We start from the raw sequence: 72089 nt of genomic DNA, 5'->3' as shown, positions 1-72089 counted from the left end.
TTATCCTAAAATCAATTAATTCTTTACTTACATTTCTTAATCTAGGTGTAAGAGCTCTACACTCTCGAGCAAATCTAAAGTGAAAAATATATGATTGTAACTATCATAAAATTTAAATGTATTTTCATTTATTTAAAGGTGAGAAACAAAATACCCAATGTAAAACAACAAAACAACAACAGTGAAAAAATAATTACCAAGAATTAAGCTAAGTGCTTTGACTATCAAATGCTTTTCTGCTGTTTTAACCAACAAAAAACAATTGAAGCACAAGTTTTACCTTCATACGTTTTATTTTTAAAGAATGAAATGTACCAAATAACTCAGGCCTCATTTAAACATGTAGTAAACTTACTTCAGCAAAACTTGGTTGACTTCTGGAGTAAAAAATTTCCCTTTATTGTAAGTAGATGCAAATGAATTTAATTGCTTGACAAAAACTAACAAATCATCACTAAGACCACTAGGCAGAGGTGATTCAATTTTTACTGTAGAGTTTTTTAAACCTTCATTGTCTGCTTTTTGTTTACTAGACAAAGGCGATGATGTTATTGCTACTATACTATTATTTCCAAATGTTTTAACAGGACTTTTGTCTTTAGGTTCTGTGCAACTTGGAAACTTTGTTTGTGTTAAACTTGAAGTTAAATCATCTTGCTTCTTATCAACATCCGGTGCAGTATTTTTCTCTGTAAAAACATTTGATGATTCTTTAATTTTTGAAAGTGGCAGATCATCTTCTAGAGATTTGTTTAAAATACCATCTTGAGAAGTTTCATCAATAGTTGAGGATTTGTTCTTCTTGTTCTTTTTTTTAAGAAGTATTCTAAAATTAATAATTGTACTATAGAAAATAAAAATAAAGAAACCTTTATTGTAGGCATGAAATGCTTGCTTTTATTTCTTGTTTAAAAACGTAAATTAAGTTATTTAAGCTGAAAAAAAGTGATAAAATAAATATTTTGAACAATTTTATTTTATGTACAACTATTGATGCAATTTACACAATTCAGTAAATGGGATTTAAAAACTAATTTTTATAACTTTTTTAAGACAAAAAAAGTTATAAAAATTAGTTTTTAAAATGAGCTATTATTCTTTAATGCTACAATAATGAAAAAAATTGTGGCTAACATTCCATTTAAATTTCATTCTACTGAATAAAATAATGAAAAAAAATTTGATTTTCTAACTTATCTAATTGGAAGAATCCCCACAAATTGACCTTGTATAAATTTATTGGGATTTTTCCCATAAACCAAATTTGTAATGAGTAGAAAATTTTTTTAAGTAATTGTGGGGATTGATAGAGTGGTCCAATGATGGAGTGAAACAACAAAATATTGTATAGTAATATTAAAATTGGGGCACCTTGAGATGTAATGCTAATTGAAATTTTGAAGTTTCTTTTTTGAAACACCATAAGCTATTGTAATTTTTGTCTAATAAAATAAAAGATTTTTTTGAGTAACTTTCAATCAATCTTAAATAGCGAATCTACTAATAAAATGCTATCATTTTTCTATATATATATATATATATATATAAAGTTCTGTTTTGATTCATGTCTCAACAAATAACATATATTGAGGATTCCACATTTTGTTGAAAGCATTTTTTTCAAGTTTGAATTGGTTTCTTAATTAGAAGTAGGTTGAAATACAAATAAAGTTAAAATCTAGGGTTGAAGAAAACTTTGTTGAAACCAAATTTATGCTGTCTATACTGCATAGGAATATGGTTTGAGATTGTCCTGAAAGTTTTAAAAAATAGATTTTGCTATGAGTAGTTATCAAAATATTTTTAACTAGCCTTTTTATCAAATTTTTTATTTTTATTTTTATAAAGTGTTAGAAACTGATCATTGGTTTTTTTACACATTTAAGTTATTTTTGGTTGCAGCAGCCAAAACCAAATAACTCAAATTTTTGTTTTCTTTAAATGCTTGGCTACATCAATAGCCAACTGCTTAAAGATTCTTTAAATATATGTTAAAGAATTAAAGAATCTTTTAATATTTAAATTTTTTTGTCAGATTTAATGGTAACTTGTTTGAAAATCAAAAATTGATGTTTAAACTTTTAATCTTTAAACAAATTACCACATCAAAATCTAACGCAGATGGCTTGATACAGCATTAAAGAATAATATCTAAATTATTCAGAACAGATTTATAAATATATACACGAAAACTTAATATCTTAAATTGATATATCACAAGGCACTATGGTAAGAAGAATAGAACTTGGTATTCAATCATCATTATTCTTCATTAACAAGAAAACAGCAACAAACAAACAATTTTTAATGTCTTTCAACCACTTTTCATTAAAAAAAAAAAAATGCTTCAATCAGTAAACAGTAACTATCCTTACTTTTGAGCCTTGTTTAAAGCTTCTTGTTTTTTTCTTTGCTTTTCTTTGTTCAGAAATTGTCTTTTTTTCTTGTCAGTATTTAACTCTTTAGGAATTATTCTCTACATAAAAATGGCATGAAAAAGAACTGGTCCTGCATAAATAGTAATTCATATTTAAATTAAAACATTAAAAAAAAAAGAATAACTACACAAATATTGCAGATATACCTTTTTCTTTTTTGCACTTGAAATCACCTTTTGCAATATTCTAAGAATTAAAAAATACAAACAAACAAAAAAACAAAAACAAACATTTATGAAGCTTTTTGCTCAAACTTAAGTGAAAAAATATTATTAAAAAAATTACTTTTCATTTGGACTCTGAGATAATGGCTTAAAGTCTAAATTTCCTTGATTTATGTAAAACCCTCCATGCTCTGTAGTCCAGTCAGAAGGGACAACTTCATCATACTAAGGAAATAGAGTATGTAATCAAAAACGAATAAACCACCATCAATCCATATTCTTATTTATTATTTTAGGATTCAAAGAAATATCAATACTAAAAATTTATTCTGAAAAAGAAGAAAGACAAATAAAACCATACTGCTTCTGAGTTGTCCAGAAAAGAATCTGATTCATCATAGCCATAACCAATGTCAAATGTCTAAAAAAGTTAATAATAATAATAACAACAAACAATATGTCAGACACACAAGAAATCTATAACTAAATCTATGAATTAGAGAATGAAAAACTTACATCTAAATGTTTGGTTGCTTTCTTTTTTCCATTTTGTGAAGCAGAACCCTAAGCAAATAAACTAAAAATGTCATTACTTGACAAACATAAATATCAGCAGTAGCAAAAAAAAAAAAACAAAAAAAATTAATTATAAGCAATATTTATACGTATTTTTGTTCTAGCTTTTTTGCCAACGCTTTTAATGTGGGATCTTCATCAAAAGGATCTGTCGATGGTGTTGAACTTCCTTTCTGGTAACAAAAAAGTACTTTGATGCAGTTGTCTCAATGGAAAATAATAAATGTTATTGGAGTGTTACTATTTTCTTATAATTCTCAGAAATATCTCAAAATAACCTATATATATATATATCTGAAGATGTCATATATATAATGAACTTACTATTGATTTAATTAACACAGAGTAGTCAAATTCTGGAAATGATGCATCATCAGATGGAAAAAGCTCCAGAGTATATCTATGAACTAAATCACTTTGTGTTTTGGTGCCTTGATTTTCAGGAAACAAGTCAATTAACTTAGGTTTTTCAATGGGCGTGGAGAAAATATTCCTTTTACTATCAACAGACATTATGCTCTGAATTATAAAAAGAAATTGAGATCAATTATAGTAGAGAAAACAGTGCTTATACATAAAGTAAAAAGTCTATGCTTGTAACATTTAGAAGCAATTTAAAGTATTTTACAGAGTCATGTATCTAAATGATACTTAAAGCAAATATAGGATTTTTTATCCTAAATACATACCCCTGCCCTAAGCAATTATAGGATTTGACTTATATTCTTCTTAACTGCATTGTTGTGTAAAGTTTGGTAATTGACATTAGCAGTATTTATCCAAGTAAAATACTCTTTTGGTAGCAAGAAAATGAAAAAAATCTGGTTTTCAAATTCAGAATTGCTTTCAAACTGTATTCCAAGAAAAATCCAGAACATTATTATAATATCTGTCATTATTATACTTTAATTATCTACTTGCTAGTCATATATAAAAGATATTATTTTGATGAAACCTTAGTTGAAATTTAATTACATATTCAGTAAACAAAAATAGTATTTTGTAGTATATAAAATGTATTTTAGTTGTAATTGTAAACTGCAGAATCTGTAGGTAAATAAAAAAATGTTGTATCTAAACAACATTATTAGGTGTTATTTTTACCTATTTATGGTGCATTTATACATAGCTTTTTTACAAATTGAGGTTTGTACATAATAGTTATGATTAGTTATACAACATATTTTGGATTTTTTAAGATGTTTAAAGAATGTATTTAGTCACAGTAAAAGAGCATACAGACACAGCAAATGTATATATATTCATATACTAAGAATAATTATAAAGCTACCACACCATTAGTTATTTAAATAGATTGTTTATAATTAAAACTAGATAAACAAAAATGATGGTTAATAGAGCTAACTTTTTTTCTTTACTTTTTGAATCTCACTTTTTTTTTGTTGATTATAAAATTTTGTTATTGAAAATGTAGAATTACTATAACCTACATTTAATTTTGACCAACTGGAAAAACTTTATATGAAATTCAAATTTTCATCTTATAAAAGAAACCTTTTTTCTTTAAAAATTTTATTGAAACACACCATTAAAAAACATATCAATAATGTAATAACAACAGAATTAAAGCACGATAAATGCATAATTTAATACTGATTTAGAATTTTAAAAAAGGAGATCAAGAATCAAGTGTTTACTTATTACTTATCTATTTACTTACTAAAAAAAAAAAAGATAAAATAAAAGTAAGGTGCAAATGAAAAATAGTGCTAATATATTCACTTTTTTAATTACTGGAATATATTTAATAAAGCTCCAAATGTTAGCATCCCTAAAACATTAACATCTGTTAGTTAAGTCTACAAAACTTCAGAGAATGTCATAGCTTATCAATTAAACCAGCAACATAAGTTATTACTATTCTAAGTGAAAGCATCTGCATTGAGAATCAGATGATGAAAAACAGTAGAAAAAACAAAACAGTACAACTGACTAAAATAGACAGTTATCCAGAAAATGCAGAAATGGTTTAAATAAAAGCAACAAGGAGGAGTGGACGAACAGAGAAGGGGGAGAATATTTATAAGGAAAAATACATTTTGCAAGCTTTTACAGGCTGAATTGAAAAGCATAAGTACTTTGCATAAGCATAGCTATATTGCAATCAAAGTAATAGATAGCGATATTAAACTGAATTAATTGATAAGCAGTTGCCCTAAAATAATCGCACCATTTAGTATGAAATACAATCTTGAATATTGTTAGTAGGCAAAAAGATGGTTGGCATAGTTTTTCAAGTGTGAAAAAATATGCATATATATTAATTGACAAATTATTAATAATAATTTCTCTTTCATAAACAGTTCATTTTAATGATCAGCCCAAATGCTCCCTCCTCCTCGTCCTTAATTTAAATCCCGTTGAAAACGGACCTGGAATATATTTTTTAAAGCCTCGTTTGCAACTGCGCATGCTCAAAAATAACGCAGGCGCATAAGTTAAAAAAGTAAACAAAACAGCGCGAGCAGAGTTAAAGTGTAAATTTAAGTTTATCATAACAACTAAAAGTTTTGTTCGTAATTCGAAAAGCAGAAAAGCTTTAAGAACAAATTTTTCTCTTAGGAAAAATACACCTATAACAAATAACATTTATCAACAGCAAAATTATTATAGAACTTTTTAAATGAAACTCACCATTTTCAAGAAAAATTAATTTTTGTTAGACACATTCTCCATTGCAAGCGACTTAATAAAAGAAACACTTTTATGACACAACAGCAACTTCAATACCCGGTTTCAAATACCGGTGCTCTCACGTAACCGGACACGTTTCAACCAATGAAACTGTATGCTTTTTTCTTAGAATTAGTTACGATTGGATGTTTACATGTTTCAGGTTTAATTTCCAGGATAATTTGGTTGATATAAGTGCGAAAAAATCTTTGATTAAGATTAAAACACATGCTACATTCGACATGAGCAAACTTAAATTTCTTAATTACTTATGAAATAGAACACTCAGAGTAATTTTAAGAAAATTTTTGTAAATCTTCTTGTTAATTTCTTTATTTAGGATAAAGTTTTATTAATAAGAGGCTTAATTTAAGATGGTAGAAAAATTAAAATGGATGATTTTATTGGTTTCTTTGGAGTTGGTGTCTTCGTTTGAGCCAGTTACACTGTCAGCAATTGGTTTAATTGGTGCTGGTGCTGTTTATACAGGCAGTATGTAAATTGTTTTATGTTTTCAGCCTGATTATAATTTATTATAATAAAGCAAACCTGTGCACCTAAAGAGTCCAATACATTTTGATGTTTTTTTTTCTTAATGAAAACTAATAAAAAAAAAAAAACAAAAAAAAAAACGTACACATTACTTGGGCAGTAAGTGTAAAATATTTTGCAGTAAAATAACACAAACTTGTATTTGTCATTTTATAACAATGCTTGCAAATGTGATATACAAAAATGATGTACCTAAACAGAATAATTTTTGGTTAGGTATATAGTAGGGTGTTTTTTTGGTAATGTTAAAATTTGGAAGAAGCATATTCTTTTTTTAAACTTTTTATGTTAAAAACATGTACCCATAATAAGTTAAAGACCTTAAACATTTTTTAAAGTTTGTCTAACTTTTTTAAAAATATGAACCTTTGTAATAAGGTATCCCCATAAATTAAGCAAACACTGATTATTATAAGTTACAAAGTGATTTAGGTTTAATAATATTACAATTATATGTCTGGAAGAAAATTTTAGTTTTGAAAATTAGTGGATGAACTTTATTTTGAAATATCTATATGCATAAATAAACCTAACGTGTGTTGAGAACTATATTATTGTCTAGCAGTTAGCCTATATATATTTTTTCACGCTTTAAGTCATCTCTTATTTACAGTTTTTTTCAATGCTTCCTAAAAAAATCTGCTGAGCATGGAACAAAGTTTTGTAATCTGTTTGTTGTAGTCTAAATATTTTTAATATATTGTTTAGAGATGTAGTACTAGTGACTAATGATAGTTGATAGATGAGGACATCAATTTTGAAAGCTGTTGTAGCACGCAGTAAATATAATTACTTATTGTGCATGAAATTTCTGATATTACAGTTTCTTTATCTGCTTCACAAATCATAAGCAATAGTGATCATCATATTTGGAATTATTCCATTTTTTAATTCACTTTTGAACATGATCAAGATTCAAAAACTGGCTCATACTGATGAAAACCTCTTGCTCCTGTGTTTACTAATGAAAACCACTATATCAGAGCTTTTCTTAAAGTTTGGTGCATTAAGCTATTTTTCTCAAATACTGTGACTGAAATGTATGTGTAGTAATCTTTTCTGATATGCACCAACATTTGCCTTACTTTCACATAATATCATTTCTACTAACTGAGAAAACCCACTTTTTTATTCAGGATTTTGTTTTCTCAGGATTGAAAGCATTCAACTCTTTTAAGTAGTACAAAACAAACTCATAGCTTCCTTCTTGTTAAGTTTCCTTCTATGACTTTCATAATGAGGATATATTTTAAAGAACTGCATGTGATAAAATGTCATGGACAAAATGACCTTTAATGCTTCCTGAAATGAAGCAATAATAGCTTTCATTAAAAATGTATCAATTTGTAAATTTTATTCATTTTCTCAAAAGCACATTTTTATACTTGAAAATAAATGCCTTAAAAAATAAATTCTAGTTTTAAAATAATTAGCACTTTTAATCAAGCATGCTGTTTGTTTACCTGTAATTTTTTCTAGTTCTAACAAAAAATATCTCTTGAAAACTTAAAGAGACCACTGTGTCATAAATCGTCCCTCAGGTTGAACTTTATCCTACTTAATAAAAAATATGCCATCAAATAGATATTTATTAGAATATTAAAAATTAAACATTTTAAAAATCCAAGGGTGCATTTTTAGACTGGGGGGGGGGTCCAAAATCCAATTGAAAATATTAATAATAGGAGGGTAGAGGGGTCTTGGCCTCCAACTTGCCAAGTTTTTAATATAAAATATAAATCTAGCATAAAATACGCAAATATATTTAAATTTTTTGTTTACATCCCTCTCCCTTCCATCTTCCCCCCCAAAAAAGCATGCACTGCAATCCATGCAGGAATTTTGCATGCAATGTATCAAAACTCGTATTTTATTGGGCATTGTATGACTCTTCCGAATAATAATGATAGTATATGATGAAATTCTGCCTCTCGGTCATTTGTAGGCAGAAGACAAATTTTATAGAAAATCATATAAAGCTAAATACTTTTACAGATCTTTATTTAATTAAGTTACTGCATAGTATTTATAAAGTTAATTAATATTGTCTTTAAGTTACTATCTTCGTCTTGATGAGAAGTCTGAAACTGCCTTATGTAAGTTCTCTCTGTGGTCTTTGTGATTTACATTTCTTTTGTATCTTGCCCCAGTTGATTTAAACTTAGAGTGAATAGCTTCTCCATTTTGTTCTGCTAATCTGGCTAGACCACATTGATTTTCTTCACAAAAAGGAACAATATGCACTAACATGATGTGGACCTTCCATGTTATGGTTAAGGTGTAATTAAAGCCTTTTGAAAACTATTAGGTAATTATATGAGTCTTTCAATCTAGCAATAGAATGCTTGACATTGGGACTGAGGAAATCACAGAAACAGTCATCCACGACACACTTTAAATCTTTGAAACATTTAATAATAGTTATTAGCTGTCAACAATCATTTAGGAATGCCTCTTCTAGATTTTGAAGATTATTCAATATCTTGTTACAGTTCACTCCATCAAACCCTCCTCCATGATAGCCATTTCTGAGAATGTATTTTCCAGACAGCCACTGATTAAAGTTTGGCCAGAGAGTAAAAACTGGGTTGCTGAGAACATTAATAAAACCCATAAATATATGTAAAGATGATTGAGGAATTTTGTTTATCACTTTAACTTCTGGATCTTCATCAAGATGAATAAGCCTTTTTCGTGTAACATTTTTATACAGCTGTGCTGTTTCTCTTTTTTCTCCTGCTGCTTGAAACTCTAAAAGATGAAGATCAAGGCTTCTAAACGTTCTTAGAGTTCCTGCATTTATAGCCTTCTCACCTTCACAATGTAAACATGCATGGATGCTACCATGCCCAGATAAACCCATAATCATGTTAGCCAACTTTAAATCCCATGCAATATGAATAATATTGGATAATATCTAAAATTTGTTTTATATTCTGATACATCTTCAGCAATAGCAATAAACTGTATACGTTGCACACCAGACCCAATATGTTCGTCAGATCCTCGACGTTTACTTCTGTTTTTTATATTATTACTGTTAACTTTAAGTTCATCTGCATCAAAGATATTAACAGATATTTTCAATGAATCTCCACCTCCATCAATTGAAACTCGTACAATGGTATTTTAAGGATTTAACGCTCTCTCACTTATAATGTTCATATTAAAATCTGAAGAATCTTTTACAAAAACCAGGTTCCTATCAACCTTTTTATCCCCAACTTCAAATTGCATGAACTGAACATTGTAATAATTTTTCACAGTTAATTCAAGATCTGACAGTAACTTTGTCACTTCTGACTGGACAAATCACTTTCCTGTGGCCTTGTTAAGAGTAGAAATCAGTTTTCTAGTTCCTCTGTTTGAAAGATCAAGAAATATTCAAAGTTGCTTGAATGTTTCAAAAGCGATTTGCTGGATTTGATTTCTGTCTCTTTTGTTCTTAGGATGACCAACTCTTATTATCTGCGGTTTTCCGCAGGTGGCTAAATAAAATAGATCACCTGAATTTACTTTTTCTTTGTTCATTTTTTCCTTGATTATTGAAGATGCCACCTGCTCTGCACTGTGCATACCTTGTTCCAATGCCAATGATGTAAGGTTTTTTACAGCAGTTGATTTGCAGCATTTGTGCTCTAAGCCACAACCTAAATAAATATTGTTGATGGTAATTTGACTATACTAATATCATGTAATATTTTAAAATCTTCTGTTTATATTACCTATTATTGAAAGACATTTAGAGCAGATCTTTAATGTGTTTTCTAGAGAGGTAGAAGAACTCTCATCAATCTCAATTGTAATGTCAGACTTGCGCTTCTTAGAAATCCAATCAATCTAAGTAATAATTATTCAGAACTGACATTTGAGCATTTTATGACAGAATTGACATCTTTATAATTTAGCAGAATATTTTAAAATTCTGTTTTAAAAGATGCAATTAACTTAAAGCTAACCTTTTATATCATCTGTGTCCATCTGGTTGGTTGTTTCTCTCTTTTTGCAAGCATGTACAAATAATTTTGCAATTTCCACATATAGAAGAAGGATAGGCTGCAATTTCTTTCATGTATCCAGAGTATACATATGTCTGCACCAGTTTTTCAATAGTATCTTGGACTGCAATAAGACTCTTTTTAGTTTTTGTTTCCCAGCAAACACAGCAATAACTATTTATATTCATTTTTTATTTGATAAAATTTTAACAATGCCATGAGTATTACAATACAATTTTTTTAAGATTTAGAAAAATTATTAAACCAATCTTTAAATTTTTGAAGCATTTCGTGCCAAAAGTTTAATAAAACAAAAAATTTAATAAAACAAAAAATTTAAATATATTTGCATATTTTATGCTAGATTTATATTTTATATTAAAAACTTGACAAGTTTGGGGCCAAGACCCCTCTACCTTCCTATTATTAATGTTTTCAATTGGATTTTGGACCCCCTCAGTCTAAAAATGCACCCCTGGATTTTTAAAATGTTTATTTTTTGATATTCTAATAAACATCTATTTGATGGCATTTTTTTTTTTAAGTAGGATAAAGTTCAACCTGATGGTCGATTTATGACACTGTGAGACCAAAAAGATTTTTTACACACAAAAAAAAGATCAGGTTGTTGCTACTTGTGCACATTCTGAAATAAAACTGGTTCTGCTATGTTAATATAAATATCTAATTTTTTCTTCACATTTGAAATCCCTTTTTATAAACATGTACTATTTTTGCTAAAAATTTAGAACCATTCAGAAAAACATTTCTATTAAGTTAAAACTTTATTTGCTTACAAGCATCTATTTTTCTGTTTTTTTTTCTGTTCTTAATCTGAAACTGAGATTAAACTGAACAGCAAGTACCAATGCTGAATCTATAACTGAATAATTTTTTTTCTCAATGTTGGATTTCTTCCATCTCTATTTTTTAGCATAAGTGCAAATGTGATGTTAGGGCTGAGTTAAGCACAAGTTAGTGTAAACACTTCACATATTTTTACACAAACTAGCTCATTTGTAAACTAGGTAATGGTAAATGATTGGGGCATAGCTAATGGTTGGGGAATACTAAAGGGTTGGGGAAATGCTGAAGGATTGGGGGAATAGGGAGTGCTGAGGAGATAGTGGAGTGCTGAGGGAATAGGGGGAGCTGAATTTAATAACTGCTAGTTTCTAGTTATTAAACTCTGCTTCCCCCACTCAAATTATTTATTTATAAATTTTTGAAGAAATTATTTTTACATATCAAATGTATTTTACAGAATTTTTATATTTGCAAAATAATTATGTTTTTAAAAATCAAAAAGTGAAGAATTTCTGCAAACAAGATTTTTTACTTCTTTTTTAAATCAGTTAAGTCTAATATACCATAAATTTTTTAATAGGAAATTTTAAGGGGGAAATCCCTATCAACCAGAAAATAATTGTTTTGAAAGTGAAGCAAAATATTTTTAAAAAGAGTCTAACTTTGCAAATATCCAAAATTGGACATTTTTTAAAGTATTATTTTGCAAATAACTTCTTTTAATGTACTTTTTCAGAAATTAACAAGAACTAAAATAGATTTAGGGCAAAATCAAAAAAGACCAATTAAAACATAACAAAACATATATCATTAAACACACTGGCCAAGGCTTGTACTGCATTATAAAATTTGTCTAATAATTTGATGAGCTCAGTCCTCTATCTGCAACCAGCTGTTTGTTTGCTTTGTTCTGTGCATGTGAAAATGTCCCTTTTTTTGAATTTTTTTCAGAGATCTTTCTTTTTTTTTCCAACAACATTCTAATTCTGTGTTAATGTAATATGAGCTCCCACACAAAAGTTGTAATAATTCATCTGGCTTGATCGGCTTGATTGAATAACTTTTTGACAATTAACTTGTTAATTTTTAAATTGTAATGCCTCAATATTTGAACAATAGTTGACATTTTACCAAATTTTTTTATGCATTTTATCAAGTTCATAAAATTCTAAGTAATCAACTTAGAAATAAGCACACCATTAATTAACTTAGAGTTCTAATTAACAAAGTTGTTATTGTTCAATTGTTTAAAAAGCAATTTAATTTCTTTATATTTACTAGCAAGAGCTTAGTGAGTTTTTTAGTTTTTTTATTTTGCTTAGTTTGCTTAGTTTTGCTTAGTTTTTTATTTTGTTTAATTTGATTTCTAAATTTCTATACTTTTTTCAAGCTTTTTGTTTATTGGAGATTTATTAATATGACAAAAATTTGAAGAATTATAAAAAAGTGGAGAAAAATGATTTATGTTGTTAATCTAATAATATGTAGGCATTAATTACAAATTCTCTTTAATTTTTTTTTTTCGTATTATAGCAAAATAATAAAGATAAAATGAAAGAATAAAACCTTTAATTTTTTCTTATAGCAAAACTATTCTGCCATTATAAAGAATGTTGCAATGAAAATTGGTTGATCCACAATATCACAGGTATTCAAATTAGTTTGAATGAAGAACTATTTGGGCAACATTTAGTTGATAAAATTGTTGCTAAAGCTGTGGAATCTCACACCAAAGAGAAAAATCCAAAAAAGCCATTAGTTATGTCTTTTCATGGATGGACAGGTAGTGGCAAAAATTTTGTATCTGATATTATTGCAAAACATTTGTTCAAGAAGGGACTTAAGAGTAAGTTTGTTTATAAAAAAGTTACAACAATACATTATCCACATGGTGGTGATTTACAAGCATACAAAGCAGAATTAAAAGCATTCGTTGAATCATCTGCAAAGAATTGTGAACGCTCATTATTCATATTTGATGAAGTAGATAAAATGCCCGAGGGTCTTGCAGATGTTTTAAAGCCCTATTTAGATTACCATGATTCATTAGAAGGTACAGATTATCGCAAAAATATTTTCATTTTTCTTAGTAACACTGCTGGTGACAAGATAAACAATTTCGCTTTAAACCATTTTGCTGAGGGTAGGCGTAGAGAAGAAATTAACAGTGTTGAGATGGGTCAACTTTTATCTGTCGGTGCATTTAACATGCCAGGCGGTTTAAAAAATGCTGATATTGTATTATCCGGATTAATAGACTTTTATGTGCCTTTTTTACCACTGGAACGTAAACATATAAAACAATGTGCAGCAGCAGAACTTAAAAGACGCAATATTTCATATAATGATGTTATCCTTGAAAATGTTGCCTCTGAACTGCTTTATTTTCCAGAAAAAGAAAAACTTTTTTCTTCGACAGGCTGCAAAACAGTTGCCAAGAAAGTAGACATATTTATATAGCAATATTTTTTATAGTAACATCAAGATTTTTAGCTCATTTTTAACTTTTAGCTATAAACATGCGTGAATTGGTTAATTTTTTAAATTCGAAAGTTAATAAATTTTCATATCAGTCAATATTTTCGCTAGTTATTTTATGAGTTTCTGGAGAACTCTTCTCAATGTTGTAATTCAAATATTACCTGTCTTTGAAAATATGTTGCCATTTATTTTTACAAAGTTAATCTCTAATTCTAAAATTTAATTTTTAAAAAACTCTTAGTTAAAGATTTAAAATTTTCTTTTACAGACTTTTTTCTCTTTTTATGAGAAAATTTAAAAGAACCACATAAACTGATGATTTTTCTGAGCTCTGCCGGGTAGCAAATTATTTAGAAAAAAAATTAAAAAATAATGCGTATTTTAAAAGTTATTATTACAAACTAATATTAATAACTCATTTTCTCCCAACTTTTAAAATTGGAGATAGAACAAATTAATTCTAACCTCGCGATATAACGAGTGAACAGTAAAGTTTGAGATTTTTTTAACGGTTTTTATTTTTGAATTTTTTTTGTGCACTGATTCATTTATTGTTTCTATTTTAGAGCCCACTCTCTGTAGCTGCTGCTGGCAAAGTTTAATGAAAATATTCTTACTATTTTGTAATCTACATCAAAACGAAGCGTGAAAGTTTGATTGATCGTGTGTACAGGTATTGCGATTCGCATTTCAAGGAAGGTAAAAAAGTCGTCGTGGATCATTTTTTGAAAGAAAATCTCCCAAGAGCAAGCGCTACAGATACATTTCAATGTGGGAAAAAAGCAAATCAAAACTTCGTGTTGTTGGTTCTGGTCAAAAAGTTAAAATTATGACTAAAACCAATATTGCCAAGTTGAAAAGCATGATTGATGGTCGTTCTGGTATTTCCACCCGACAAATTGCTCGAAATCTCGAGTGCAGCCAATCTCACGTTGTGTATACAATTCAGCAACACACAAATATTGTTTACCGAAAAAAACAGACCATTCCAGCCCGTACTCCTGAGCAAGTGTCTAAGTTACAAACATGTTGTGGCAGATTGTGTAGAAAATTTTATGGGTTTGGTTTCATAATTGATGATGAATCATACTTCACATTTTCTCACTCTGATAAGAACTCAAACGTTGGGTATTGGTCAAGCAATCTAAAAGCAGTTTCTTGTGGTGTGAAATACAAGTCCAAGGCAAAGTTTGAAAAGAAAAGGCTGGTATGGTTAGCAATTTCACCTCGAGACATCTCAACACCCTATTTTGTTCCTTTGGGCCTTGCTGTCAAACAAAATGTGTATTTGAAAGAGTGCATTATCAAAAGACTGATGCATTTTATTAAAAACATCATCCTGAGGGGAATTTTGTGTTTTAACCTGACTTGGCTTCGGCTCATTATGCTAAATCAGTAACAAGCTATTTGATCTCAAAAAACATCACTTTTGTACAAAAAGCCGATAATCCTCCTGCAGTGCCTGAACTTCGTCCAGTTGAGAACTTTTGGTTAATTTGAAGGGAATGTTTTATAAGAACAATTGGTAGGCTACTTCTTTGAAGGGAATGTTTTATAAGAACAATTGGCAGGCTACTTCAGTTGATGAATTAAAACAACGGATCAAGTATTGTTTGAAGAAAGATGTAAATGCTGTACAAAATATGTGTGGACGGGTGTATCGAAAGCTTGATTTTGTAAGACAAAACGGTGAAACAAGTCTATTGCAACTTCAAAAATAAATTATTTGATTATAAATCTACGAGCTGTTTTTTATTTTATCAAAAAATATATTGATCCACTGCCAAGTTAGAGCGTTTCAAAAAAAAATCTCAAATTTTACTGTTCGAGATTTTTTTAAGCTTTCCTTTGCAAAATAAGACATACACCAGAAATAATCTGCGCGTGTTCTGATGTGGTGTTTTCGGAAACCGTACATCATTTAAAATAGCTAATAGTTTTAAAATGTCACCGTATTAATGTTATTCAAAATTTAAACAACTCGGTTCTTAAAACAATTAGTTTTAATTGAAATGTCATCAAATTAAGGAAAGAAGCGAGAAAAACCTTTGCATTTTCTCGTTGAAAATCCTGTTGTATCAAACAAAACAATCTCAAAAGAGCTGCAGATTGCTTTAAGAACAGTGAAGAGCGTTGTGAAACGATTGAAGGACACTGGTACAATCAAAACAAAATCAGGAAGAAAATTGGAAGAAAAAAATGTTTTGTTAGACAAGATCTTGGTAAAAAAATGAAAGATGTCTTTGACAGAAAACCGGAGATTTCTGTACGAACTATAGCGAATAAATTTAAGACAAATGTTTCTATTATACAAAGAGTGAAGAGAAATTGTGGCTAAAAATCTTATGAAAAAAAAAAAAAAAAATTTCCTCCTCGTGAAGAATAGCAAGAAAATATCGCAATTCGATGTTCAAAGTTGCTCTATAAAAAATTATGTGCTAAAAAATCTTGTTTGATTATTGACGATAAAACTTATTGTGCGGCATATTCCGATCTCTTCCACGACACTAATATTGTTTAGCAATTAATTGCAAGAAACTGAATTCCAATTATAAATGCATTGGAATGCAAAAATTCGCTAAAAAACACTTAGTTTGGCAAACAATTTATGAATGTGGTGAAAGAAGCTCTTGTTTTGTGACTACGAGAACAATTAACACCAAAATATACATGACAATGCCTCAAAAAACATCTTTTGCCGTTTTTAAGAACACACACGGGTAACCCATAATTTTGGCCCGATTTAGCATCATGTCACTACTCTGGGACAACTTTAAACTGGCTTAGAAAACATAAAGTAGATTAAGTAAAAAAAAAAGATTGTATTTATTGTTTCACTTTTATTTCATCTTCACCCTCAGGCAATGGCCACATAGTTTAAATTTAACGGCAGCCACGTTAGTTTTGGGTTTTTTCGCCTAAGGAATACTCCGAAAAATTTAAATTTGTCTGCTGTAAATTACGGATTTTGGCTATAGAGATTCCTGTCATGGCCACTAGGGTACAGCGAGAATTTTTTTTTCTTCTAAAAGCTTAAGAAAAGGTGTATTCTTGTGTAAAATCAAATTTTAAACAGGGTTTCCTTAAAAAAATCTTTGATCGGAAAAAGTTTTGATACCCGAATTTGCACTTTTAGAAATTGCAAAATTTAGTAAAATCTTATTTGTCACATTTGTCCTTTTTTATGTTTTACATGTCTTCTTTTTCATTGCAATGAAATGTTAAATGCAAATAATGTTTCTAGACCAGTTGCAAGTTTTTTTGATACTTGTTTCAAAGTCATTATCTTGCATGAATCCTACCAGCAATGCAGATTCTGGACATTTCAGGGGAGAGGGTCTTCAATTTTCAAAGAGGTTTCAATGATTAACAAATTTGCTTATAACAGTTGTTTTTTTTGTTTCATTAGAAATAAAGGTGGTGCCAGTGATGCGGTTTCCCCAAAAAACAGGAGGTTTATCCCATCTTACTCAAATAATATTTTGATAACACCACTATAACACTATTTAAAAAACAATAAATAAAACAACATATCTTTCAAATCTATTAACATTGAAAATTTATTAAAATTTCTTTCTTTGTTTTAAAATCAGGTAGCAACTCTCTATGTTGAGCTCTAGCTCTAATATATCCATCTCTTGCATCTGGTCCAACTACTGACATGGATGCTACTGCCACTTGTTTTACAGCACGCTTGGTACTTTGAGTATGAATTTTAACAGAAGGAGTTATTAGAGGTGTCAATCTTAGAAATACCAACTTATCTTTTGTGAGTGAACAAGTAAAAACAGGTTCTTATACTACACCATTTTCTCATTTGACTAGCTCTTGAAGAGTAGTTGCTTCAAAGTTCAGTTTAGGTGTTTTTCTTGGTCTGATTTGCATGTCTCCAAGGATATTATTACCCCTTTGTTCCGAAATTCGGTCAACTGCAAAGTTGCGATCTTCTGCATTATTACTAGATAATAAAGAGATTAATAAACTTTCATGGTTCGCATACCAAGCACCTAACTGGATGTAAGGAGTCACAATTTCTCTTACTATAACAAATTGATTTCTAAGAACTCTCAATTGAGACAGAATGTGATTTGAAGCATCTTCAAGTCTGTCTTTAACTTTAATAAAGTAAAAGTAAAATTGTAAACAAAATAAGACAAGTAACTCAAGATTTTTAAAGTTCTGATCAGTTAAGTCATGTTTCCTTGTCCACATAAAGACTATTCTCATGCCAGTAGTGAGCCGTCTGGTATGACTTAAGGGGCCACATTGAATTTCTCTAAGATTAGGTGGCAATACACCGATCTTAACTGCTTTACATAACTTGTAGGTTTGTTTTTGATCTGTTGACATATTTTTTAGTATTGTTTCTGGAATGTCAACAAAGCTCTCTCCCTCTGGAAGAGCTTTAAATTGGGGATTGTACTCCATTTTATTAACATCAGCAAGACATTTTCCCACAGGACCTACAAAGCCAGTACTAGATGATGTTAGTCCATCAATTCCTTTCATTAGGTGACGCAAAAAAACTCATTTGAATGAAGCATGCATATGGCCCAGTGGCATTTGTGACCTAACAGCTTTTCAAGATGTGTTATAGCACCACCTTTCCAGCCGGTGTTAATTGAAGTACTATCAGCTCCAAGCATAGGCGCCGAGTTCACGGGGGCAACAGGGGCAGTGGCCCCCCTAGAAATTTTTACTAATAATATATTATCACAGATTATCATGAGGGCGAGAATATCTATTCGCCCCCGTAATTATCCGTGATTATATATTATATGTATAAATTTCTGGGGCCGGGGGGGGGGCCACTGCCCCTGTTGCCCCCATGAACTCGGCGCCTATGGCTCCAAGTACTAAACCTGATTCAGTAAGATTATACTGTTGCAGCAAGTTATAATCACCTTCAGCAATCTTTTTAGCTGGCTTATCTAAATGAGTATGTGCACTTGGAGTAAAATGACCAAGATATCGACCACCAGGTTCTATTGTCACAGTAATGTGTTGCTCTTTGATAATAATAGGATGTAGCTGTCCATTTGAATCATTTACCATCGCTCTTGTTGAATCTTTTCTTCCATCAAAGTAAATGCCAATACTATCTGCTTTTAGAAGATTGAAATTGTCATTATTTTTTGCTACTACCATGATTTTTTTTCTTGCTCTCGTCAACTTAGAAGGATCACAAGCAAGGTAAGAGTATTCAGGGGTGAGAAATCCTGCTTCAATTAAATCTTGCAGATAACTTGTAGCAATTGCTGCAGTTGCGGCAGGTGAAATCTCAAACCTATAAAATAAAACTAGTTTATATTTATTTTTACTAATTCATCATCCGAACTTTTGCTGCTCAACAAAATAATAATCTATATGATTACCTTATACTAGCCATTGCTGTGTTTTTTATTGACATAGTGTTTTTTCTTGACTTCTTTTCTAAAAATCTTGTTACAAGGAAAGCATAGACACCTAATTTATCTTTTAGAACCCTTTCATCCAACAATTTAATTTCATTGTCTTGTTTTAAAGTAAAGTTAACATTAACTGGATTATAGTTGTCATTGAGAGAAATATCAGGAGAAATATTTTTTTGATATTCTTCATATAATTCTATATCTTGTTTTTCTGTGACCTAAAACCAAACTTTAACAAATATTATTTTTGTTTAATATGTATATGTGCATATATATATATACATACATACATACATACATACATACATACATACATACATACATACATACATACATACATACATACATACATACATACATACATGTATATATATATATATATATATATATATATATATATATATATATATTAGGGTGTCCCGTTTTCAGGGTCACACTTTATTTTGACTGCTCCTAGCCTTTTTCTGCTGCGTATATGCGAGAAAATGAGATCTGTAAAGTTTTAGAGCTCTAACTTTATTTTTGTGAATACACAAGCCACCTTAAGTTTCAAAAATCATGATTTTTGGGTGAAAAAAGCCTATTTTTACAGTGCTTGTGCAGTCACAGTTTGAAAGATACAGGCTAATCTTATGTTGAACCATGTACTATTAACCCTCTTTAGTTAGAAAAAAATTGGGAGCAGTTTGAATAAAACCGTTTGTTAGGTTTGAAGTGAGTTCAAAGATACGCAGTTGACACAATTTACCCATTTTTATGCGGTTTGACGCGGTTGACAAAATCAAACAAAATACTGATCAAATCATTGTCAGATGGGTCTAAATCGATTTCCGAACCCTTTTTACACAGAATTAGACCAACGAAAATCCAAAATCGGTTAAAAGGTACAAATTATATGTTTAATATTATTTATATACTATACTAGACATTTTAACCACTAATTCTACAACATATTAATATTTTCTTTTCTTTCTACCACTCTCTTGGGGTCTTCCAGCCTTTCTTTTCTGGTCCACTGCTAGAAGAAGATCTTGACTCAGCTCTTCAACATGGCTTCCATTAACAAAGTCCTGTATAAGCTTAACATTCCTCTCTGCAGCATAATTAGTTACAGGAATGTTGGACATAAAATCTTTAAACTTTGTGTAGCCAGACAATTTTTCACATACTAGGTGGAATCTTCATCCATTCAAGCTGCTGGCTATCCATTTTTAAGATGTTAAATATCAAAATGGGTTCTGAATCAACAAACTCAGACAACCTGGGCCTCTCTCCTTTTTTGTCAATGAAACCTGATACATTAACCTTCTTATACATAAATGACCGAGGATCCTTTTCCTTTGAACCACTTATCATCAGGATTCTTTCAGCAATTTCAGTCTTTTCCTCATCTGACACTTCAGGATCCAGTAAACTAAATGGGATCGAAGTTGGATGAAGATACCATGTATGGTTCGCAATGCTATTGAGACATTTGGCTGCAACTTTAGGTCTGCTCTTCATGTATAACTTCACCTCCCAAATTGCTTCTATGTCTTGGAGAAATTGCAGTCTGAGACGAGGTTAAGAACCACTTTGCAAAATACAATCCTACAAACTCAGAGATGGCCTCAACTTCTCTTTTTGTAGAAGCTGTGGAAACAATATCAGAATTTGCAGCTTCATATAATATATAGCTTGTGCCATAAACCTTGCATGATGAATTGCTCCAGGTTGTCGAACTGTCAGTTGATCAATCTCTGGGGATAAATAGAATTGAACAATTTCTGCAAGCTACCAATAATCACCTCTGGGTATTTTGTCTTCATCCAACAACTTTTTGATGATTACTAGGGATACTCTAGCAGCATTGTCAAGTTGTTGATTTACTCCATATTTGAATTTGCAAAATTTATTTTGATCAATCTGAATAAGAGAAAACTCATCCAACAGTTTCTTGAAGAAATGATTATCTGTACCTGAGGTTGTCCTGAAGTTCTTTTCAACATTCTTAATATGACACTCATAGACATGATGTCTGCAAGCAAGATGAATAACAGGTCTTCCAAGATAGATGTTTAACCTGGAATTTACTCCTTTTTCTTTACCTGTATTTGACGCAGTGGTGTCAAATACTAGACCTTTAATGTCTTCTTTGAGTGAGTTTTCTTCTAATAACTCAATAATCTTCTCAGTATGACAAGCTCCAGTAGAATCAGTGACAGGAGGTCTTCCAAGCAAAAAATGTTCTCCATCACAAGTTACACTCAATGCTAAGCGCTCTCTTTTGAGTTTCTTTCCATCAGTATACTCTTTGACTAGCTTTCCATCATAATGAAGAATCATGTTTGATCCAGCTTTTGCTCTTAAAGCTTCCCTTCCTTCCTCTGCTGTTTCCTGTATGATCTTTCTACAAAGTCTGTGTATATTGGATTTTGACATACCTTTATTGGAAAGTCCACTTGTATCAGCCACCTGCTTTAAAATATCGGATTGAGCTCTGATGCTTTCATGTTTAACCTTCGAAATAAGAGCAGTATCTCCTACTAAGCCAGCAGATGTAGATGGTTGTGGATTTATCTCATCTTTACTCAAGTCTGTAGAATTAGAGGTGTCTGTTTCCTCTGAAGATAATTCTGTTTCACTTTAAGATGAAAACTGCAGCTCAGACTGATAACTCTGGTCATGATCTGCTCCAGACATTCTTACTCTCGCCTGTTGAGATCTTTGAGCAGAATAAATGTACCTTTTATCTTTTTTCCCAAAGTACATTTTCCTGCAATTTCTTTGATCATTTATGAAAATGATATCTTCTGCCTTGTCCACCTGAGATCTTTTCTTATCTTTCTCTAATATTTGTATCACATCACTGGGCATAACATCAAAAAGAACAGGCAAAATATTGTTTTTAAAAATTATTCTCTTTTCTACTTCTTTAGCGTCTTGTCTTTTTTGAAGAGAATCCAATTTTTTGTGCTTGGCTAGCAATACACTCATTTTCTTCTGTACTTTGTCCACTCTGGATGTTGGAATTCCAGCTTTTTCATAAATAGCAGTGACCTTTTTAACCAAACACTGACAATTTTCCTCACAAATGAGCTTGAAATCATGAGAGAATCCACAGCAGAGAAGGGTGTTATCTTTGATCTTAGGATTTTCAGACTTTAAAAAATAATAATGCTCCAAAATGTCTTTGTTAGAAGGGAGTTGATTGTCATTCAACTTGTCACTTATACTCTTAAGAAGAAATATTTCTTACTTTTTTCTGGTTTAAGCCATTCTGTTCAATTAAGTTTACTCTCTGCACTGAAGTCAAGAAACAACTATAATAGACAGAAGTTTATAAAAGTGTCCTATCACTTACAGAATTATAAAGTGTTCTTTCACTTAAAAAGATAAAGTTTCTCAAAGTTCGAATAATAGTGTTCTATCACTACTTTGAAGCACTTTTGGTAATCCTTCAGTTAAGCGGCATAAAATAAAATTATTATTTTGCTTTTAAAACGTATCAGACGTTTTTGAGACAATGCAAGAAAGCAAAATAACTTATAACTTTAACATTTTTCAACTGATTTTGGATTTTCGTTGGTCTAATTAGGTGTGAAAAGGGTTCGGAAATCGATTTAGACCCATTTGACAATGATTAGATTAGTATTTTGTTTGATTTTGTCAACCGCGTCAAACCGCATAAAAATGGGTAAATTGTGTCAACTGCGTATCTTTGAACTCACTTCAAACCTAACAAACGGTTTTATTCAAACTGCTCCCAATTTTTTTCTAACTAAAGAGGGTTAATAGTACATGGTTCAACATAAGATTAGCCTGTATCTTTCAAACTGTGACTGCACAAGCACTGTAAAAATAGGCTTTTTTCACCCAAAAATCATGATTTTTGAAACTTAAGGTGGCTTGTGTATTCACAAAAATAAAGTTAGAGCTCTAAAACTTTACAGATCTCATTTTCTCGCATATACGCAGCAGAAAAAGGCTAGGAGCAGTCAAAATAAAGTGTGACCCTGAAAACAGGACACCCTAATATATATATATAAATATATATAAATATAATTTCCGAAAGCACGGTTTTTCCTTTAAAATTTTTTAATTTTTTTTCCCCTGTCACTTTTTCCTTCATCTTCGCTACGTCAATAACATTTTCACGAGATATATACCCCAAGCTAATATAATACCACCTACATGTTTAAAAGGGTACTTGCTTTTTGAGGAAATTTTTGAATTTTAATAAACTACCCCTTGAAATGTGGGATATTGGTGATAAAAATAACTTTGGAAAAAAATTAGCCTGATCGTACCACTCTTGTGCCTCCCCCAGAAACCATTTAATTAAAAAAAAATGGTCAAAAAAACGCCAAAAACGACTATGTTCGATAGGCTAGGGGGAGGTGATAATATAAAAATTTTTAACTGATTACTTTTTTTATAATACAGTTATTGATTTATATTTTTAAATAAAAAGGGTAGTTGAGGCAGAATATGAATACTTTTGCTGTTTTAATGTGTTAAAAAGTGTTAAATATCGCAAAAAAATGAATTATTTTGCCGCGAATTATTAGAAAAATGAATAGCTTTGTTTTACACTTTAATTTTGTTTTTGATCAGTTATTTTCTTTTCTCTATTATATTTGTGAGACCATTTTTACTCGTTTAGATTATAATAATTCAAAAAAATACTTATTACCCAATCAAATTTTATTCGTATTATTGTTGCCGAAATTTATGAATTTGCAGTTTTCTTGAATTTACAAGTACGTTAACTAATTGTCTTTCTTTCTTTCTTTTTTTTTTTTGAACATACAAAAAGATTTATTTTTGAAAGTTCTATTTATTTATACATTTATCCATGTTTTATGACTTATGGTATTTTAGGTTTTATGATGAACATTAAAGAAACTGAAAACAGAGATGAAGAAAGAGAGCTTAGGTCAAAAAAAAAGTATTTTTTTCGTTATTGGAGAAGCTAATCCAGCTATATCAGGTTGTAACTATTTTGTTTGATACTTATATATTTTTTATTTTGCATTAAAATGATACATTGTATGCGTAATTTAATGCATAGACGAGTACTTTATATAAAAAATGATAAGGATATTGTTTATATTAATATGTTTTCCAAATCTTTTATATTGTTAAGGTATGCAACTTCCAACAGGAATGGAAATATTGAAAAACTTTTACTACATCAAATCTACACTGAAAAAAATGTGAAAAAGTCATCAATACTATATTTTATGCCTAATACGATGAAAAAGAATCAATGTAAAAATGACAAATGCAAGTGCATATTATCTTTGATTAAAGCTCCTTGGAATAATGCTGGATTTCCAATAGTTTCTGACAAAACTCTTAGAAAGCATCTAAGTAGCTTAGAAAAAGAATACTACAGTTTAAAAAAGCATGAAAAGAGAGGATCAACTTCAGATTTAAAAAAACATAATTATTTTATACAGAAGATAAAGAAAGTGTTCTGGATTGGTACACCAAATCTTAGACGTACCATAATGAACGACAAGAAAAGATATATAAAAAAAAGATATATAAAGAAAAAGCCGAAGATTTGAAGTTTTTAGATGATCAAGAAAGCGATAGAAAGTTTATTCTCGGAACCGAGGATAAGAAATATAGTCAAATGTCTAGAGAGAGTATTAGAAAGAAAAAATGCAAAAGAAAGCATAACACTCTAGAAGTTACAAAAAATTTAGATCAGGAACCAATTGTAGATGAAAGCGATACCGAAATGTTGAATGATATAGACTTTGAACCTTGAGATTAGACAAGGAGAAAAGAAAAAGAAAAACTAATTACGTGCACAATTCCTAAAGATATTTACAGTGGTAGTGTTGCTCTTGCAACATCAATTAATGATATATCTTCTGCATTTCTCCAGAAAGTTGTCACTTCTGTTGTTCATAAATCTTGTGTGGATGTAAGTAAACTTGATTGCAGCATTTCAGCAGCCTCATCACATATGAAAAAGGTAAACTTAATAATAAGTAAACAAGCCAGAAAAGACATTAAAGCTGCTTTAAAAGCCTCCAAATATCCACCTATCATTCAATTCGATGGTAAAACCTTATTTGAATTAAAAAAGGCAAGCGATTCAAAAATGACAGATTAGCAATTCTTTTAAATATTAATGGAGAGGTTTATCTTCTCGTATTACCTTCCCTAGCACCATCCTCAGGGGAAGATCAGTATAAAGGCGTGATGAATCTCCTTAAAGAATATGAAACCGAATGAAAAATCGGAGGATTATGCTTTGATAGAACTTCTAGTAATACTGGAACTAAAGAAGGTTCCCTGTTTAGAATAATAAACAATCTAGATATCTATCCATTATTTCTTGCTTGTAGACACCATATATAAGAGCTAAAGATTGTACACTTTTGTAATCTTGTAACACAAAGAAAGACATTTGGACCAGAGAATGCTTTATTTAAAAAACTGAAAGACATATTTGAAAGTACTGATTTTCATTATGATACGAATGATATTAGACGATTTCATTGGGGTAAGACAAAAGGAACTGTTATCGAATGTGCTACAGTTGAGTCACTTAATTTTTGCAAAAAGTATATTAAAAGTAAAAATATATTTAGAGGCGATAGAAAAGAACTAGCTGAGCTGTTTGTTGCTTATTTGTCTTTTGAAGGTGTAAAAGTTAGGAAGCTGTCCATCATGCAAGGTTCCTTGGAAAAGCCATACATTATCTAAAATTGCAATTTCTTTTTAATCAGATTAAACTTGTTCAAGAAGATAAACTACTTTTAGAAGAAATAAATATCATAGCGGAATTCATAGCATGTTTTTATGCAAAATGGTATTTGCAATCTGACAAAGCTATCAAAGCACCATATCTTGATATTTTATCAATACATAAAATTAATCTATACAAAGAGGTTTGTGCCAAACCAGGGGCCATTAAAGCAGTATTGAAATCATTTTACAAACATTCTTGGTATCTTGATTCTACAATTGTACCTCTTTCTGTGTTGGATAAAGATATTTCTAATGAAGAAAAAAGTAAGACTACTTCTGCTATGCTTCAATATGACATGCCAAACTCCTATTATTTTAAAATGAACAACAAATTGCTCATTAAAGTGGAAAACAAGATTAGGATTGAAAAGAGAGTTGATAATGAACCCCAAGTTTATCATTACTAGCTGATCAATTCTCGTACTTGATTTTTGATAGAATTGGGTTGGATAAACAAAGGATTAGAATTTGACATACCCTCCCGCCTCAGTATTGATGCACACAATCAAGTTTTAGAATCTTCAAAGATTTTGCTAAATATTTAGTTGTCGTAAAATATCCTGCTGAAAGAGCAGTAGGAATGAGGACATTCAGAACAGATTGCTAACTGTTGATAAAGCTAGATTTGCTACAAAAAGGCCAGGAAAAAAGTCTTCAAGTTTGTCTAAAAAGAGGTTGATTGACTCACTTTCTACAATGGCAAAAATGATTGAAAAATGAAAACAATTTATGCAACAAACTTTAACATTATTTTAAGTAATTATTATTTAAATAAAGATTAATCATTATTTATAAAATTTTTTTACTTGTAATATTTAATTATACTTATAATTTTCGGCAAAATAATTCATTTTTTTGCGATATTTAACACTATTTAACACATTAAAACAGCAAAAATTTTCATATTCTGCCTTATCTACCCTTTTTATTTAAAAATATAAATCAATAACTGTATTATAAAAAAAATAATCAGTTAAAAATTTTTATATTATCACCTCCCCCTAGCCTATCGAACATAGTCGTTTTTGGCGTTTTTTTGACCATTTTTTTTTAATTAAATGGTTTCTGGGGGAAGCACAAAAGTGGTCTGATCAGGCTAATTTTTTTATCACCAATATCCCATATTTCAAGGGGTTGTTTTTTGAAATTGAAAAATTTCCTCAAAAGAAAGTATCCTAATGTCAAATAGAAGCTTTTAAGCATGGTTTGATGAGTGCTTTATCATTTTTCTGTCTAAAAAATTGCGTCTAATGGTCTCCTAATCCAGATTTTATCAAAGATTTTCTAACTGTTGAAGAACATATTACTGTACCTGTTGCCCTAACTAGGCCTTGAACTAGTTCTGCACTTACTTTTTTACGATGGCCCAAGAAGTAACTTTTAATATTCTTTATCTATTTTCGTTAACTCTCTAAGTCTTTTTTTATACATTCCCTTGATGGTTTGAGTGAACTTTGTATTACTTTTTGCAATCCGTTTCGAAAACATTTTAAGCGTTTGGGAAATTTGACTAAAGCCTTATTTTCTTATCAATAAAAAAATTCTCAGTATTTCACTATGATAAATTCTTTTATTTTTAATAAGGAAATAGAACTAAATTGCAAATATTTAACAAATAAAAAATGACTAATTGCTCTATTAAAAATAAGAAAGAAACTAACCAAATTTCTTCTATAAACTATTTGCGTTACATAAAAGCTCCGCAGTGGACTGTGTGTTGCGCACGATCGCACAGCCATTTAAGCCTCTCACGCTTCTTTTTTGTTATTATAAAACTACTATTTTGTTTTTCTCTCTGCATACAAAATAAAAGCAGTTATAAGCACGCGGTGTTTTATATAAAATATAAACTTAATTATATCTTATTCAAGTAATAAGACATGGAGCCCACGGAATAAATTTGAATAAAGTACGTTTGGCAAAAAATACAAACGATAAAAGCGAAAATCTGATAGATTGATAAGGATAAGTTACGTTAATTTTTATACCCTTTTTTCTATGTACAGTTTGGGATTTTGAAATAATTAGTGAACAGTGCACTACTTAATCAATCTTTTAATTATAGCTAACATCACTTTAATTAAAGGCTACATAGCTATTTTAAAGCGATTTGTTTAAAGTAATAAAAAAGTTTACAAGTTCTCTCCGTAAAAGCATTAAAACGACATTCTTTCGTAATTAAATAGCCATTGTAAGTCATTTGATTTGCCATCACATAGTTTGCCATTGTATTGTTAATTGTATTTTTAAACAGCCATTTCGATTTGCAAATTTGTTCGTGATTAATTGTCCAGTCAGTTAAGATACTGGATTATTATTGAATTGGATAAAAAAGTTTGTTAATTTAGCCAGAATGTCAAGCCTGAAAATCAAAATTTAGGCTTAGAACCGTTAATACAAAATTATTGAATAAACTTTTGAAAAATCATCCGAAATTCAATCGAACAACAATGAGGAAGACCAATATCAAATTTTAATCGATATTCGTGACACTATTACTGAAAAATTCACTAAGGTTATTCAATTCGATGAAGAAATATTCTTGCTTATTGAAGATAATACGCTACAGCACACAGTGGGCCAGTAGGTGGACAAAATGGGAAAAATTTTAGTTGTCTAATCTTGAAAAACTATTTAATTTTAGTATCTACATATATTAGGAGAAATCTTTTGATAATTTATTTATATTAAATCCCTTAGCTACCAGGACTCTAAGCATTTGAATATTGAGATAAAACAAAAAAAAAAAAAAATTATAAATAAGTAATTAACGGTGACATCAACGTTGTGTTATATTTCAATTACATCTACGTTTTTGAAACAAAAAATTAGTACATGTTATTCTAGAGTATTTAGAGATAAGAAAAACCAATGTGTGAAATAAATTTGTCATAGCATGTTATCTCAGTTATACTTTGAAAATCACAGATTAAAAAAAAAAATTTCTTAAGAAACTTATTTTTTGCCGCACAATAACTAATAATTACCACAATTTGCCATGTGTTGTCTTATATTTATTTGAGCTATATGATGCTTCAATCGAGTTTTAATTGATTGCTCGTCCCCTTAAATCCCCGTTCAGATTTTATGTATGTTTTAACTTGGTTGCTATGGTACTAAATTTTGCATAGCAACAACTCATTTTTACATTAACGTTGTTTTAACAGTATTTTACTTGCGCTAAATACACAATATTGGGGGTATGTATTAAAATGAGATTCAGAATTCTTATGAGGTTAACTTTTTTTGTTTACTATGGATACCTTACTTTGCATAACATAGCAACAACATATTTTCGGTAGTTGTTAGTAATTTAATTACTAACACTGACAGTAATTTAATTACTTTTAATTTTAATTACTAACACTTGTAGTAACTTAATTACTAACAAGTATTAGTAGTCCAGGCGGCATATATATTAAAACATTTTACTTTTAAATACAAAATACTTGTTACAATAATTATTTACATATGGTTTTGTTAAACTTAGACATTCATAATTTTCTCCAAAAAAACAATCTTAGTATTTCAAAACAAAATATTACTGAAGATATATTAAAATTTATTCAGCCAAAATTTGCTGATTTTAAAGACGTTGATTTTAGACATGCTGTTCAACGATTTGTTTACTTGTATAAAAAAAAGTGGAAATCTGCAAACTATACTGTCAAAAATTTTGAAAAGAAGTTTGTGAACTGGCTTAATGAATATTTAATTGTCAGAAAAAAAGACAATGAACCAACTGCAAGTAGACGTGGTCGAAAACCAGTTGCATTTGATAATAGTTCTAATAAAACTGAAAAACGGCGTGTATCTTGTTTAATTGAATCTCATTCATCCAGTGAATTATATTTTGCTGCTAATAAAAAAATTTAGAGATGAATCTGTTGTTATTGCTGCCAAGAATGTTTTAAATATATCAAATACAGATAAAGCAACTAAATATTCAGCAGACGAAGCACTGGCTTTAATAATTGATGCAAGTCTGACAAAAGCTTCCTATCAATTGATTGGAAGCGGAGCCTTGGAGAAAGAATATAACATCTACCCCGCTTACAATGATGTCAGAGATGCAAAATTGAAATGTTATCCTGCAAACATAACAGTGGAGGACTATTCAGCTTCAGTTCCTTTAAAAGATTTAATGACTCATACTTTGCAAAGAATCTGTGCAGTTCAGGAACCTGTGCTAAGGCACTTGATATTGAACGACAAAGCAATAAAAACAATGACACTAACGTGTAAGGCTGGTTTTGATGGTGCTACTGGCCAAAGCATTTATAAACAAGTTTTATCAGAACCCGACATTAACAGAGATTTAAAGCGTGAAGAATCATTATTTATTACTTGTCTTGTCCCATTGGATTTGACTGGATTTAACAACAGCAACGAAAAGGTGCCTATTTGGAGAAATCAAAAGTTGTCCTCCACAGCCAATTGTAGACCCATAAGATTTGCATACAAAATGGAATCCAAGGAATCTGTGATTGAAGAAGATCAGTACATTAAAAGTGAGATAGAAAGCTTGGGTATGATTTTATTAGAGGTTTGCGGATCTTCTATTGAAGTGAATTGTATTATTGAACTTACAATGATTGATGGGAAGGTTCAAACAATATTATCTGAAAAAAATAACTCATACCAATGCTGTTCAGTGTGTGGTGTCTCTCCAAAAAATATGAATAGTCTTGATATCCTTAATATAGATTATACTAACAGAGAGTTCAAATATGGTCTTTCCAGTCTTCATGCATGGATTCGATTTTTTGAGATGTTATTGCACATTGCATATAAAAAAGAAACAAGAAAGTGGCAAGCAAGATCTAAAGAACACAAAGAAAAGGCATCTGTAGCTAAACAAAATATTCAGACTGATTTTATGAACAAAATGGGACTTGTTGTTGATTTCCCTAAAAGTGGTGGTTCTGGAACAAGTAATGATGGCAATACCTCAAGGCGTGCTTTTGCAGCATATGAACAAACAGCTGAAATTCTGGGTATTGACCAAAACCTTATATTCAGATTTTACATTATCTTGGTAACGCTCTCTTCAGGATATGAAATAGACTGCTTAAAGTTCAAGGATTATTGTTTTGACACTTTTAGACTATATGTGTCCCTTTATCCATGGTATTACATGGCTCAATCAGTTCACAAAGTATTGATACATGGACATGACATAATTAAAAGCCTTTTATTACCCATCGGACTTATGTCAGAGGAAGCTCAAGAGGCTAGAAATAAAGACTTTAAATCTTATCGCGAAAATTTCAGCCGAAAAACATCCAGAAAAGCAACAAATACTGATCTTATCAATAGACTCCTAGTTTCCAGTGATCCTGTTATTTCATCATTGCGTAAATCAACATCACACCAAACAAATCATAAAGCATTTCCTTCAGATGTTTTACAATTACTTAAACAATCTTCAAACGATATTATTGTTTTATAATTTTTTGATGTAATTTAAAATTGATAACGTTTTCTTGCACTATTTTTTGCTTTTATTATTCCTAAAACATTATTTACCTAAATACTCAATTTTTATTCAATATAGGTGGGTCAAAAATCCGATAAGATATTCAAATATCAATTTACCACTTTGTAACTAAGGAAAGTATCCGGTAACTAAGCAATATAAGTATCCATAACAACTAAATTTAAAAAATTATCACTTTTGTAAGAAGTGTGATCTCATATTGGTACTCATGCCAAATTTAGTGAATATAGCACTTATAAAATATCTGCAGATAACAAAAGTAGGTTGTTGCTAAGCAAAATAAAGGTATCCATAGCAACGAAATAAAAAAATATTACCTTCATAAAAAGCCCAGACATTATATTAGTACTCATACTACTTTTAGTGAATATAGCTCTAATATTAAATTAGCTATGAATTTTGTCCAGTAAAAGTGCATTCTGGCCCACTGTGCAGCAGGGCGCAGAATCATTCACAGAATTTACACTCTTACGTAAGAACAAGCTTTCAATTATTAACAAGCATTTAAAAAAACACGATATCAAAATCGATTCTTTAAGTTTATCAAGAAATTCTAAAAATAAAACTTCCTATATTAAAACTAGAACCATTTGATGATAGACCAGAAGTAGATCTATAAAGACTGCCCGTAGGGCAGATTTTTCGGATGGATTTGACAGCACGATTCCCTGTGAGGAAGCCTTTAAGGTAAATCTGAGAGTTAACTCCTCTGAGTTACCTCTGAACTAGCCTCAACGGAACTTGCTGTTGTCTTGCGAGCTCTGCACACCTAGCTTTGTACGGAATCTCAACACTCATAAAACTCGATGAATTCCGAGTTCTGTTTAGGAGGTATTGTAGTGTAGCGGTTTACCCGTCTCCCATTCCAGCGATCCGTGGTTCTAACACCAGTCCCGGCATGGACCTTAAAGGTGTACCCGCAAGAAATATTTGTTAGGATATATAATAAATTTTAGATACATTCGCTAAAATGTTTGTAAAATTGATGGGACTCAGGTTCACATACCAAGTGCCAGCTTATTTACCAAATTCTTGTTGAAGTCTCAGCAGGTTCACCATATGCGATGAATAAGAGACTATTTTCTATAATATAGAAAATAGAAATATAGATATATAAATATAAAATAACTTCTATATTATATATATACATAATATAGAAAATGTAATATATTTCCATTTATATTTATATATATAAATAAAATATTTGATATATATATTTGATATAGAAAATCCTTTTGGACTATAATGTATTATATTATAGCCCAAAGGGTCACTGGCGTGGTAAGCCCGCCATCAAAAAACTCGCGACAGCCGCGGAAGTGTCAGAAAAGGCTGCAGTTGAAGGGTTAAACAAGCCTATTGGCAGATCTACTTGCCAGTCCCTAACTACAAACCGAGACCTATGATTGGTGAGAGCAAACCTAATGCGGTTAACCAAGCAAACTTGCTATATCTTGCACATGATAAAGTCGGTTGGCACACGTACAAATGTGCTCTGGTGGTAGTAGATGTGACAAACCGTTACAAAGAAGCGGAGCTACTCACCAGCAAGACCGCGGTAGAAGTCGCAGGTGCTATCCCTCGCATATACAAGCGTGGTCCACTGACGTGGACTAACCTGCTTCAGATAGATCCTCGCCGCGAGTTTCTTGGTGCTACTACCCAGATCTTCAAGAAGCATGGCATACAGTTGCGCGTAGCAGCTGCTGGAAACCATCTCCAACAAGAGATAGTTGAGCATTTAAATCGCACTCTTGCTGAGAGACTGTTCGGCGTACAGTACGGTAAGGAAATGTTTTTGGAAGCACATGACTCTTCGAAATGATCAACCGAGTGGGTGAGGTCACTTCCGTCAGCGTTATTCTTCCTCAACGATGAGTCCACCAACTTGTTAGGAGTGAAACACAAAGACGCCATCAAGACAGGGAATATCTCTCAGACGCTCTCACAACCAGCTAGAAGGCCTGCCGGTTTTAAGGAACCTATAATATCTTCTGGCTCTCTCGTGCGTTATCTGTACGCGCCGGGTGAGTTGGAAGGTTGTCGACGCCGCGCTAACAACCCTATCTGGTCCATGACTGCACACTATTCTGTCTTAAGACAGGAGGGACAGTCCGCCCTCTATAGTCTTTCTGATGGGCCATCCAGACGCTTATTTCGTGAAGAGCTTTTTATAGACACCAATATTGTGTACACAGTTCCTGATGAGACAGTTACTACCGGATTACTCAACGCAATGCGAGTAGCCGTATTCATGTGTTATGATTTCGTCTGGCTCTATCCATCATTTGATGTCGTTTGAGGAGAGTGAGGTCTTCACTTGCTCATAGACACCAATATGGTGTTTATCACTCTGGATCTTGACTTGTGCGTATTTCATCACTTTTGGTTTTTTTAGGCACTCTACGAAGGACTCGTGCCATATTTCCTTGGTGACCACAGCCCTGCTGACCCCCTTAAGTCTACGTTTATTATCTACTTTCCCATTTTCACTCTCGGGGAGGACCGAATACATCTTAGGTCTCAGCCCAACGAACTCATGAGATGACCGTTACACTCGTCTTTGAACTTGCCCACAACCTTCTTGTTTTTCTCGTCAAAGCATGGGTGATCCTTCGAGTAGTCGCTGAAGTCATGAATGAGGGTATCAGTAGCGATATGTACATACCTCTCCTCATCCCAGTAATTTTGGAATACTAGAAGAGCTAACATTAATTGCCATCATTGGTACACAGAATTCCAACCAACAAATCATCTCATGATGATCAGAAGGACAATTGACTTCAATTGCAGAGGCTACACCTGAAGACCAACGACTGTAATCTCGTACATTACTTTGTCCACAGTTCGATTCAAAGCTTTTCTGCAAGCAAAAAATCAAGTGCTTTCATTTTTATGAGTTTTTTTATACTCAGTAAAAAAAACGCATATATGTTGGTGTTTTTTAATATATTTTTGCTTTTAAAAGCTCTATTTGAATATACGGCTCCAGATTTACCAGATTTTAAAGCAATCAGAGAAATGGAGCGTTACAAAATTAGTAGACCTGGTGTTGCTAAAGTATTCATTAACAGTATGAAACAAAATCTTTGGTACCATGACCGAAGAACATTTATCTTTTACGTTTACAGGGAAAAAATCTCTTAAATTAGAAAAAGGGTTGCTAAAAAATCTGTTTAGCTCGGAATCTCGAGAAGATATCATAAATAGCGCCAGAGCAATACAAAGATTTGAATATCCCTATTCTGGCATTATTCGTAGGAGGAATGCGATGGTTAATTTTTGAAGACTTCGGATTTACAAAGAATAGTCTTGAGTGGTGTTAAGTCAGTTTTAAGAACTAGGAAAAAGTTTGTTCTTACGGAATATTTAAGGACAGGAATTATAAATTGCATATATTGAGTGATGCCGCCGAAAGAGCTGTACGATTTATTCAAAACTACTCGAAAGTGTGTGTAAATGAAGAGTTGATGCAAAATATTCTTTTTTCAATGGCAAAGCACGGATCAAAACATCCAACCAACACCAAAAAAAAAGTTTATGTACTTTTAAAATTACATTCTACTTGACGTGTTGTCAATTACTTTTTCGGTTAAAAATGGAATATCCAATGGGTAAAAAGCAACACTTTTAATTCCTGCTCTTCTTCGCATGTCATTGACGCAAAAACCTGCCCAAGCAGCCCGGGAAATTTGTAACGTACACGAAGATGTCATAGGCGAGTCTATAGCACAAAAATGATATGTGAAGATCAAAAATGGCGATTTTGATGTTAATGATACACCCTGCATCATCTGATTTCGAATAAGAGCGTTTCAAAACACCTTTGAAGGAGGACGGTTTCTAAACAATTCTTAAAAAAAAGAACTGCAATAATAAAACAATTCTCAATCGTCTTCATTCAACGGATTTTGCTGAAAAATTGGGAGCCTGGGTGCCAAAGCTACACTCCATAAAGATGAATGGGAGGTCCTTCAGCTTCCGCTTTATTCTCCAGACCCCACACCCACAGATTTGTATCTTTTCCGCTCACTGTCAAACCATAAGAGGGGAGTTACCTTCAAGATTTAAGAGAACTTTTTTAAACTCGCTCAAAAACTTCTTCGATAACAGACTGGCCATTTTTTTGGCAGAACGACATCGATAAATTGGTCGAGGGGTGGGATTAGGCTGTATAACAGCAACGGCAAATGCATAATTGATTATTTTGTTATAACTTTCAACTTTTGTTTAAATGAGAGTTTTCAAAAAAAATATTTTCCAAACCAAGAGCTAGATTATCTATTTGAATTTATCTTGATTCTATGAACAGAAAACTTTTAACTCCAGAATAATTCTCTGTTGAAAAATAGCCCTGCGGTGTTGGTGCGGATACCAAACCGTTAACAAAAATAGATTATCGAGATTCAAATAGTTTCGGTCGTTCAGCCCTGGGTTTCAAGATAACTCAAACGGAGAAATTACTTGATAATAAAAAAAATACTTGATATAAAAAAAGATCATATACCATGTTCAACTACACAGACAGGCTTGTGCCACATCAAATAATTTGTCTAATTAAGTGGTGAACATTGTGGCGCAATCAACTAATTTTTTTTCATAAGTTAAAAAATTTTCTTAAAAACCAATGTTTGAAAGTTAATCAGGTCAAAAATTTGTAATGCTGAAGTTTTAACCAAACTCAGTGGCCAGCCACTGTCACAGTGATTTTTCTCATATTTGTTGTTTGTTATCAAATTTAACTAACAACAGCTTATAATAGAAATCATTTAGTTCTAATTTAGATAAAATTCCTTATTCGTTCATTGTTTAAAAAAAAAAAAAAAAATGAAATTAAACTCCTATCAACATAATTACAACAGTTTAACGAGTTTCATTTGTTACAATTATTTAATTTGGATGACTTGATGTTCTTTTTTTTAAGTTAAAATATTCTGTTGAAAGTTTACTTCGGTGTTTTTGTTAAATACAATAGGAACTGCCTTCACACTCTCTAAAAACCAGTTTTATAAATCTAAGATTATGTAAATTAATAAAGTAATATTACTTTACCATACGTTTGAGTAGTAGAGATGCAATACAAATATAATGATAGAATAATTCATTTTTTTGCTTAGCAAAACTCTACTGCGATAATGAAGAATGTTGCAATCCACACTTTATGCACAACAACAGAGATATGCAAAATATTTTGAATGAAGAACTATTAACTAAAAAAACTAAACCGAAATCGTTTTTCGTTATTGTTTTATCGTTAAAAGACTAAAAATTTCAAATCTCAAATATGAGTGCGTCTAAATTTATGAAAACCACTGTAGTTAATGACATAGTTGCAAAAGCTGTATTATCTCACATCAAAAGCCAAAGTCAAAAAAAGCCATTAGTTATGTCTTTTCAAGGATGGATGGGTACTGGTAAAACATTTGTATCTAGCATTATTGCAAAGCATTTGTTCAAGAAGGGACTTAAAAGTAAGTTTATTCATAAAAAAATTGCAACATTAAATTATCGACATAAAAATTATTTGAAAGCATACCAAGCAGAGTTAAAAGCATTCATTGAATCATCTACAAAGAATTGTGAATGCTCATTATTCATATTTGATGAAGTAGATAAAATGCCAGAGGGTCTTGTAGATGTTTTAAAGCCCTATTTAGATTACCATGATTTATTAGAAAGTACAGATTATCGCAAGAATATTTTCATTTTTTTGAGTAACACTGCTGGTGACAAGATAAACAGTTTCGCTTTAAATTATTTAGCTAAGGGTAAGTGCAGAGAAGAAATTAGCAGTGTTGAGATTAGTCAACTTTTATCTGTCGGTGCATTTAACATGCCAGGCGGTTTGAAACCTTCTGAGATTGTCTCATCCGGATTAATAGACTTTTATGTGCCTTTTTTATCGCTGGAACGTAAACATATAAAACAATGTGCAGCAGTAAAACTTAAAAGACGTAATATGCAACCTAATTACACAATCCTTGAAAGGATTGCTACTCAAATGACTTTTTTTCCAGATAAAGAAAAGTATTTTTCTGCAACAGGCTGCAAAACAGTTGCCAAAAATGTAGACGACATTGAACCTTATGAAGTTTTTTACCTGTGAGCTATAAATGTTAATAAATTGGTAATATGCGTAAAATGGTAATTTTATTATATTGAAAAGTTAATAAATTTTTTAATCAGTTAATATTTATTTTTTGAATATTCGAAGAACTCTTCTCGATGTTTTAAGTTAAATTAGTACCTATCAATGAAAGTATGTTGTCATTTATGTTCACTAAATTAATCTCTAATTTTAAAGTTTTATCTTTAAAGACTTAGTATTTGAGATTTAAAGTTTTCTTGTTCGAATTTTTTTTTTATTATGAGAAAGTTTAAAAGAACCACATTAGCTGATGATTTCTCTTTGCAATCCCGTTAAACATTTTGTAACATTTTAATATCTTTGTTGTCTGTTATCGAAATGCTCGTTTAAATTTATGCACTCGCACTTATATTTTATATACTTATATGTTTCCATAAATTTATACGAGGATTTCGATGCTTAATTTTATGTAGTTCAAGCGTTTTTAAATTTTCTTTTACCAAATACTTCTAAATTTAAACAATATTTTTTTTATTTAACCAATAGAATGACGAATATATTCATTCATTATTTTTAGCAAGTAACTATACGAAAGCAACTAAACTTCTACATAGTGTGGTAGAATATTATGAAGGCGGGGATATTCCGGTTTAATAAATAAATCTTTTTAATACTGTTATGCTCCTTAGGTAATATATACGTGTGATGTAAGTGTAACGGCGCAGATATGAGTGTGACAGTAGCGCAAATATAGAATGTGTTGTAGGTTTGTATGTGCGTAACGCAGATATGGTGGAAGCGCGGTAAGAGCATCAGACTTTTCAATAACAATAACACCGCACAACACATTTTTTGCTTCTTGAACACTGTTAGGTGTTTCTTAAAGATTTTTGGGTGTTGATCACAAATATCACATCAAAATTTACGTATCACGTACCGTTTAAGAGAAATCTTCAATTTTATCTAATTTTTTGCTTAAACTTATATCCAAACATCTTACTCCAGTTAGTGACTCATCAGCAACAGTTTGTGCAACTAGTGTGTGAGTGCATCATTATAGTAAAGTACAGTGTCTGTATCAATACAACAGTTAGTAAATTTAATGCTATAGACTTTTTTGCTGTCTGGCGATATGTCTCTTCAATGTTGTAACTGCCGCGATACATTCTGCTATATCTTTGGCAAATATACACTTGCGTCTCAGAGACGTTCTATAAATGCTCTTGTGAAGAAGGCTTATCATCTCTATTTTGGCTGCAAAATTGATGACCAAGACAAGGAATGGGCGCCTCACATACGCTGCACAACATGCGGTGTCAATCTAAGAGCCTGGCTCAGAGGCACTCGTAAGAGTATGCCGTTTGCTATTCCGATGATCTGGCGAGAACAAAAAGTCCATGTGACGGACTGTTATCTTTGTTTGACTAAAATATCTGGTTTCTCTTCCAAAAACAAGAAGTCAATTGAATATCCTAATTTGCCTTCAGCAATGTGACCTGTGCCACATGACGACAGTCTGCCTATTCTGAAACCACCAGAGGATATGACCTTAGATGAACCAGATGAAGAAACTCCAGTGCATGTTACTGACTGTGACGTTGACCCAGATTTTGAATCTTGCTCATCAGGTGATCCACATCTAATAACACAGTCAGAATTGAACAATTTGGTTAGAGATTTTCATGTCATTAGACATGTGTATCCACCTGGTGTTTTGGTTGACTCGCTCTTTTCTTCATTCGAATGTAATATGTTTGAGTCGGGTAAAACTTGAAGACGATGTTTATAATATTCTCATTTTCCCTCATCACAATATAAAAGTCCATTCGCTCAAGAGACACCATTATCTACCTCCTCATGGGCCTTCTCCACTTCTCCTTTATTTAAGGTAAAGTTATATCAAACAGTGTGAGGATGGTTTGAAATGGGAGTCATATATTATGGTTAATTTGATTACTTTCATCGCGCCTCTGAAGTTATTCTCAGCTTGTCATTTATGTTTTTGACATTCCGTTTAAATTTGCAAAGAACTTTGGTATTTTGAATTACTGTTTTTTCTCTATTAAAAATACGGTCATGCCGCATTTGGGGCTATTCAATCATTAAGATTTTTTATAGAAAATAGATTATCTATATTACAAGATACCGGCATCCATAGCTGCATGTATGACTGCCTAGTAAGACAGCTGCAAAGAAAGAAGACATGTTTATAGAGCATGATTTTTTAAAAGGAACTTTAAGATTTGTTACAAATATTTACCTGTTAGCTATTGTGAAGAAGTATCACAACCTGTTCTTATCTCTTATTTCTATACAATGAATTCTAAATTACAATAAGATAAAATATCTCTTAAACTCTCCGTCTCGGTGTACATTCTCACATCTTCCCTTCTTCTGTAAATGAAATGTTTTATTGTTTGTTTTCTTGTATGTTTTTGTACTTTCTCTATAATTCTATTCGACGTCTTTCTCAGTTTGGTAATGTCTTCGGATTCGGTTCTTGAACATTGCTTCTTAGTTGTGTCGACATAGCTAGTGTACTGTATATCCGTTAGTACTTTCTTCCTTTGTGAAACATTCCGAGATTTTTTTGAGTTATAAATGGGGTATTTGGCTGTAATCATTGTACCGTTCTTTGCCGTAATTTTGTAGGGTTTAAACTCAAACGGTGCCATAGTTTTGTTACCTATTTTTTATTTTATCAGTACTGTATCACCGATATTTAAGTTGGGATTTTTTGCATGGTATTTTAGATCGTGGTATTTTTTTCTGTATAACTTAGCATTTTCTTGTCTCTTCTTGGCTTGATCATTGATATTTGCATCGATCCTTGAAATGAAGGTATTGCAAAACCTGTAACACGATTGAACATAAGTGTGGATGGTGGTATTCGGGTTGTGCAATGGGGTACGGTACGGTAGGAGAACAGGAAGTTGTACAAATGATTTTTCCAGTCTCTTCGTTCGATGTGTGCCGCTCGTATTGTTTTAATCAGTGGTTTCATGAAGGATTCGGATTGTGAGTTTGCTTGTGGCCAAAACGGCGTGATTTGTTTATGTTAAATATTCAGATTGTTTAAAAATGTCTTTATTTTGAATGAAGTAAAAGGTGGTCCATTATCGCTAACAATTGTTTTCGGTATTACATATACTACGATTGTTTTCTGTAGAAAATCAATAAGGAGATCAGCAGATGTATTATGTATAATATCGACAATCGGAAGTTTTGATGTTTGGTCTACGAGGACTTCCAAATAAAATCCGTTTGGTAAAGGACCAAGGTAATCTATATTAACCGTGTCCCAAACTTCCCATGGTGTTGGTGTGATTAATAGTTCGGCTGGTGGATTTTGTTTGCCAAGTGCTTGACAAATTACTTATTGTTTTATATACTGTTCTACTTTAGTGTCTAGGCCCGGAAAGTAAACTTTTTTTCTAAGTAGTGATTTAGTTTTCTCTAGTCCCATGTGACTATCCTGCGTGAGTTGTATAACCATAATTTCTAGTGAACGTGGAATCAAAATTCGATTTGCTTTTAGGATAATGTCTGAAGTTTGATACTGTAAGTTCTTGGCGAATATTATGGTAAACAAGTATTTCTTTTTCAAATTTTTTTATTTCCGGAGGACATTTCGGATGTAACAATTTATGCCAATTTAGTGGCAACTAACTCAGTAAGTATATGTAGATTCGGATCGGCTTTGGTTTCTCTTTGAATATCTGGTAGTGAAAGGGCTTTTGGACATGCGTGTTAAGCAGCAAAGTAGACATACTTCTCTAACCCTTTGTTGTCACAAGGATTTACAGGGTGTCGACTAGGATAATCAGATATATTATTTTTTCCTTGGATGTAGTGTAGATCAAAAGAATACTCTTGTAATCGTAAGGTCATACGCTCAATGCGAAGTGGTACTGTAGCATTTGGGTTCTTTAAAGTCTTTACAATAGCTTCGTGATCGCTGTATATTTTAAAGGAGTGTCCAAACAAGTATGTTTTGTTGTGCTCTCAGGCGCATACTATAGCTAAACATTCTCTTTCAAGAGTAGAGTTGTGCTGTTGTACAGGCGATAGCGCTTTTAAATTATAGGATGTGAGTTTAAAGTATTGTTTGTTAGGTGTGTTTTGTACAATGACTGCTGATATCCCTACAAGACTTGCGTCAGTGAAGATTGTAGCCTCTTTGTTGGAATCGAAGTAATCAACGCACGAGTCTGATGCCATAGCGTTCTTTAGTTTATCAAATTTTTGCTGGCACTCAAAGTTCCAGTTCTCTAATGAATCTTTATAAAGAAGGTGACGTAAAGGATAAGTAGTAGTACTGTAGTGTAAAATAAAACGTTTGAAATAGTTCATGAGTCCGAGAAAGCTTTAAAGAGCTTTAGTGTTTTCTGGTATAGGCATGTTCTTGATATTCTGAAGTTTTTCTGGGTCTGGTTGCATTCCTTCTTTTAAAAATACAAATCCAAAAAATTTAACTTTTTGTTTATTTAAGGTTAAACCTCTCTATTTAAATCTTTCTAATGTTTTGTGTTATATTAAATCATGCTGTTTTGTTTTCGAAGCAAATATTAAAACATCGTCGGCAATGTTCAAAGTTCCTTCAATATCTTTTAAAACTTCTCGTAAAGCGTTTTGTTGTTCCTCCTGTGCAGAGTTTACTCCAAAATTAAGTCTTGTAAAACGCTTAACTTGAGTTTCGGATTGAAAAGTAGTTATTGATTTCGATTCCGACGCAAGTTCGAGCTGGTGAAATGCCTTCATTAGATCTAGTTTTGAGAGGACGGCTGAGTCTGTTAATTTTACAATAACATCGTCTAGGGTTGATGTTGGAAAACGCGTTCTTCCAATAGCTTCGTTAACGGCTCGCATATCTACGCAAATTCGTATATTGCCGTCATTTTTTGGAACGATTACCATTGGACTTATCCAGGATGTCGCTTCGTTCGTTACCGTTTCAATTATTCCTTCTGTTTCAAGCTTTGTAAGTTCATCTTTAACTTTTTCTCTAAGTGCAAAAGGGATTCTTCATTCTCTTTGTGCGACTTGTGCTATAATTTCATTAATTTTCAACTTTCCTTGGTAGTTAGAAAGTTTTCCTATTTTTCCACTAAAAACAGAATTTTTGTATGAGTTTATAAAGTGGTTGTAATCGTTTTGGAGCGTTTAGAAGGAGAACACTATTTAGTTTGTTTATGTTCTGCATGGAATGGCAAATTTTTTGATTTCTGTCGCTACAATTATTTGGTCCTGTCTTTTGTTCTCCTTGGTTTTTGTTTAAAAGTTTCTGATTGACGTCAGTATGCGCGAGAGCTTTATTTATTTGTATTAAACCTAATAGTTTAGCGTCGTTTCCAGGTAATAGGTTTTTGTGGCGGGGTTCGATCACGTGGAATGTGGTCTGAAAGAATTTCGTTTGACTTTCTATAACTATGTTGATCTGTCCTTCTATTTTTAATTTTGGATTGTTATCTCCGTAAGTAATAATCTGAGTTATAGATTTATGTAGGCGAAGTGGTCTTTTAAGGAAACTTATTATCTTTTCAAATGTTTCAAAGTTTAGGATATTTATAGAAGCTCCGGTATCTATTAAAACTGTTATTGGTATATTTTTTATGTTAATCGTAACCTCGAAGCTTTCGACTGCATCATTAATTTTTTTATTGTTTACTAAGTACAAATATCCTTGGTTTAGGTCAGAATGAGTGTTTTCAGATTCGTTGATATCTATATAAATTATAATTACTGGTTTCGTATAAGATTGTTCATTACTTTGGTTTTTCCCTCGCTATATTGTTGTATTTTGTTCTATTTGTTTTTAACTTTTACAGACTGTTGCAAAATACCCGATTTTCCCGAAGAAATAGGATGTTTTCCCGAAAGCTAGACATATATTAGTGAGTGGATATTCGTTCCCGCATCGAAAACAATATTTTCTGCGATCTCTTTTCTTTCTCATGTGGTGTTTTGAACATTACTTTATTGGTTGGAGGAAAACTTGTTTTCTTTACTGTATTTACTTCGTTTTATTTTATCATTTCTTTCTCGAGTTCTTCTATTTAACTGTCCATCAATTCGAATGCTTTTTCCATAGTTAACAACTCTTGTAGAGTTTTGTTAGGGTTCTGGAAGCATTATTTCCGTAGTTTTGAGATACTTGTACTAAGCTCAATTTGTTATTTAATTTCTTTATCTTTATCAGCAAACTTGCATTTAAGGGCTTGTTCGCGTGATCGAACGAAAAATTGCTGTGAGTGGTCTTGTCTGCACGTTGAGCCATTTTGCGAAATGTAAAAACTTCATAGCTCGAGTTAACTTGAGGTTTAAAATGTTCATTGAAAACATCAACGGCTTGCTGGTGATGCTTTCAATGAACATTTTAAACCTTGCTGTGATTAGCGTATCTTGTGGTATAATGTTTTTAAAAATTTAGTAAGTGTTATCCCCAATTAAAGTGAGAAGTAACGAAAGTTTTTGCATGTCATCTGTAATTATTAGTGAACTGCAAAGTTACTCAAATCGTTTAATGTGGCGTTTCCAGCTACAAAACAATTTACTCGCATCTTCGCTACATGAAAATGGTGGAAAGTTTGGTAAATTAAGATATTTTATAGCCATGGATAAATACAAAATCTAACATTAACTTTATTTTTTAATTCAATTCACTTTTCTTTTCTTTTATGTTTAAAGTTAAGTTTAAATGTATTCATTACACACAGCGTAAATCTAAAGTTATAGAAAGTTTAACCAATCAAATGAAATTATTTTAGGGAAGTAACTATATTGCTTGAACGTAATAGATTCTTCAAAAATTTTATCTACCAATCCCTGAACAAAAAATCAGAAAAGCTTTTCTGAGACTTCTTTATTGAAGTGTAGACTGGGGCTCTTTTTTCTTTTTTGCGTATGGTAAAAGAGGTCTCACTTGTCCATTGTTGGAAATTATTCATATGGTTGACTAATAACAAATCTCTGAACAGTCGAGATGAACGTTGTTTAGCCACGTTTCTGATTACCGTTTAAAGTTTTTTTCATCGCGGTAGTAATTACAAAAGTTTATCCCTTTAGTGTTTAGTAAAAATTAAGTCTAGACTTTGCAAAGCGCCATAAAAAACAAGTTAAGGAATTCTTTTACTGATCTTGATGCTTGTTTTGAATAATTATCTTGTTAAAAGTTCTGTGCTGAAGTTTTACATACTAACTCGATGCTCCGGGGATTCTCTTCTACTTAGGTACGGTAAAGACGATGTCATTATGTGGTAGAGCGATGTTAAACCAACATAATAAATACAATTACAAAATAGCACATATTTTCTTGCGTAAAAGCATTCATTGCAAAAAACAACTTTCTGTTTTGCATCAGTATCTTTCTGGAGACGCCCACCAATCCTGCCAAAAATTTTGCTAGAGGCATACTAAATAGAGCAATATATATATATATATATATATATATATATATATATATATATATATATATATATATATATATATATATAACGAAGAAACAACAACTGTGTATGGTACTTAAAGTTTCATGCCTAGCGGCAACCATCAGCCATGAAATACAAATCAAAAATCTATAAAAACCGTTGCAAATTGCAAAAATTACTGTATCGTGTGCCCTGACGTCATATTAGGAAAAAGATGAGGAAAAGAAATAAAGAAAGAAAGGAAATAAAGAAAGAAAGCAATAAAGAAGTAAAGAACAAATATGCTGAAGAATAAAAAAATTGATGCAATAGACAAAAAATTGCCAGATTTGGAATCAGTGCATCAAATTTAGCAAAAAGCAACCACTTAATCTTTGTCAGCAAAAATTTGTGTTAAGCAGTGTAATTAATGCAATGAGAATTGTTTTGTTATGGTATCTGATTTTAAGTAAGGTTGAAATTTATGAGCCTGCATCTACAGATTTTCTTTAAGATGCCATTAATTAAATTTGTTTATGTTTAATCAATATATATATATATATATATATATATATATATATATATATATATATATATATATATATATATATTGATTAAACATAAACAAATTTAATTTTATAATTTAATAATTTAAGTTTATTAATTTCACAAGCTATATTTTTGAGATAATACAACTTCACGTCGTTCAAGTATTGTGTAAAATACGCAATTATTGCAATGTTATGCAATATAAAGTTTTTAATTAAAAATTTGAACTTTAAAATTAATTAACAATAACTCTTGAGTTTAAATGTTCTACTCTTTATTTAATTTAATGTTCTACAACCCGGCCACAAAATGTTGCATGCTATGCCTGCATGATAAGTACATGATTATTATATTTAAAGAAGGTACCTTATTGAATAAGAAGAACGAATTGGTTTCAAAATGCAGGCATAGAAATAAATTTTTTCTTTCGAAATTTGATACTGGTGGCTAGGCCTATATTATTTCTTTCTTTTCTTTTCTTTTCTTTTCTTTTCTTTTCTTTTCTTTTCTTTTCTTTTCTTTTCTTTTCTTTTCTTTTCTTTTCTTTTCTTTTCTTTTCTTTTCTTTTCTTTTCTTTTCTTTTCTTTTCTTTCTTTTCTTTTCTTTTCCTTTTCTTTTCTTTTCTTTCTTTCTTTTCGTTCTTTTCTTTCTTTCCTTTCTTTTCTTTCTTTCTTTCTTTCTTTCTTTCTTTTCTTTTCTTTTCTTTTCTTTTCTTTCTTTCTTTTCTTTTCTTTATTTCTCTATTGCTTTCTTTCATTTCTTTACTTCTTTGTTGCTTTCTTTCTTTATTTCCTTTCTTTCTTTCTTTATTTCTTTTCCTCATCTTTTTCCTAATATGACGTCAGAGCACACGATACAGTAATTTTTGCAATTTGTAACGGTTTTTATAGGTTTTTGATTTGTATTTCATGGCTGATGATTGCTGCTAGGCATGAAACTTTAAGTACCATACATAGTTGCTGTTTCTTTGTTATATATATGAATGTATGTATCCCTTTAACAATTGGATCCTCCTCTAAGAGAAAAACAAATAATCAGTAAGACTCTTAAAAAACCCCTGAAATCAACAAAATTTCTGTCCCCAAATAATTACAGCCACTAAAACTGCTAACTCCCTAAAATTAGAAAAACGAAATTAAAAATTTTCTCTTAATGACTTTTATGGAGATGCTGAAAAATTTTGAAGTATTTTTTTAATATTTTACAAGTAATTTTTTTTTTAAACTATGCATTAGCAGATTTCTTTTTTTTTTTGAGTTCTTTGTTGTGGAGGAGCCTATTTCCCAATATGACATGTCCAGTTCGCCATCGATGTATGGAGGATATTGCAGTCATTATATAAGTTGTATCCACATCATCTTCAAAATATATTGATAAATAAATATTCTTAATTATCAAATATGCATGGAAACTTACATCAGTTCTCATGGTTTACCCAATATCTTCTTTAATAACAGTAATAGTCTGTCCCTGATTACTGGTTCTCAAATGAAGTGTGTATTTATTTTCAGTATCAGACTCTGAAGTTGATTCTGAAAACAAAAGATATTGGTTTTGGAATCAATATATTGATATATAAATATTCTTAACTATCAAAAATGCATGTCAGTAGCACACTCAGGTCTCCAAATATTTGATAATCATGAGAACTTCTGACTTTTTAAAAATGTTTCTGCTGATGCAAGGTAAAAAAATATTTTTTCAAAAAGTTAAAACATACTTTGAAATAACTCATAAGTAGCCTTTTTTTTTTCTGCATAAAAAGAATTGTTAAAAAAATTAACACCATGAACTACATTAGCATAGAAAAATAAAGTTTTATAAACTTGAAAGTAACTCTACCACTAATACGCTTTGACAAATTTTTGTTGTATTGTTGGGTTGTCCGATAAGTTCTTACCGTTTTTCTAAATTTGATATAACTTTATTTTTTAACATAAAATAACAACAATTTAATCAGTAATTTGTTCTCCGTTGTTTGTTACAACTTCCTCCCAACGTTCAACGAATTTTTCGATTCCTCTTCGGTAGAAATCGCCTGGCCTCGATTCGAAAAATTCTTCTAACCACGCCCATAATTCGACGTCATTATTGAACGAAACGCCTCGCGAAGCATTTGAAAGAGATCGGAAGAGGTGGAAATCCAATGGCGCTAAGTCTGGAGAGTATGGAGGATGTGGAAACACTTCCCAACCAAGCGTTTGAATCGCCTCATTGGTCATAATGGCAATGTGGGGACGGGCATTGTCGTGTTGCAGAAGAACGCCATATTGCCTATCAGGTCGTTTTTGCTGGATGGCGTTGTTTAATCGTTGCACCTGTAGAATATAAAGTTCCGCATTGACTGTTTGGTTGCGATCAAGCTATTCCCAGTAGATAATGCCTTCCCAGTCCCACCATACACACAACATTGTCTTCCGTGGATGAAGAGCTTGCTTTGCTCGCGGGGTCGCTTGTTGTTTCGGGCTTAACCATTCTTTGCGCTGCTTCATGTTGATGTAGAGACACCATTTTTCGTCACCAGTGACTATGCGATAAAGAAACCTTTGCTTATGTCCATGAGTTGAGAGATGACGAGCAAGCAAACTGGCAGTAATGGTAGATCGTTGATTTTTATTATTTTCGCTCAATACGTGCGGCACCCAAGCTCCGAGTTTTTGAATCTTTCCCATTGAGTAGAAATGTTCTGCTACTTTTGATTTATTGGATCCTATACGCTCTGCCGATTCTCTGGTTTTTTGACGCGAAATCAAAAAGGTGGTGTCGAAAATGCTCGTTTTTGTCGACTTGACACTCCATTTAAATGCTCTGAAAATTAACAAAAATGAATCAAAATTAAAAAACCAAATAGACTTTCTTGTAGAGCGAAAATATATCTTTCGAATAACACCAAACATTATACTAAAAAATTTCATTTCGATTGCAAGTGTTTTAATTTAAAAAAACGGCAAGAACTTATCGGACAACCCAATATAAAAACAGATATTTTTATTATACAATTTGTTAAGAATTTTAAATCATACAAACAAGACAGAGTTTTTATGTCTATTCACCCTAATTTTTAAACCCTACTTTTTATGATTGTTGTGATGTTGATTTGATATGATTAGAGGGATGTATTGAATTAATTTTTTATTAGGATAACTAAGCTTAATACGTAACTAAATTCTTATACATTTTAATATGTATTCTAAAGTCTACCCTCTTATTTACAAAGTCATTCACAAACTTAGATCCCTTAACTGTACCAACGGGTTATTATTTTATCATTATCATTGTATTAGGGTGAGTGACCCTAATGCAATAATAATGATATTTCTTAATAATAATGATCAATTACTACTGTTAGCTGAATCAGAATGAAGAGACTCAACTTCATTGTTAATTGTACATTGTCATGAGAATCATTTTTATAATAACTGGAGAGCACAGAATCAACAAATCAATTATCTAATTAATGATGCAGAGCATCATTAATTAGATAATTGATTTGTTGATTCTGTGCTCTCCAGTTATTAATATAATATATCTAAAGAATAATGTTAAAAAGCTGTTGAAAAAGTCATAGATTGTGATATCAATCCATTTAAATGCAATTTTGAATATTCATGTTTGTCCCACTCTGTACCTATTTAAAAAAATTAACATGGAAACAAGAAAGTGGGAGAAGATCATGGAAACAACAGAGAAAAGATATGTAAAGCATGATGAAACAGTTAATACATCTAACAAAGTGAACATTGGCGTATCCGAAGAAGAATGGAATTAAAGATGTGTAAACAACAAACATTTATTCACAAAAAGCTCAAATACTTAACAACACTATGTGTTTGTAGGAAATGAAAGAAAAGTTCATCACGTTACATTATGAAACAAGTTCCCTCAATAAACTATTTAGAAATAAGCATAATGTATTTTTTACCTGATGATTGCTATGAGCATGACACTTAAAGTAGTAAACATTATGTAGTTTTATTTTAAGTTGGTCACATAAAATAAAATATATTACTCTGATTTTATTCATTGAGAACTTTTGTTGAATTTACATACACAAATAAACTTAAAAACAGTGCAGTAACGAATTAATAAAAAAGACATATATTTTATACAAAGATAAATATTTTTTACTAACTTAAATACATACATATATATAAATAGAGAGATCGTTAAAATGTACATATATTTTAAGAATGCATATACATACACACACATACTTAGAGACGTATATATACATTATACATATATATAAAGACACACACACATGTTTTAAAGTAGCACAATTAATTAAATTAAGTAAAAAAAATAAACTAACTTTCGCTTGCCTTAAAAAGCATGCGTTTTATGGTTTGTTAATTGCTTTCAATAAAGTCTTACGTATTAAATTTATATCTTCCCGGTAAGTTTACTTTTTTCCAATAATAATAATTTTTCCAGTGGAATAACTACTTTTTTCCAGTAAGATGTTTATATTACAGTATTAAAACTTCCAGTTCAAAAAAATATAAAATTATGTAAAATTTAATCGTAAAATTGTCGATTTTTGTCGTATTTATGGCAAAAGACATCGCACGATGTCAGAACGACGTTTTGACGTCGTTATCGCGACGTTATAACAACGTCGTAATAAGTCGGTTGACATCGCCGATGAAAACCCAACGTAAACCGACGTCGGTTTGACCTTGGGTGCCCACTGGGTGAGTTTTCAAGTGTTGAAATTTAGCACAAGCGTTTTTAAGTATTCTTTTGGCAAATAGTTCTTGATTTAAACATATTTATTACTTGTTTTTTCTTTTTTTTTTTTACAAAATTGAGGACCAAAACCTTTCTAAAGTAGGATCTTTAGCATCGATTGAAACGTATTCAATGCAAAAATTGAAATACAACACTATTTCACTTTTCATTGGTCTTCTCCCCTTCTCCACTACTGAACAATCGTCATTAACATGATTTTGCCAAGTTTCTAATAATTTTTCAAACTAAAGTTTCAAATCGCTAGTAATTATAAAATTCAATCCTTCAAAGAATTAAGCTGGATATAAGTCCAGACTTTGCAATACCAAATCAAGTGCACGATAAGAAGTTTATTGATCATGCTGTTTGTTTTAAATAATTATCTTTTTAGAGGTTCCATGCTCCAGGATTTTTTCTCTTCAGATGCAGTGGTTTAAATGCCGGTCATGAGCAAAAAAATGGAATGTTTTCTAGTTAAAAGTTGACCAGATTGTTCAAATCTAGAAATGTATATATATTCAAATAGAAAAACGAAAATGTTGATATATTGTCTGGTTTTAAAGAAAGATCTGGCTGCGGAATGTCTGGTTTTAAAGAAAGTTCAGGCTGCGGAACATGGCCTGTTATTGGATATCCAGGACTGGGATGCCGCAAAAGGACCACATGACAGTTGCTATCTGGCAAACCAGCTCTGATGAATCTTTTACGGTACAACAATGCTTCATATCGGCTCCGGCATGCCATTCATGAAACTTTAATGTCCCATAAATGGATCGCCAGAACTGGCGTAGCCGGCACTGGCCCATACGAGCGCTGCTACTTAGGATTTTATGATGATTTTGTAGTATCCTCAGTAAAAGTTTTATGAAAAAAGAGATTATGGAAATGCTTTAAAAACTAATTTTTATAAAAAAGTTTGACGAGGATGCATAAAAATAAAGTTCCTTTTAGGAATTTACATTGATACTTTAATAAAAAAGTTGGATTTTTGCCATAAATGTGAGAAGGTAACATTTTTTCACAAATAACTCCGCCTCGTTTTTTTTACAAACCAGTCATTATGTTAAAAACAATAAATGGGGTTATATCAAAGCATGTCAACGAAAAAAAAAAAAGAAAAATTACTAAAAAATTATTTATAAATAAAATTTGCGGACAACCAAGAGAACTTCGAACTTTTCTTTAGTGACTCTCAATTCTGGGTAGATTAGAGAATTTGCTGTTTTAGGCACAACGCTCAAACTATTTTGATTAGCTCATCGCTACTTTACTAAAATTTCTGTAAGCCAAATCAGAACACGGATCTGTTATCTAAATATTTAACGGGAGGTAAAAGACGTTTTTGTTAAAATATATTGATAACATAAGAACTGTAAGGAAAGCGACATTAATAAAATGATCAAAACCCTAAGCAAACCATTTTATATTTGAATGAATCTATTAAACCTGAAATTGCATTTGCTTTTAGAAAAATACAGGTTTAATAGATATGGTTTTACCGTTTACAGTTTCAAAATAACTGCTGTTCTTCAAAAGAAATATATTCACGCAATAATTTTAATGATTATTCACATATATGATAGTATGAATCACGAAGATTTTGATCAATATTGGAAGCCTGTCTTAATTCTTAGTAACAGTCTTTACCTTGAAATAGTTTGATTTTTATTATGTTCAACGAAAACCCCATCATCCTTCAAAACTTTTAAGCCATTTTTAAGTGATAGCAATTACAAAATATATTCATTTGATTCTTTCTCCGCTTGAATCTTGAGAGACCTTTGGGTATTTTTTTTTTTTAGTATTAGTAAATGCTGTAACTGGTGTGAGCCAGTGAGTGTGGTATCAACACACTATCACAGCCGATTCGTTTAATTGCTGCTCATCCAGCAATCAAGACCTGCTTTAAAACTGTTAACTGATTGTGCTTTAACCAACTCACTTGGCAAGCTATTCCATAAATTGACCAATCTGTTAAATAAAAGGTTTTCACGACTGCTTGTTTAGTGATTTCTTTGACATATTTAAAGCTGTGACCTATTATTTGAGCTTTTTGAATACTAATTTTTTTTGTTGTTTCCAAACCGTTAAAACCGTTGAAGAATTTATAGAGTTGAACCATATCTCCTCGTTGTCTTCTTTTTGTCAAGGTAGTCAAGTCAAGAGCTTTTAGACGATACTCATAGTTAGTTTTTTTAAGTGATGATATTAATCGAGTTGCACGGTGTTGAACTCTTTCTAATAATTCAATTTCTCCCTTTCGAATAGGTGACCACACTTGTACTGCTAACTCTAACAGTGGCACTAAAGAAACAAAGAAATCTCAGCAGTCTAATATCTAAGCCAACGAAGCATTTTTTAATCCGACCCAATATTTGGTTGGCTTTACGTACGCATTTTATTACATGATTTTTCCATTTCAGATTGCTTGAGAAGATTACTCCAAGATCACTTTCAGATTCTGTTATGTTTAACTTTTGTTCGTTGATGTAAAAGGGTGATTTTTTGTTATTTCGGCCAAAGTACATGACCGTACATTTTGAAATATTAAATTTCACAAGCCAGTCTTGAGTCCACTTAAAAGCTGAATTGAGATCTGATTGCAAAGAAAGAATTGATGCACTGGAAAGCATTTCATTCATAATTTTGGTGTCGTCAGCATAAAGCTTTGTTAGACTTTTTAAAGTATCAGGCAAATTGTTTATAAATTGTACAAAAAAGAGTGGTCCAATTACTAACCCTTGTGGAACACCACTGGTAATTTCTGCCCAAGAGGATACATTTTCGCCTATCACAACTCTTTGTTTTCTTTTTTTTAAGAATGCTTCAATCCATTGTATTGTCAGACCAGATGTTCCATAAGCATTAAGTTTAAGCAACAATCTTTTATGTGGTACTGTCTCAAATGCCCTGGAAAAATCCAAAACAATAACATCAACAAATTTACCATTTTATAAGGCGGTTGAAATAAAATCAAGTGTTTCAAGTAGATTCGTTTAGCATGATTTATTTTTTAACAAAACCGTGCTGTTGTTTGCTTATTAGTTTGAACTTATATAGAAAAGTTTCAAGTTTACATCTGATTGTAACTTCCATTATTTTACATGCGATTGAGTGAAAGATACCAGTCGGTTGTTTCCCGCTAAGGTTTTTTTGCCTTTTTTGTACAGAGGAGTGATATTTGCTGATCTAAATTGCACTGGCAGTTTGCTGGTTTTAAACGATTCTTTAAAAATACACGTAAGTAGATTGGCAAAGGCTGACGCACAATTCTTTAAAATAGCTGAATGTAAATTATCAACACCACTTGATTTATTATCTTTTAAGTTTTTTAATCTTAGATAGACATCTTCATATGTAAAATCTTTAATTGTCATAATGAATGTTTCAGTAGTTCTTAAATCAAAAGAAGGCAGTGGACCTTCATCTTCTTTCACAAATGCAGCTTGAAAATTTTTGTTTAAGATATCAGCAATATCTTTTGAATTGTGAGTGGTTTTACCATTTGCTCCCTTTAATGCTTTATAGTATCTTTGACTGCTAGTTGATTGTTTATGTAGCTGCAGAGAAGCTTTGGATTCTTGGTGAGTCTTTTTACCAGATTAAGCTCAAAGTTTTGTCTCACTTTCCTCATCTCATCTGCGACATTTTTGCAAATCAATTTGTATTTAGATTTCAAAACAGGGTCGTTCCATTTACATGAGCAGCTATTATATCTTAAATTTTGTTTGCTTCTAATAAGAAACTTTAATTTAGCATTAACTCATGCTGGTCTAATTTTTAAAGAGTTTAATGTCTCTTTAATTGGAGTGAAATGGTTACATGCCACCTCAGTATAAAAAATCAGTTCATCAAACATTTCTTGTACATTTTTGTTACTGAAGCATTGTATCCAGTCAACATTTGAAATTAGGTCAGATATTCGTTCAAAATTGGAATTAGCAAACATAAATCTTTGCTTACTTTTAATGTCACGGATTGCTTTATCAGACAAGATGAAGCTGAAACATTATTAGATGGCCCCTAGTTATGTTTCCCAAAAAAAATTTTGAATCTATTTTGTTAACACTTGCTCATTGAGTTGTAAAGATTAAATCTAAGGTATTCCCAAGTTGTTCATCTGACAGCTGGAAAGTTGGTATGTTAATATGCTGATAAAGAAAGTTATCATTTAGAGTATCTGTAAATTTATATTCAATTCCATTCTCATTTGAAACTGCATAAACACAGCCATTTGACCAGTTGATTAATGGGAAATTAAAGTCGCCCATGATAAGTAACTCTTTGAACTTACTTTTGTCTATATATTTGCGTGCTAGGCCAAAAACCACATCAAACTCTGCCATATCCTAAAAATCATTTGGCCTGTAGATGCATCCAAGTAAATACTTGTCATTATCAAAATAAACAACTACTCATGCTTGTTCTAGTTTACAGGGATTTAGAACGGCATCATTTAGTTCATAGGAGTCTAATGAGTTGTCTATATATAAACAAACACCACCGCCTTTTCGTCCTTCTAATCTGTCTTTTCTATACAGATGGTAACCTTCAATGTTTACAACTGAATCAACTTTAAACCATGTCTCAGCCACAGAAATTACATTTGGTTTGTATTGTTCAATTACCACTTTGAACTCTTTTAGCTTGTCATCAAGAGAGGTAGCATTTAAGTAAAAACATGACAACCTTTTAATTTCATTGCAATCTGACTCTGAATTATGTATAAAACTATTGATCTGGTTTCTTCTTGAATTTAATGATCTTATTGCCACGGATGCCATTACAAAAGGGGTCATTGTCTGGTCTTGCTTGATTCATTTTATTTCTTTCAGTTCTGAGGTTAAAGTCTTGGAGTCTCTGAGCCTCAGTCAAATCGTGGACTAACATAAATATCTTTATGTGCAGCATTACTTCTCAATTTTTTAGCTGATGCTGATATTGTGTTGCGAAGAATATCTTCAGCTAATTCAACAAGAATTGGACCTGGTTTATTAGTTTTAGATCTCAGCTGTCAAACAAATTTTGGTTTTACATTCTCTTTGAAAAATGTTCTCTTGATTTGTAATCTTTAAAAACTTCGGAGTTACGAAATTTTTAAGATCATAAATCAAGAAAACATTTTTTTTCAAATACATTAAACATTTTTGATAATCATCTTAATGACTTTTCTCTTTAGGAATAAATTGTAGTAAAAAGAAACTCAATTCAAGATGGTAGGAAAATTAAAACTGATAACCTTATTAGTTTCTTTGAAATCGGCGTATTCTTTTGACCCAGTTACATTGACTGCATTAGGTTTATTTCGTGCTGGTGCTATCTACACAGGCAGTATATAAAGTGTTTTTTGTTGTTGGTTTGGTCATTCTAAGTATTAGTATAACAGCTATAAAGCTACAGAACTATCAATAGATTCTGATGGTTATTATATAAAACTAAAGAACAAAACCTACACATAAATTATGTAAGCTAGTTTGCTAGATCACCTTTATGTAAAAGTACAATATCTAACATGAAATAGTAGGCCTGGTGCGAATGCACAATAGTTAATCCGACACTTGTCCTTGCAAGTTGAAACTAGCAAATGTTGACTAACACCGGGAGCTTTAGCACTATCTAGGTGCTAATTTTTGAGAAAGATGATGTTTCTAATTTATAAAAGTCTGAGTAATGATCCCTAAGCTGACCTTTAAAAATCCTCCTTCGGATAACTTTTGCAATTTTTTAAGAAAATTTGTTTCAAATAGTTTTTTGCCACTAAAGTTATTTAATGTGGAAGCCAACTTAAAATTTTTGTTATAAGACCAACCAATATTGACTGGAATTTGAACCATATATTCTGCTGTAATGCTTGAACTTGTTCTGCTACTTTAAGGTGATATCTGATGTTTGGTAATAAATTACATTTCTATCTAATTGGACTAGAAAATAATTCATATAATAAGCTTGACGGAGATAAACTGTTCCTTTGGAGAAGGTGGAACTGTACATAGAACATGTTCGGCTATAGTTTTAGCAGCCACCTGATTTTCTAATACTGGCTCATATAGATTCCTGTCCTTCCTCACACTAGACAGACAGCTTGAACAATATTTCTCTACCTTAGACAGTTGATTTTTTTTTTTTATCTGAACTGCTTGTTGCGGTTATTGGATGAGAATCGCCTTTCCTTCAACTCTTGCAGCGCCGCAAATTAAACACTCACAAATTGTAGTTGCCTGTGTTACTTTGGACAGTTTTATAGACTCAAAATCAAAAAACTCTGACAATGGAGCAGAATGTTCTTCAGTTAGCATTCTGATGGTTAATCTACAACCTTCACAAACACTTTTAGGACTCGGGCATTTTCAAAATCAATATTCTTTTTCAAAACCTCCGATTCTTTTTGTTTAACAATTTCAGTTAATTCACGTTGAGACTTTTGAAAACAAATAAAGCAGACAACTTTTTGGTTTTCTTCATTATTTCTTGTTAGAGGCATTTTGAAAACGTTCAAAAATTTTACCAATTTAAAAGTTAGATATGAAATGTTAAATACTAGAAGAGTATATAAAAAATATTCTTGTTCAAACATCAGAACATCAATTTTATAAACAAGAGATAAATATATATACAAAATTAAAAGTAAAGAAAAGGGGTTTTAGAGAGATTTTGAAAAGTTAGATATTGTAGGTCAAATTACTCATCTAAATATCCGAGTTCAACAAATAAATTAACGAATCTAAAGCACCCACCCAACAACAAGTCGTCTTAAAGACAAATTGAATCTTGAAACTGGTCTTAAAGTTGTCTTAAACTGAATCTCAAATGAAACACTGTAAGCCGTCTTCACTAAAACGTCTTAAAGTTGCCTTATTTCAGACGTCTTAAAGATGGCTTAAACTGGTCTCAAACGAAACACAGTAAGTCGTCTTATTTAAAACGTCTGCAAGTTTTCTTATTTAACACGTATTAATGACGGCTTAAAAAGACGTGTATATATATATATATATATATATATATATATATATATATATATATATATATATATATATATATATATATATATATATACATATATATATATATATATATATATATATAACCTTCTAGTCTCCTTCCAATACAATGTAAATATATATTTTTATATTGTGTTAGAAAGAGACTGGAAGGTGGTGACTGAATATAGGAAGGTGTGAAAAATATGTATTATCAAAATGCAATAAGTGAAAAAAAGAGACAAAAGTAGTATATAAATGCGGGTTCTGGGGCATGGCTACCGTTATATATTGGGGGGTCTTGATGTTTTTTCCAAGATGGCGGTTTTTAAGTTCTTGTTATGCATAATATTTTTCTAAGATGAATAAGTATAAAAATAATCATGTCATTTCTATATTTTTAAGATGTTTTTTTCTAAGTTGACTTACCTTTTTATTCAAAAAATTTCTTACCTATTGTTAAGTTTTAAAAATCACTAGTGATCTGAAGGATCTAAAAATATTTCTTACCGTCCATGTAATCGGGTCTTGTTTTATAGAGACCAATAGCCAATGTGCTAATTTTATCATCCAAAATGATCCTTTTGTCGTCGTTAGCGCTGAGTGCGACTTTGTTAATTTCTTCGGTGTAATTTTCATGAAGATGAGAGCGGATAACGTTCATGGTTGTAAGCTTTTCTTGTCCATTAAGCAGTCGTAGTAATGTTGATGTTTGATGTGATTATTAACGACTTTCTTTTTAACCTCTTTGCATTTTTTATGTTCTTCATTTTCTTTAGGGATGTAGTAAGAGTAGAGCTTGGGACTAAGACCAACAAACTGCGTGATTTGCTTTCCACCGGTTTCATCCTTGAACTTGCCGATAACTTTTTTATTTTCACCTACTTTGAACCCAACGTTTTGAATAGCAGGATGGTTATTAGGAAATTCGCTAGTGTCAAATTTTTCAAGTACATCGTCAGCTATGTCTTTGTAAAAATCTTCCGTTTCGATTTCGTAAAAGAGCGAGTCAGTGTCGGTCATGAGCAATTTTACACGATCGCCGTATTTAGGCTTCATGTAGTCATAGTGGTGCTCATTCCTAAGTAAACAGGTTTGTTGTAAACCAACTTTTTTCTCTTCACGTGAACCGCGATTAATTTTTCATCAAAAATGGTGAAGCTTTCGAATTGAGGTTTTTTGGATAATTTTAGAGCTTCTTTTTTTGTGGTGACAAGTCTAACGTCAACATGATTTTCGATGTTTTCCATGGTTTTTCCAAAGACAGAGTTGTTCATGAGTTTGAAAAATTCCTTATCAGATTCGAAGGTAGCTTTTGTTCTTTTTTTGGTGTTGAAACCGATGTATGGTTCCATCCAAGGTTCTTCTCTAAAGGTGAAACCTCGATGAATTTTGGTGATGATTAAGCCCAATCGTTCATAGAGTTTTAAGTTTTCATGGTGTACGACGTATTCCTTTTTTGGGTTTAAATTGGGAACGAGTTTTTCTACTTTCCCAATGGTTAATCTTTCAGGGGCTAAAGGGTAATCGTTGTGTTTGTCGTGAAGGTGATCAGGGTAATCTAAATCAACCTCAAGAATGCATGGCATAGATTTCCAATTTTTAAGCTCTTCATCAGTCATCCATCTGAATCCTCCAACGGGAAGAGGTTTGCTCATAGCCCATTCGTATAAATTGTTTGCGTCTAAATACTGGAGAAATTTAGATGGTTTTGAAGGATCATATTTGTCAATGTATTTGTTATTGGCATTTCCAAGCCGGTTTGGGATCATGCTGATTCCACCGCGTATTCCTTTTTGAGTCATGCGAAGCATATCAGGATCGCTAAAAAGCTCTATTTTAGCTTTAGTCTTTTTATAACAAGCCTCCATAGCGAGTCCAGGGCAGGTGTAATACCAGGCAGGATCTTGATCGTAATATTTCATGCACACGTCTCTAAAATTTTCAATAACATCTGTTTGAATGAGCACGTCTGAGATGTTGTACAGTATGAGTTAATCTTTAAACGTTTTGCATCCAAATACATCCCAAACGTTTTGAGCATGTGCATAGTCTTCTTCTTTTATTTTAGTGTCATTGAGTTTGGAGTTGAATGCTTTGATAGGAGGTTATTGCGTTTCGGAAAACTTTTCAATGGAGTCCACCCAATCATAAGGGTAAATGCCTTTTTTTCTTATCAAGTTGAACTGTTTATCATCAGGAAAATATTTTCTAACGTTTTTGCATTGTTCATCGGTTAGATTTTTAGTTAGTTTGTCTAAACCGAAGGGAAAACTCATTTCTTTCTTTACTTTTTTTGGCTTTCCAGTTTCCTCATCAATATATTCTTTACTTTGATTTTTTTTGAGAAGTTGATATATTTTTCTTCATTGTTGGGTATGCATTTTAATTTCCCGCCTAATTTCTTGATGAACAAATGGCTGTCGTAACCGGATAAATTGTGTAAAAAAATGGGTATGAAACTTGGGATTTGATAATCTATGTTGCATTGTTTATGAGCAGCACCACGGTACTTTCCAGTCAAATGGCAGTGATCCCACACTTTGTCACCGTTAAGATCATTTTTGCAAATGTGACCTTCGGTTGCAGCTTCAAAATTCTTTTCATCCTCATCAGTCACTTTTTTATTTTTCTTCCAGCGATGTTGGCGTAAATCGCAATCGTTCCAAATCTTTGTAAGGTCTGCTTTAAGCATGGTGACAAACTTTTGAGCCACATCATCCTCATCACTTTCTGCTGTGTACATGACTGGTTTTTCTTTATAAATGGTTTCATCGAAGCATTTGATGAAGTAGCTGAACGAGCTTGGAGCATGCTTTTGATATTGTTTGGTGTATGACTGTTTTGAGTCAGGGGTGCAAGTGTTGACAGGTTTGACGAAACATTCAAACTCGGCATTTACCACAAACGGAACTCTCATGGACATGTTGTAGTTTTTAAACTGAACGGTTGTCCCTTCTTTAGGAAGTTCAATTCGAACCGAGATGTGTTTATAGCAGTCTTCTCGATGTTTTTGAAGCTTTTCTTCTTGGTCATAAGCTTGCATACAATTTCTACAAATATGTTGTTTTCTTTTTCCTTTTGTTACTGAAGAACCATTCAATCGGTCTAAGTTTTTAATGAGGCAGTAATGGTTAGTGTCTTTGTTTGAAATGAGAAGCAAATCAATATTATGCTTTCGATCTAAAATTTTGGATATTCGTAAAGGATGAATTATTTTTTCTTCATACCTATAGACGTTGATGCTAATATCTGGATTATTTATTTCAAACTTGTTGATACCTTGAGTAAGAGAGACAGGAAATTCCATTCCATTCCAATTTAACTCTTCTGATTTTAGAATCAAGTCTTCATCAATTCTTTCGTCATGTGTATTTTTTAGATTAAGCGCCCTGGTGACACACCACATAAAGCATTTATTATCATCGTTTTTCATGTTGATGATCGCCTTTTTACTTTTTAGTTCAGGAGGTAGTACTATGTAGGAAGAACCACTGAAAGGTACCCAATCGATCATGTTAACTTCTACTTTTAAAATTTTGTTAACTCTTCAATTGGATCCTTCCTTGTTGTAGTTGGACATGTTTTCAAGAATTCTTTCTTTCCATGTTTCAAAGCTTTCTTCTTTTTCTGTTGATTCGAGAATAATTTCATATATAGACGGGAAGACCACAGTGCGAAGATTTTCTTCTCCAGTAGCAATATTCACACGCGTCATTTCACAGATTAAAACAAGGTTCGTTTTTGTGTATTTTTAATGACTTTGATGGCAGCCTCTTTGACCATGTTTAAAAAGGCGTCAGGGTCTTCGTATTGAACAGAGGGGGTGTAAGAAAATTGCTCAGTGACGTGTTTTAGCGCATGATTAGTCAATACAAACTTAACAGGAGCACCAAATAGAACGAGAATTGATTGCTTCTTCCACTCCATTTCTCACGCTGCTCACTGCATTTTTCACCGTGGTTGGAACGTAGGGATCAACAAGAGCATTTATTTTGTTGAAACCGTTGTAGACAGATGTTGCAATTCTTGAAAGCCATCCAGGTCTTGGTGCAGGAACCGGTTTAGGTGCAATGACGTTTGTTGAATCGGCAACAGGTGTGCCAAGGATGGATTGTTCAGTTCTTGTCACTCAATTTTGCTAGCGAGCAGACCCGAACGAAATCAAGTCATTGGAAACGGGACGAGGAGCAATAGGAGGTTTCTGCACAACAGGTCTCGGTGGAATTGTTGTTGGTTTCGGAGCAACATGAGGTTTTGGAGCAGGATCAGATCCAACAACAAACCGTACTTTTGCAGGTTTCACAGAAACTTTAACAGGTGGACGAACAATCCTGACTACGGTATCATTCACAGGACCATGCCCAATGATGGGTTTTGTATTTTTTATAGCTTCAATGAGCTCGGCTTTTCTCAGTCTTGAGATGCCTTTGAGGTCTAAGCCTCTAGCCATCTCTTTTAATTCTTTCATATTCATTCTATCCATTTTAAATAGGGAAAAAAATTTCTTTAACCTATTTTCAAATTTTAATATCAGCAAAAAAAGAATTTTAATTTTCAGCAAATTAAAATTAAAATTTCATGGCATAATCACTTCTATTCGATAACCGTGTTTATTATCAAAGTATTTCCAGTAGTGACCCGTTTCTTTTCTTAATTGGTAATGAGAATGATATTCAGTTACTTTTCCCGTTTCCACATGGGTTATTTTATAAGTGAAAGGATGATTTCTGATGTTTTTAAGTCTTTTCCATTTAGGATCAATCGGTTTTTTCTCTTTTGGTTCATGTATTCTCGGTCTTCCCACGGGCCTTTTTTCTTTTTTTTCATGTATTCTTGGCCTTCCCACGGGTCTTTTTTCTTTCACCTTTTCCATTAAACCGTCTTTATTGATCAAATGGTTTTCAAACGCGATCAGTGTCAAAGCCATCAAATTGTTTGATGTTTTGGTAACACCATTTTTAACCAACAAATCTTTTAAAACCTTTTTTATGTAAAGCATCTTTTTTAAATGTTTAAATTTATTTATCTTGAATTCAATTTTTTTCAATTCTTCAAAAAGAATTAAAAATTTTGAGCACTCCTCCAAGAATCATAAGAGTCTTTATACCAAATCAGCAAATTTATTTCAGGATATTTAAAATAACGAATTGCATCGCCGAAGAAGTTACAAAGTTTAACGGCTTCATAATTAATTTTATTATCTTCAACAAATGTATTTCTCCATGTATAAGTACTGAAAATATCTTCAAAATGACCCAGTACTTTTACTGGTATGCTTCGAATTATTTCATTAAAACCTTTTTGATATTCCTCTGGAAGTTTTCCAACGTAGTGAATGAGTTCAAGCAAACTTTCTAATTTTATTGGAGGAGGAACAGCTTTCATAGCAACATTTTCCACATATTCAATGATTAGCTTGTCACCCTATTCATCAAATACAATGGTTTCGTCAATAACCTTTGTGTCCATCTTTTTTATACGTCGTAAATTATTTATCTCGAATTCAATTTTTTCAATTCTTCAAAAAGAATTAAAAAATCGTAGATTTTCCATGGCGAACTTAAAAAGGCTTCACATTATGTATTTTATTTATCTCTAATGAAATTTTTTTCATTTCCATGTTAGAACTAAAATCCAATTCGAATAATTGAATGATGAGGTTGATTTGAATCTTCATCCATTTTAGAGAGTCATAGTCTCTCATTAGCAATTTCTCTTCACCAAATAGTTGGATCATTTTAAAATGTTGTCCTTCAAGGTGATTGACAATATCATCATCCGAATCATCATCTCTATCAAGCAAATCATTAAACATTCCATTTTCTCTACCTAAGATATATTTTAGATAATAGATATCGTGTTCGAGAAGTTTTTTAATATTGTATATGCCTGTTTTACTCAAATCACTGCTCATGATTTCATCAAACAGCTGACTTCTGAGAAGGTAAAGGTCTTTAATTTTTTCGTGAATTGACATGTAGTTCTTTTCAAACGCATCTTTCATCAACGGTCTATTCAATCTCCAATAAACTTTAAGTTCAAGATCGGAAATTTTTTCAAGCATTTTTCCAGACTGCCAGAATTTGTCAAGCAGTGAAACTTGATATTTGATTTGCATGTTACCCATCTTTTTTATTCATCGTAATTTATTTAACTCGAATTCAGTTTTTTTTATTTTCAGCAAATTTTGGAAAATATTCGAATTTTTGGAGCATCGCGTCCATTTTCATTTTTGCAGACATTTTTTTCTTTTCTTCCCAATCACAGTCCAATTCAAGAACGCGTTTGTCGATCGCTCTCAGCTTTTCTCGCTTTTTCAAATTGCTCCACTCTCTTTTGTGCTCTTTGATTGTTTTTTCCATCCGCGAAAAGTCATCCTCTTTGTCTTCCCACAAAATCGCGTAAAGCTCGTCTCTTTTTTCATCGCTGTACATTTAAGTAATTTTGAACGAGCCGCTCTCAGCCTTGAACGCAAGAGCCTCGAGCTGTCTTTTCTTTTTTACATCAGGCTCTCTTTTGCTACATTCTAGAAAAAACGGGTGAAACGACATTTTATTTAATAATTTCTATTTTAAATCCGTTTTCATCCACTTTGCCGTTTCGCTTCTCCAAATAGTTGTTTCCGTGTCCCGTCTCTTTCATCGCTTTGTAAAGAGAGTCGTATTCGATCACTTTTCCTGTTTCAGCGTGAGTTATTTTTACAGCCACGGGATTGTTTCGGATCGAACGGAGCCTTTCGTATTTGGAGTCTATCGGTTTGACATCCTCCATCATGGCATTTTTTATCGATCAGATGGTTTTCAAGCGCAATCATCGCCAAACCCATTTTGCTTTTCGACGTTTTGGAAACGCCATTTTCGATAAGTAAATTTTTCAAATCCTTTTTCGTATAATTCATTCTTTTATTAAGGATCCATTTATTTTTCTAATAAACTCAAAGAATTCATGTGGGTGCGGAGCACTTAGTACACAACGTTCATTTTGTTTCCGTCGGATTTGATTCTGAGCAGCTTGTCAGAGATCACCACGGCAAAGGCTTGAGTGTCTGCAGGAACGTTTGCGTTAAAGGTGGCTTTAATTTGCACGTCCAACACGGTCGATTTTAACCTCTCAGCCTGCTTGCTCACGTCAAAAACGAAAAGAGAACAAATGTGCCTGTAATTCAGCGCTGTTATATTCGGCTGAGCGATAATTTCGCTGATTCCAAAAATCTTGTTGTCAAACTTGCACGCGTCCCTGTAAATTCTCGAAAATTTGTTGTTTGTAAAGGCCAAGTCGTAATCCACCGCAGGATACCTTTCGCTGTTTAAGATCACATACATGTTTTTCAAATCGCAGAGGTTGAATACGGAAGGGTTTACATCTTGACTGCCGTCTTTACTGGTCTGAAATCCAACAATGATGTACCTCGGTCGTTCACTGGCTGATCTAGCACTCAACCTCCAACTGAATGTATTGGACACTGGAACGGCAATGGTGTCACACTGTGACACCATTGCCGTTCCAGTGTCCAATACATTCCACTTTGGACTCGATGAGTTTGTAAAGACGGTTGTTTGTCATAACAGAGGGAGTGACATGGGGCATAAACAAAGACAGTTTCCTCAAGGTTACTTTTCCTGCGGCTGTTTTAGCGCTCTTAAAAATTGCATCAACGTCGCTCTTTCTCACAAGGGTTATCGTGTGCTTGAATCCGTAAAGAACTTTTTCGTAATCTTCGCAAAAACCAAAAATGTGTTTCAAAGGAATGCAAAATGAAAATGTGCCTTTATCAGCAGGCTGCTTAATGATGAAATCCTGTCTTGAGCTAAACCCGCTGTTGCTTACAAGATCGGCAAGGGCAGTGCTGTCTCTTTGCCACAGCTGATTCATTCCTTCCGACACTTGATACTCCACCGGATATTTCAGGAAACCCAGCATGGTAGTGGCTTGACCTGGACTGTATATGGTCTCAATCTCTTGATTCGACAATTGATAAGAAATCTGACTGAACAGGTGCATGATGCCGTTGTTTGCAAGAGTAACCGAATCCGCATCCGCATAGGAAGAATGTCTGCTTTTGTCAGCCTTCCTTCCTCCAAAAGGTATGCCTCATAGGGAAGCGTGAACAAATCTTGCTGCTCAATGTTGATTCTTATCTCACCGGCCGTGTTTAAATTGGTGCTAACCGGCTCATATTCGTGAAATTCATATCTCTCAATATCTTCATCAACGATGATTTCTTCTGTAATGTTTAAAACATCTGAATTTGCCATTTTTCTATACCAAAGAAAAAAATTTTTTACTTAAATCCTCATGCGATATTCATGCCTCTTCCCATTTCAACCAGGTCTTGGATTCGGATGGCGTTTTTCCTGGACAGAGACCCTCCAAGAGAGGAATAATCGCTGCTGACCTTTGGAGCTGCTGATGCAACCATTCCGGAAATAACGTCTTTGCTTTTTTGAGTAAGTGGAGCAGCAACTTTTGGAGCATTTTTTGGATTTGGAGTTCCAGTCTTGGCATACACCTTTTATAGCGCCTTTTTGCCTTGATCAATAGCCACATCTTTAGCTGTCGCAATCGCCGAAGAAGTCAACTCTTTCCCAGCAGATTTTGCAGCTGTAATCGCCTCTCTTCCCAACTCGCTTTTTGCAATCTTACCAGCCAAATTAGACGCTGCTCTTGACGCGCCCGATGCTGCTGCTTTTTTTAAAAAATTTCGAAACGTGCTCATGATACCACTTCCTCCAACAACGTGTTTCTTAACATATCTGTTTCTGTAAATGATCATTTTTAAATACGCGAAAAATTTTTTTAATTTAGACCTCAATGACCTTCATCATTGATTTGTATTGTTTTTTGCTAATCACTTTTTGTCTCAACAGCTCATCGCAAATGCTCACAGCTTCATTTCTAGATCCCGTGTTCCCAGCACGACAAGTAGCCACGCTCAATTCAAGCTTTTCCACCAACGCATTCGGATCGCTCGGAAGAATGATCACTCCTAAACCTTTCTTTTTCCTATCATAAGCTTTTTTCATGCGATCCTTGTACTCATTATATTTTTCAACCTCCATCGTATCTTTATCTTCTTCAATACGTGCCATACCTTCACGGTAATCCTTTTTGAACTGTTTCTTCCTATTTTCTTTTTCAGCAAGCTTTTGATCTAGCATTTGAAGATCATAACTAGTAGGAGCTGAAATAGTGTCTTCTCTACCTTCAGTCATTGAAGAGCTCTTGTAAGATTTCAGCTCTTTTTCAATAGGGATGATGAATTGATTGTATTTTTCAATCTCTGCAGCTCTGGGTTTGTTATACCTCGCATCCGACTTTACGGCTTCATTCTCTACTAAAATTTTCGAGAAATTAGCCACATCTTCTGCTGTCACATCCTTTGAAATGTTCGGATTGGTCATGAGATCCCAAAGACTATTTGTTCCTTCATACTTTTTACCTCCAACAATCATATCGTTGCCTTCAAACATCACTCCCATTTTTCCAATCGTATATTGACCATCAATTTTGCTCAATTCAAACTTGTTCTTAAAGCTTCTTTTAAATTTTGCTCTTGTGTCCAGATCAAACAAACTTTTTATGAATTGATCGTTCTCAGGAAAAATAGACCCTGTTGATTCTAAAAAAGTCTCAGGCTTGATGCTATCCTGCTCGGATTTAACCTAGGATTTAACCTCGGATTTTATCTTATGAGCACCTTTTCGTTGCTTTGGATGATAGGCTTAAACAGCTTGCTCACATCCGTCTGAAAATCAGCATCTAAAATGTTGTCGTTTATGCTGTTCTGATAAATCCTCTTTCTTTTCTCATTAATCTCTCTCACAATTTCATCTCTTTTATTCGGGTCTTGTATTTTAAAAAAAGACATGGTTTTTAAAATACGATAGAAATTATTTTTCAGATTCGAAAGCGAATCCGTGGACATCATAAATGATTTTTAGATCCCTTCTTACGCAAACTGGGAAATCTACGAATTCTTAAACAAATTGTTGAACGCTTGAATCGCGTATTCTCGACCTTTATGGATCAGTGTCTATTTAGCCAATTCATCCATTCCGTTTTTGGTTTTGGATCGTATTTCCTCCGTCAACACTTTAAATTTTTGAAGCTCACCAAGAAACAATTGAAACTCTGAATCGCTTATTTTTCCGTCCATCAACGCTTTGGAAATGTGCTCGCTGATCGTGTTCAATTTTTACTCGGCCAACACTTTTATCTTTTCGTGCTTTTCCGCTTTCAAAGCCATTCTTTTGTTCACTTGACCTCCGACAATCGATAAAAAAACCCATTCCAATAGCCACGCCTTCACACGCAATCGCTGCTAGACTGGCAATAATGGTTGACAAAAGTCCTATTCCAGTCGCACCCAAAGCTATGCACAAGCCTTGCATCTCATTGTCCACATTCGAAATGATCCTGAAAAGGCGATGGTACTATTTGCTGAGATGAAATCTCTTTTTCCTCTCGTTGTCCATCTCTTTTTGGATTTCGCTTATTTTTTGAAGACGGTAAACGTGTCCTCCTTCATCTATAGGAGCCGTTGGAAGAGTGGGGTATATTTCTTTGTAACTGTTATAATCCATTTTTTTATTAAGGCGAAATAAAAAAGTTTCTTCCCTCAAAAGAAATTCACGAGGCAAAGACTCTCTCCCTTTTTAATCACGACGTCCTTGTCGCTTCTGTTATGAATTTCCATGACGACGTTCTCTACCAATTCTGAAAAAAGCAAAAAGTGACTGAAATAATTCAGCTTTAAATTTATATCATGTCTCAAATTTACCAAAGCCATCCCGCTGTCCACTTTAATTCCAAACATAAAAACAATTGTTTGCTTTGATAAACGATTTATCTTAATGTCTCTTTGAGCAAATATTTCGCATTTGGAACGCCAAAAAAGTCGTCTAGGAGGATGAACCAAATTTTCGCTAAAATAAACTGTGCCTTTTATCTTCCTCCCGTCATAATAAACGATTCTTCTTATCTTTTTAACAGTAAAGGAAACTTTTTTCTCAATCTTTCTTTCCATTCTTCGTCTTCTTTTTTACTTTCAAGAAAATGCCGATATTTCTCTTTAGTGTCTAATATTTGCAAAAGTTTATCACAGATTCTTAAAGCCTCGGAACATCGCATTTTCATTTATGCTGAAATTTATTTATTTTATTTTGCATAATATTTTTTCATGGTTCGGCTAAACCTAAGAGTAATAATAGGCTTGTCCGAGAAGAAGGTTAAAGCTTCCGGATTGACCGATTTGAGCGTCACCGGATTTGAGAGTGACGACGAGCCTTCTTCCGGTTGCGACGCTAGGCATGGAGTCTGCATTTGCAAAATTTCTGTAAAACGAAATGGTGGTAATAGAACCGATGGAAGCATTGGATTGTAACAGCAATCCAGTCGATGTGTTGTTGAATGAGGATATGTTTGATCCGTTCCAAGAAGAAAAATAACAATCTTCCAATCCAGACGAGGAAAAGATGCATTTGCTGTCACCGTCATATCCATAAAAAGTAGTGTAATTGTTTGTATTATAAGGTGTCCAAGGACTGAGAACGGTTCCGTTTCCATGAGGCAAATTGTCGTCGTACATTCTGACTCTGGATTCCCGCCAGCTTCCAGAAGCACCGATGATGTGCATCCTGATGCATTTTAGAAAAACTCCATTTCCTTTCCCATTTGTGTCTAGCAAAACATATTCGTTTCCGTAAGTGGTGTTTAAATATCTGAACGTCCTGCAGTAAAGTTTGAAAAGAGGGATGGAGGCAGGAATGGAAGCAAGAGTGGAAATGAATGGTTGAATCCAGTAAGTGATTGTAGAGGTATTTTTGTTTACCAATTGGATGCTGATGTTTGTCCTGAACGGCATGTCAAGAGTAAAATATCCTCCCAACGAAGTCTTGCTTAAAACGTTGCATCCTTGCAAAGAATTGGCGTAAAAGCGTCCGCCGATGGGAGAAAAAAGCAAGTCGCAAGCAAGTCCAGTGTTGTCCACTCCTATTCCTTCCGTGGTTTCTGAATAATTTCCAACGTTAATTTCGCCATCTGTAAATATTCGAATGAAAACATTTCCAGGAAAGTTTCCACTGAGAGCCAACCGTAACCTTCTTAGAACACCAGGTCCGTCCTAGTAAGAGAAAACTGTTGTCGTGGCGGCTGATGCTATTGTTTGCGATTTTAATCCTAAGGACGAAAAGCTTGAATTTGGAACAAGTCCTAAAAAGTTGGATTTTTGTAACAAAACGTCTGCGTAACTTTTTGTCGCTGCGTCTTTTAAAGCTGTTGGATCAGAGACGTTGATCAACTTGTGAGAATTTAAATCCCAGTCCGCAGTGATTGTGCTCGTTCCGTCTGTTTTGACGCGCATGCTCGAGCTGACGTCCACGTAATTTTTAATGGCAGCGTCGTGAAGATTGGTCGGCTCGTTCAAATTGATCGCTTTGTGAAAATTCAAATCCAAGTCCGCGGTTCCCACAGTAGTTCCACCACCTGACGCATGCGTGTCTACGTAACTTTTGGTGGCAGCATCGTGCGAAGTGGTCGGTTCTGCCAGGTTGATGATTTTGTGAGAGTTAAAATCCAAATCTGCAGTGATGGTGCTGTTTCCATCTGTCCTGACATACAGATCGCTTGAAAGATAGGTTGAATAAGGGTTGTATAAATAACGACCCAAATCTGATCTACCAAATTTGTCAATCGTTTTTTATATGGCTCAGATTTTATTTTTTCAGATCCCTCAGATCCGTGGAAATCACAAGTGATTTCTACCACAAGGTATTAATGACGTCCTGAAAAGCGACGCCTTTATCCAATTTTTTCAAAACGTAAAGACACAAGTGGCCACAATAAGAGGTATTACCAAACTGAACCCTATCGCTGTTATAATAAACGGGACTCTTCAAATAGTCAACCAGTTCGACAAGTGGAGGTTGACCGTAAGAATCGAAACTGCATTTCTTATCACCGTCTTTGAACCAGCATACCCAATGAAACCCTCCCGTACTTGAGTCTCTCGTGTTCACAATGTCACATTCTTTTCTTCTCGGTTTTTACGGCAATATGTCTCTTTCAAATACACCTCGAAAGTTTCTTATTTTTAACTATTTAACATCCTCTATCAATTGAAAGTTGGTCAAAGCCTCGTTTGGCAATTTTATTACTTCGACGTTGATCATTTTTAAATTCGTGTAAAATTTAAAAATTCGAAGAATTTCCACGGATCCAAAAGATCTAAAAATCATTTATGATTTCCATGGATCCAAAGGATCTAAGAATCGTTTATGAGTACTATGGATACAAAGAATCGAAGGAATAATCAAAATCATCACCCACGTAGACGTCTGCTCCTTTTCCCAAGAGCAATCTAAGCATCTGAAAATCTCCATTATATATGCGTTGTGCAATGGCGCTATATTTTCTTCGTCTAGCGCGTTGATATCGGCTCCGTTTTGCAAAAGAAAGATAACCACTTCAACATTACCGCTTATAGATGCTAAGTGCAGCGGTGTACTTTTGACTTCACATTGCGCGTTGACGTCGGCGCCATTTTCCACTAAAAATTTAACTACTTCAACATTACCGCGTATAGATGCTAAGTGCAGCGGTGTACTTTTGCCTTCACATTGCGCATTGACGTCGGCTCCATTTTTTACTGAAAATTTAACCACTTTAAGATGACCTTCTTGAAGTGGTTAAATTTTTTTTTTAAAGAAGCAATTGTTCATCTTTTTCATTCGTAACAGAATTCATCTTTTTTATATGAAAAGAAAAATTCTTATACCATTTTTTTCACATTTCTTCATCAGATTCAGTTTCTCCCAAATCCAAGTCGCTCATAATGCTTTGAACAGAAGGAGCATTTTTAGTGATGAACACTTCTGGAAGCTTGAATTGAATGGACTCAATCTGAGAGCTAATAAAAACACCTTCAATTCTCAAAGACGCAATAGCAAAACACCTTTGACGAACATACCCCAATGGATCTGCTTTTACCATCTTTTTGTTCTCCTTTTTGCAAAACAAAGAAGTGATGTTCTTTTCTTTTGTATACAACTTTCCGAAAAATATGGGAGACGCGTTTGACATCTCAGATTTGTTTTTAAAAATGGAAAAATACTCTGTCATTATTTTCTTAGTTCTTCCTCCTTTTTTCAACAAGGCTGCCTTAAGGATGACTTGCTCGCGAAGAAATTTTGATATTTTTTCAGTCACCTCTATGAACTTTTCTTCTTCTGCTGTCATGCCCTTTTTATCGTCAAAAGCAACAAAAGACATGGAATATACCGTCAGCTCTTTCGTTTCCACACTGCGATTTTCATACAAACCCAAAGAAAACAAAACTGGGGTTCTTAAAATAAAAGGACCTTTTCCATTGGCATACTCGTAATACAGCGGAATCTTTTGGTACTGAATGGGCTTTGTGGCTGCATAAATCTCTCCAGCCAATAATTTACTCTCGTCAAAATTCTCAATCGTCACAAAGTTCATCATTTTTAATGGGGAAGAAATTTTTTTTAGATCATTTCAAAATGCTGATCCTTGACTTGCTCCTTGACTTTATTTATTTTTCTTCGAGCATATTCAAACATATCCTCCAGTACCATGCCGCTTTTTTCAAAACGAATCCCTCCACACTTTATTTTCAACTCAAATTCATCCATTCGACGAATACTGGTAAAATCCAAATCATTTTCAAAGCTGTAAATCTTGTAATGGTACTTTTCTTCATAAGGCGAATAATAAAAGGACTCCTGGTAATCTTCCGTCTCAAGGTACTCATTTATAAAGGGCTCAAACAAAACCATCATCTTGCTCATTTTTTAATGGACTGAAAATTGAAAGCAAACTAATCAATTCTTTATTGTCCACCCACGAATTAAACGAATCTGGATATCCCAACCATTTGACCAATGATCTACTCTTGGTTTTGCGAACGATTTTTTCAATTCTGAATATGTCCTGATGCGT

At 32.4% G+C, this 72089-nt stretch overlaps 3 protein-coding genes and 3 pseudogenes across 5 annotated transcripts in view; 4 read left to right on the top strand and 2 right to left on the bottom strand.

Annotated features, from left to right (window-relative positions):
- Positions 1-5975, bottom strand: part of LOC145197341 (uncharacterized) — an 11262-nt gene extending 5287 nt beyond the window's left edge. The window contains exons 1-10 of one of the 2 annotated variants that reach the window (XM_090079907.1): positions 5834-5975; positions 3503-3697; positions 3268-3351; positions 3119-3166; positions 2964-3023; positions 2724-2827; positions 2585-2624; positions 2376-2476; positions 356-826; positions 32-74 (exon numbers count right to left, since the gene is read on the bottom strand). In XM_090079907.1, the coding sequence (XP_089936033.1) occupies positions 32-74; positions 356-826; positions 2376-2476; positions 2585-2624; positions 2724-2827; positions 2964-3023; positions 3119-3166; positions 3268-3351; positions 3503-3697; positions 5834-5836 (1149 nt within the window). In that variant the 5' untranslated portion in view covers positions 5837-5975. Of the gene's footprint in view, positions 1-31; positions 75-355; positions 827-2375; positions 2477-2584; positions 2625-2723; positions 2828-2963; positions 3024-3118; positions 3167-3267; positions 3352-3502; positions 3698-3867; positions 5718-5833 lie in introns of those variants that run through there. The other variant, XM_090079908.1, reaches the window with a different exon arrangement.
- Positions 5976-6132: 157 nt separating this feature from the next.
- LOC145197394 (torsin-1A-like) lies at positions 6133-15449 on the top strand. 2 transcript variants are annotated; one of them, XM_090079909.1, is made up of 3 exons: positions 6133-6364; positions 12815-13671; positions 14277-15449. In XM_090079909.1, exons 1-3 carry the CDS (start codon positions 6247-6249, stop codon positions 14310-14312), a joined length of 1011 nt encoding a protein of 336 aa, XP_089936035.1. In that variant the 5' UTR covers positions 6133-6246; the 3' UTR covers positions 14313-15449. The 2 variants fall into 2 exon arrangements, with proteins under 2 accessions (XP_089936035.1, XP_089936036.1); XM_090079910.1 differs by lacking the exon at positions 14277-15449 and having other exon boundaries at positions 6141-6364; positions 12815-13908.
- An 8571-nt stretch (positions 15450-24020) lies between these two features.
- On the top strand, positions 24021-25477 carry LOC149892227 (uncharacterized; annotated as a pseudogene).
- Positions 25478-29345: 3868 nt separating this feature from the next.
- LOC149892226 (uncharacterized) lies at positions 29346-31326 on the top strand (annotated as a pseudogene).
- Positions 31327-36437: 5111 nt separating this feature from the next.
- LOC149892225 (torsin-1A pseudogene) lies at positions 36438-37612 on the top strand (annotated as a pseudogene).
- Positions 37613-47144: 9532 nt separating this feature from the next.
- On the bottom strand, positions 47145-59209 carry LOC149892224 (uncharacterized). The gene is made up of 2 exons (XM_090080653.1): positions 57636-59209; positions 47145-48225 (listed from the first exon to the last, which is right to left on the bottom strand). Exon 1 carries the CDS (start codon positions 59048-59050, stop codon positions 58181-58183), a length of 870 nt encoding a protein of 289 aa, XP_089936779.1. The 5' UTR covers positions 59051-59209; the 3' UTR covers positions 47145-48225; positions 57636-58180.
- Between the last annotated feature and the right edge of the window lie 12880 nt (positions 59210-72089).

This window comes from Hydra viridissima, unplaced genomic scaffold (assembly GCF_058129835.1).
Source record: "Hydra viridissima isolate aposymbiotic clone 2 unplaced genomic scaffold, HvirCarnegie_v1 scaffold_2, whole genome shotgun sequence".
Classification (NCBI taxonomy): domain Eukaryota; kingdom Metazoa; phylum Cnidaria; class Hydrozoa; order Anthoathecata; family Hydridae; genus Hydra; species Hydra viridissima.
This window is presented reverse-complemented; position numbering and strand designations above follow the sequence as displayed.

Bases quoted from the DNA above. Each gene is read 5' to 3' on its own strand.
- LOC145197394 (XM_090079909.1), top strand. From the start codon at position 6,247: ATGGTAGAAAAATTAAAATGGATGATTTTATTGGTTTCTTTGGAGTTG. The intron at 6,365-12,814 runs GTATGTAAATTG...TTTTTCTTATAG, and splicing joins TGGTGCTGTTTATACAGGCA to CAAAACTATTCTGCCATTAT. The intron at 13,672-14,276 runs GTAGACATATTT...TTTCTATTTTAG, and splicing joins GCAAAACAGTTGCCAAGAAA to AGCCCACTCTCTGTAGCTGC.
- LOC149892224 (XM_090080653.1), bottom strand. From the start codon at position 59,050: ATGAAATATTACGATCAAGATCCTGCCTGGTATTACACCTGCCCTGGA.